Here is a 50,540-nt window from a genome sequence, read left to right as displayed (position 1 = left end):
AGAGAGAGAGAGAGAGAGAGAGAGAGAGAGAGAGAAATTTTTCTGCCTTTCTTCTTAGATTAACTAACTGGCCAATTTGCACACACACACACACACACACACACACACACACACACACACATAGCTCTATACTGCCACCTTCTGGTCTTTTAGAAATTCTGGAGAAGAAACTAGTTTTTCATGTTCACATGTACTTCAGACCTGATAGATGTCACTTCTTGTTCCAGCAGCTGGTGACAGGTGACTGGTCCTATGAAGGAACAGCAGGGACATCAAAATAAAGTAAGCCGTGGTACACATGATGGCAGAATCACTTCTGGGTCCTGGAGAGCACATGGCTGGGGGAAGACTGGGGTCAGAATAGATATCCTTAAAAGGACTAAGCTGACCCCTAAAGGAGGAGCAGAAATTATTGGTGGCAGGGAGGGTAGCATGAAAGGAAATCATAGGAGGACTTACAGAGGGAATCCAATGAAAGAGAAGATGTCCCTGTGGGGTTAGTGCTGCAGCCGCAAGCATTTTTCTTTAACATATGCTAAGCAGACAATGTTGGTGCAGAGGCAGAGAGAAGTTATTCAGCTGGTGCAAGGGCCTCCAGTTCTGTTAAGAAACCCAGAGTTAAAAATGGAGTCTCTGAACACGTTCTAATCAAAGGAGCAATGTGTTTGGGGTTGCCTTTCAGTCCCTTAGCTTGGGGAAGATTGTAGAGGTACATCTTATGACAAGAGGCAGACCATGGGATTTCCCCAAGTTCTCACGGTACCTTAAGTTGGTTGAAGATAACAGGATAGCAGAATTTACACTGAGTTATTGGCAGTTTTCAAAAGGATAGTGAAAATTCGCTACACAAACTGAAGTCACACACAATGGCTCTGGATGGTTTTGACTTTTGTTTTTGGTGAATACTAAGTTAACTTATTTTTTAAAGCTCAAGAAATCTAAGAATACCATGATAGGGATTGGGAAAGTAGCTGAGTTAGTGGACTGCTGGCCTAGTGTGCACAAAATCCTGGATTTTATTGCCAGTATAGCATGAATCAGAAGTTAGAGGCCATCCTTGACAACATAGTGAGTTCCAGGCGAGCCCAGATAATTCGCTGACCCTGTGTCACTAAATAATCATTTAGTTATTAGTTGAGTGTTAGTCTCATACAGAGCGTGAAGGAGTGAGCTCGCCAAGCACAACCAGCAGGGATGAAAGGCTAAGTCAGTGAACAACAGAAAGACAGACAGACTTCTGAACAGACACACCGACCAGCAGAAACCACTGGGGAAAGCAACAGTCAGCCAGTGTGACTGACTTAGAGTCCCAAACAGCTGTCTTCTTCTGGGTGAGACTTCAAACTAGTTCTTCCTGGCACAGGAAGTTCACATCTTTTAAAAGAGTTTATTTTAATGTGTAAATATGTATGCGGATCTGCCGTGTGCCCTGGGCCTCTAGAGGCCAGGAGAGAGCGACAAAATCCTATGGAGCCAGAGTTTGAGCCACCTGGCATAGGTGCTAGGAACTGAACTCAGACAGACTCTCTGGAAGAGAAGTGTATTCTCTTAATCGTTGAGCCATCTCTTCAGCCCCCACCCACCACCACCACCACCACAGGTATTTTAATAAATTGCGGCTGAGTCTTTTGCGTTGGGAGGGTGTCTGGGCTGTCTGGGAGTGTTTGGCTCCCCGCTGTGTTCTGGGCCAGGGTTTTGACTCCTACATTGCACTCCTTGGTCTTACGGACATGAATGATATCTTCACTTCAAACAATTTTTCAGTTTTCTGTTCCCTTTCTCACAGGGGTCAGGAGCCAGCCCACTGGAGAAAGGATCTCAGAGGACACTCTATAGGATAATCATGCCTGGATCTTAATGGGGGGGGGGGTTCCACCCTGCCTCCAGAGCCAGCTCCTCAGGGAGCTTAAACTGCATGTGACAGTTGACTAACATAACTCACTGTCCTCTGTGACAGAGGGACAGAGAGGCCAGAGAAGAGTAAGAAAGAGTTTCTGCTCTGATAGCAGGGAGGTGAGGTAGAGGGACTCTGAGTCCTGGCCTCTGGGCACACCTGTGGTGGCATTCCCATGACCCTTTCAGGAGACATCCTGTTCCTTCCACTTCCACATGGACAGTCATCTCAATGTCCCTCACACAGGCATGATGTACAGTGACCGGGCCACCTCGTACTTTGAGGCTGGGGGGGGGGAGGGGAAGATGTTGGGAAGGCTTCGGTTCTGCCTCCTTCTTCTCTCTTTAAATGAATGAATGAATGAATAAATGAATGACTAAATAAATGAATAAAAATACCTTTTTTTGTTATTTTTAAGAGGAGAAAAAGAGGAGCATTTTGATTAGAGTCCAGATCTATTCCACAGGAAGCATTATGTGCATGAGGTTCTAGGAATCTAGGGGAGAGGTACAAGGAAGAGAGGAAGACGAGAAAGAGGGGACTGATTGGTTCATTCTCCTGGGATCCGTGAGATGTGGAAATGGACGACACGATCAACATGACCCCCAGATTTTCTGTCTGGGTGAGCCCAGGCGCTCGGGCCACAAATGTGAGAACTCAGGAAATAGGAAACTGTAGGGGAGAATGACAGGCTAAGCTGAATCACCCTTGAGCATTTAGGGTGTGGTTTCCACCAGGTTTGGATTCGGTCAGATAGGTTAGGTCACAGCATCACGCAATCCTCGGGGCAAAGTACTCTCAGTAACTTCGCTTGTGCAAATCTTGAAAAGGAGGAGAAACTGGATTAAAGTAAAAGGAGAGCATGCTTCGTTTGAGGTTTCCTGAGTGGCGTGGAGATATTTCAAGGCATGATTAGCTATTTTCCCTTGTACAGTCTCTTTCTGTTCCTGGAAATACTGTCTACTGCACTGACACCGAGAAACAAAGTCTCACTGTCCCTATAGTCCTCAGTGTCCCTGCCTCTGTACACGTCCTCAGTATGCTAGCCATAGACTGACTGATCTGATATAGTAGCCATCTTGACAGCTATTAAAGCAATCAGCTATTCGGTCTAAGTTAGCAACTCGAAGGAAGCCACTAGAAAAGATGAGAGCCGTTGTTCTTCAAACAAGATGGGAGTTGGGTTTTTGTTGTTGTTGTTGTTTCTTGTTATTGTTGTTTATTGTGGTTGTTTTTTTTCCCACAAAGGGACAACAAAGAGAGGTGGCTCAACATGCAAGCATGGGAACTAGAGTCTCAAAACTTCGAGAATCCACCTAAACCTGAGTGTGGTGGTGCATGGCTCTAATCCCTGTTTACAGGCGAGTTATTCTGTGGTGAACCCTGTCTCAAGGGGGAAGGTGAGGGCTGACACCAGAGGCCTCCGCACAAACTTACCATGGCAGGTGTGAACACACAAACACACACACACATAGATTTTTTTCTTTAAGGGACAATAGTCCAAATTAGAATCAGAACTCTGGCAGGCCAAACACCCTTTAGGTAACAGGAGTAAAATGGGGCTGGACATAGAGTCAGGACCAGCACCCTAGCATTGAGACGAATTTGTCTGAGGGGTTTAGTCCATCACACTAATGCTCTTGAGATTTCCTTTTGGACTTAGACAAATGTCTACTTCATTTTTATTCCTGAGAACATATTTCTTGACTTCGGTTTTAGAATTAAGGGGAAGCTAGAAAACTCTTACTGCCATCAGAGTGTCTGAGGGTTGGGATTATGTCTGAGGGGTGGTGGGCACAGTAAGTAGTTGCTGCGGGTTTCTGTTGGAGGTGGAGGTGGAGGTGGAGGTGGAGCTGGATCAAACTGGGCTTCCTGGAACATCCCCATTGTGTGAGGCTTTGGCTGGATCCATAATCTACAGTGTTCACATGACTTCTTAACTTGGTTGTTATATGGGAAAGTTTGTTTTATAACAGGTCTTACTGGATGAATAACTGCATTTGACAAGTGCCAGGGAGTTGTATAATTCTATGGTTCTTTGCCAACGTTTTCATGGCAGCTTAAGACAGCAACGTTAAAACACTACTCTTATGGTTTTTCAAATATATAACTGCAAAGTCAGGTGAGCACTATTAGTAGCGCTGTCTTAAACCTCAAATGAAATCCTTATTCGGTCACTGCAAATGAGATGAAAATGTAAGATGGTTGGACAGCTGAAGGAGCAGTTGCCAAGAAAATGCCTTGTTCAGTTCCTTGACAAATCTGATAAGGTGTTTTCTGAGCAAGAAAACTGTCCCGGTCAGGAACAAATAATCCATTCAGTCTGTGGGTGAATGAACGCAAATATTTGCACAGCATCCACTGAACACAGAATCTTCTACTAGGTCCCTTTAAAGACAGAGCGAGAAGAACAATCTTTCTACAACTTGACACACACAGGGGATTAATTTATTGGGAGATCCATCACCTCCTCATGGCTTAGAGCGTCTCTGGCAATGTGAGAAAGATGGAAGGACTGTTGAAACATAGGGCTGATCATGTAACAGGAGTCTCGCTCTTCTTTGTGAAGGCAACCCAATTCTGAGAGATTAAGAAACAAACTGATGGAGAAATGCATCGAAGGAAGGCTGGCTCTACTTCCCCTAGCAAGCCATGTATTGTCCATGGCTCCTCAGAGAGCCTTTCACTCATCTCTGGAGGAATGTTCACACACTTAGTCTGTTTATCTTTTTATTTAAAAAAAAAAAGTGTTGTTTTTAATTTTTCCTATAATTTAGTTGTTCATATTCTCTCCCTTTCCCCATCTTACACGCACACCCTCCCTCCCTACTCAGCTTCGTGGTTTCTCTCTCTCAAAAAATATTAATGAAAAAAAGAAATAGAAACTACACACACACACACACACACACACACACACAGAGCACATAAAGAAACAGGGAGAGCCTTTTGTGGTGGCCAGTGGCTCCTGAGCATGAGGCCTGCTCTGAAGATGCCACTACATACCTGGTTCCACTACATTAGAGAAAACGGATGTTCCTTCCCCCAGAAGGTATCAACTTTGAAATTACGTCATGGTTGGGGTTAGGGCTTTATGTCCATTTACTCTTATATATGCTGGAGTTTTGTCTGGTTTGAACTTGTGTAGCTCTTGTCCATGCTATCATGGTCTTTGTGAGTTCATATGTACATCAGCTCCACTGTATCTGGAAGATGCTCTTTCCGTGGGGTCATCCACCACCTCTGACTCTTACAGTCTCTCTACTTCCTCTTCTGCACAGAGCCCTGATCCTTGAGGGAAGGGCCTTGATAAAGGCTTCTTATTTAGGGCCGGGTACTCCAAAGTTTCTCATTCTCTGTATGTTATCTAGTGTGTCTCTGTGCTGATTCCCATCTACTGAAGGAGAAAGCTAGTCTGATGAGGGCTGAGTAACACTGGTCTATGGGCATGTCATTAGGAGTTGTTTTATTGCTGTGTTCACTAAGAAGAATAATAGTTACAGGTGTTCTATTAAGGCCTGTGACCTATCTAGTATAGGTTCTTGGCTTGTTCAGTAGGGTTACATGTGGCTTCTATCTTATAAAAAGGGCTTTAAATCCAACAAAACACGGTTGGCTGCTCCCCTAACATTTGTGCCGCCTTTGCACCAGTGTGTCATGGAGGTACCAGCATAGGTTCCATGGAAATGCTAATGAATATCTTTCTCCTCCTGGAGCATGCATGCTGTCTTCCAGCACTGTGGACATTACTCAGAAGGGGTAAAGCTTCTAGCTGTGCACCAGTTTACTTCCTCCATGTTTGCTGATGTAAGGGAGTGCTGTTTTCAGCAGTAGGGCCTTAGCACCAGGCTATCGAGAGCAACCACTTGCCTTGGCAATTGCCTCTAATGTTTGGGCAAGTCTATAGGATCCCTTTGGCCAAGCACTCAACAAGATGTTACCCATTCCTGGTTCTGGAGGTTTTACTTGGTAATATAAGATACCCAGTTTGGGCACTGTCTCTCCCATTACATGGTGACTCGGCTTAAATCCCTTCCATGTATTTATTTATTATAGGAAGCTCCCACAGAAGTAGGCTTCCATATGACTTTTCCAAAAGCCTTGGTGTTAGCTTTCCCTACATAACTCCGCCATTTGTTCTTCCTTCCTCAGTCCCTCCCTGGTTAATTCTCTAATTATAGTTTCTCCTTTATCTCTTTATGACACTATATTGTATTTCCTCTTCTTTGGATGATTCCTCTTCTACCTCCTCCCCCCCCTCCCCAGGTTCCTTACTAGCCACCCAACCTCTGTAGTTGTTCTAAATGAAACACACATATCCAAAGCTTAAGTTAGCATCCTTAGTTACAAGAAAACACGCAATGCTTGTGGTCCTGCGTCTGGGTGACCTCCTCCCTCGGGACCAAAGTTTCTAGGTGTATCCATTTACCTCTAAATTACATTTTTCATTGTGTAAATATATTGTTTTTATTATCTGTTGTTCAGTTGATAGACATCTATGGAGTGTCCAATTTCTGGCTATTATGTATAAAGCAGCAGTGAATACGAATGAGCAAGCATCTCTGTGGTAAAATGCAGAGCTGGTGGGGAATATATACAGTATATATTATTATATATATAGTATAGCTGAATGTTTGGTAGGTATATTTTCAGTTTTTTGAGGAACCTCTGCACTGATTTCTACAGGGGGTGTACCAGTTTGCACTCCCACCAGCAATGGATACATTTTCCGCATTCTCTGCATCTAACCATAATCTGGTATCATTTGTTTTATTAGTCTTGGCCATTGTGAATGGGGTAAGATGAAATCTCAAAGCGATTTTAATTTTAATTTCCCTGATGGCTAAAGGTGTTGAACATGTTTAAGTTTTTCTCGGCCATTTATGTTTCATCTTTTGAAAATGTCCAGCAAAATAACAGAATACAAAATTAACACAGCAGATCAATAGCCTTCCTATGTACAAATGACAAATGCATTGAGAAAGAATTCCTTTTCTTCAGAGAAACAACACCGCCTTTCACAATCACCTCAAAACTATATTGGGATGACTCTAAGCAAGTGAACGAGGCCTGTATTATCAAAACTAGAAGACATTAGAAGATATGGAAATATCTCCCATATCTGTGGGTCAATAGGATCAACAGTGTGAAAATAGCCATCTTACCAAAAGCAAAGATTCAGTGCAATCCTCATCAAAATTCCAGTGCAAGTCCTCACAGAAATTGAAAAACAAAACAAACTTTTTGTGGAAACACACATACACACACACTGAAGCAAACACACATTCACACACACACTGAAGTACACACATGCATACATACATACACACTGAAGCACACATTCACACATACACATGCATGCACACACACACACACACTGAAGCACATACATGTATACACACTGAAGCACACATTCACACACATGCACACACACTGAAGCACATATTCACACACACACTGAAGCACACACATGCATACACACACACGCACACACAGACATACACACGGAAGCACACATTTACACACACACACACACACACACTCACTAGGATGGTCAAATCAAACCTGAACATAAAAGAACTTCTGGAGGCATCGCCATTCCAGATTTCAAGTTGTATTACAGAAATATAGTAATTAAAAGTAGCAAGGTATTGGCATAAAAAGATACATTGATCATTGTAATAAAATTGAAGATCCAGACACAACTCCACACACATACAAATACCTGATTTTTTTTTGACAAAGAACCTACAAATACTAACTGTAGAAGAGACAGTACTGGTCGAAGTGGATAGCTTCATGTAGGAGAATGAACATAGATTCATATCTATCACCCTGCACAAAACGCAACACCAAATGGATCAAGAACACCAATGTGAGACCAGATAACCTGAATATGCTAGAAGAGAAAGTAGGGACTAGGCTTTAACTCAGTGCACAGGAAAGGACTTTCTGCATGGAATTCCAATAGCACAGGCATTAAGAATAGCAAGAAATGGGACTCCATGAAGCAGAAACGCTTATGTACCATGAAAGAGACCACCATCTGAGCAAAGAGGCAGGCTGCATGATGGGTAAAATGTTTACCAGCTAAGCATCTGGCAGAGGGTTAGCAACTAGAATATACAAAGGGCTGAAACTCTGAACATCAAGAACAGATAACCCAATTTAAAACTGGAATATAGAACCACCGGCCATTTTTATCTTGTAGGACTCAATATTTTATTTGTGTAGTATTTTATTGAGAATTTCTTTTAAAAAAATTATTTTTAAAAATTCGTGTGGAGAGCTATGTGCACATGAGTACTGATGTCCCGGAGGCTGAAAAGTTATGCTGGATCCCCTGGAGCTGGGGTTACAATCAGCTATGAGTCACTCGGTGTTAGTGCTGGGAACTGAACTTGGGTCCTCTGCAAGGGCTTATTCTCTTAATTGCTCAGCCAATCTCTCCAGTGCCTTGCTGAGATTTTTTTTCCTCCTGTGCTATTAAGTATTTTAGTTTGCCGTTGTAGTTTGTGTGTATGTGCCCTGGTCTGATTTTGCTATCAGAGAAACACAGGCTTCCCAAAATGAGTTCAAGAAAATTCCCATCTGGAATTTTACTGGAAAATGTTTATTATGTATTTGGCTTGTAGTTGCCTAGACTTTTCAACCTATTCTATGTCCTTATAAGGGAATCCCAAATGCCCCCTATTCCTATTCAACTTCTTTCTCTTAAAAATCACTTTGTTTCCAGATACTTCAATACTCTACCAGCACTAAATCTCAACAATTAAATAAAACTGTGCCTTTCAGTATGCCTGTCACTACAAATTCTTTTGTATACTTTTTTATTTTATTAAGAACTTTCAGCCAGGTGTAGATGCTGGTAAGCCTGGTTTGAGGTTATACTGGGTTACATAGAGAGCTCTAAGCCAGTCTGAAACATACCATAATGAAATTTTAATGCATAGTAAATTTATGTACATGTCCACTGACAGATGCAGATACATGCTGGTGCAATTACAGTAAATAAAAACTAATCCCCATGTTAAATGTAGTTATTACTATGTACTTAAGGACTTGTAATTCGACTTTATTAAACTTAGTATGGTAAATATCACAATGCGGTTATACTTAATTGCTATTCTAAAAAATGTCTTGTCTTATATTGATAAACACTGACTAACATCTCCAGACATGGCTGTACTTTTCCCATGTCACAAAGTTACATAATGATAATTCTCCAAGTTAATCATTGAAAAATGTGCCCTTCCCTTAAATTTCCCAATTTCTTTCTTAATCTAATCAAGTTGTGTGTCCAATTTCACAATCTAATTCAAGTTAATTTATAACATGCTTTAAAAGTGTTTGTGTTAAAAAACAGAATGAGAGCTCTGGTGGTTTTGATGGTCATTTCTTGAAAAATTCATTTTATACATCACTACATGCTGCATCTGTTTTAAGCCATAACAACTGTAAAATTCTGAAAACAATCCCTCTTCCAACAAATAGAACCCTAAGTACATGCTTATAAAATATAGAATTATAGCCTTCGAAAACACAAATTAGAACATTTACTGTTACTGCTGAGTTCTCTGCTAAGCCTAGGCACTCCGTAAACTAAGCAGATAAAGGTTTGCCAGACTCTAGAAAGCTTCTCTGTCTTTCCCCAGCTCTGCTTCTGTGTGTGCTTCTGAGACAGACTTGTGATCTCAGAGAACACTGTCAGGAGCAAGGCTTCAGGTCACGGTAGCCCAGCACAGAACACCGAGGTCTCTGGAACTCAAAATGTCAGGACAGTCCGAATGCTGAAATGGAAAAATGATAGCTTTTAGTCATGTGTTGAATGTGTGTGTGTGTGTGTATGCATTATATATTCAATCAAGAAAAACTTTCCTTCCTATTATAGAAACTCTGTGGTTAAGCCTGTTATGGGAAAGACATCTGGGTTTGGTGTCCACCCCTTCTGTGCATTCTGGCAGGGAACCAGAGCCGACCGACACTGAATTGACTCTGGAAGCATCTGCTTAATTGTCGTCATTAACAGGAAAGATTCTGTCCAGCAAACACAGGCCTAAGGCTGTGGTGGGGAGAACAGGAAAGATAATCCAGAGGTTGTGGGGTTCTCAATGCACAAGAGATGGTAAAAGTGGGCAAGACCTACTTCCCCTGCATCCCCAGATTGTTCAGGGGCTGGGGGAGAGTGGGTGATACATTCTTCATTACTGAATATTAGATAACTTAAATTAGATAAATTAAGTAAATTTATTATTTAGTAGACTAGATAAATTAAAGTGGACTTCAGTTCAGTAATAAAACCCTTCCTAGATACTGGTTTTGGGGACAGCCTGAATGTGTCTGCTACTGAAGAACTGACTAGGATTGGAAAACACAACAGGAGGCCCACTAAGTTACCATGTCAGCACATCCAGAGCAGCCACGATCAGACTTGGCCAAGAAAAGGACCTTGGGCAGGGAGAGGAGAAGGGGGTGCAGGCTGCCTGCAGGACTCAGCATTGCTTTGCACACAGTGGGCAGGAGTCAGGATGATGCAGAATGAAAGCCATTCTGTGCTTAGGTGTAGAAATGCACTGTCCTGTGAACTGGATGTGAATGGGACACTCTGGGGGTCCTTCATGGAAATAGGAGGGCTCAGGTTTACAGATGTTATTTGGGAAGTTACTGCACTAGGGAAATAGTAGGGTCTAATTTCAGAAAGTAATTTTGCATATTTGGAAAACAACAAGCAATTGTTTTGCAAGCCATATTAAAATATGGGTTTTGTTTATAAATGAGCTTTGACATTTGCTTCTGGCGGAAACCCATCTGTGGTTTACCTGTTTAAAAATGAAAATTTAAGCGTACGTTTATAATGTTATGATTCTGTAGACTGCACCAGGCATAAAGAGAATGTTAAGAAGAAATGTTAGTTGCTATTGCTAGCAGGATCCAAACCCTCTGCGCACTGTAGATGCTCAATATTTATAGAACCAATGAATGTCGTCCATTTTGATCTTGTAGGCGTGTCCCAGACATCCATAAGGGTAACTGAAATTGGACTTCTTCATACTCCACCTGGTTCTTGCCCAAGTGATCAGAAGGGAGAAGGGGTATGCCGGGAGCACTCACTGTTTCCCTGAGGAGCACTCACTGTTTACCTGAGGAACACTCAGTTTCCCTGGCCCTTGCAGGGCTCTAGGTGAGAAGTCTGGCTTGTGTGGTACACAGTTCACTCTGGCACAGCTCCCATGAGACTGTATATTATTTATTTGCCTTTTATAACTTCAGTTTTATCATCTGAATAGGGCAAAAATAACATCTGAGAAACAAAACCCAGGAAACAAGCGCAGTTAGCAAAGAGCTTTGGGAACTGTGCCAAAGGTCATCATGGCCATGTGTGAGGATTCTAGCAGCTTTATAAATTTAAAAAATGGCCAATGAGATCCATCTGCTGTGGAACACTAAAGTCCATGGGATTTTAAAGAGCTCATATATGGATGACATTCTAAGAGTAGAAAGATGAGTTAGAGAAAGGACTGAAGGAGTTGAAGGAGTTTGCAATCCCATAGAAAGGACAACAATATCAACCAACCAGAACCCCCAGAATTCCCAGGGACTAAGCCATCAACAAAGGAGTACACATGGCTCCAGCTGCATATGTAGCAGAGGATGGCCTTGTCAGGCATCAATGGCAGGAGTGGTCCTTGGCCCCACAAAGGCCCGATAGATGCCCCAGTGTAGGGGAATCAAGGGCAGGGAGGTGGGAGTGAGTGGATGGGTGAAGGAACACCCTCATAGAAGCAGGGGGAGGGAGGATGGAATTGGGTGTTTCCGGGAGGGAGGGAAACCAGGAAAGGGGATAACATTTGAAATGTAAATAAAGGAAATATCCAATTTTAAAAAGAAGAAGTAGAAGAAGAAAGAAGTAACTGTGCTCACCTGGATAGTTTGAATAATCCAAAATAAAAAACCAAAGGAAATGGATACATTTATAAATATCAAAGTTTCAAAGTAGCCCATGGGAGAGAGTCAAAAGCCACCACACATACCTTTTCCCCGAATACAGCAATTCAAATCCTTCATTGATGTTATTAAAAGGCAAGGTGTGGGTTATCAACTGGTCCAGGTCAAACTTCTTTTCCAGGAACTCAGTCACCAGTTTAGGTACATCATCTCTGCTCTTCCACCCTGTGGGGGAATTCAAGTTTGTTCTCTGTGCTTTGTTACGTAATCCTCACCTTCCAGGGCATGGTGTTTGTGTCATTTCTCTTGTGCATTATGACCGTCCCTTTCCCACCCCTTGAAATTCCCAGCAAATAAATGAGCTGTGTCTCTCCCACCTTAAGAAATAAAGGCTAACAAACCCCTCGTTGGCTCCTGGTCTCCTTCCAGTTTCACATCTCTGTGCTGTACACAATTGTCCACATTTGTACACAGACACCATCGTCCAGCATGCATTGTTTCTGGTTCCAGCCCCTTTGATTTTCTAGTGAGCTCACTCTACAGAGATTCATACTTTAGCCCACTGATGCTTCAGCTCTAGTCAAGGTTACCCCACCTGCATTTTGACACAATGGTCAGTAATGATTCCTGTATTTGTGTGCACTCTAGGGAGTGTTTGCCGTGGATTTCTCTGTCTCCTGCTCTGCTCTCTTGCTTCTGGTCATTTGTTATCAACATTATTCTCCTACTTCAGCTAAGAGAAGATTTTGTGACTCTTCCACATCTCTCAGACATAAGGAACAGATAGCTATCTTTTGTGTGATTGCTATGAGTGCTCCATTTGGGGTCATTACCACTCATCCTTGGAAGAAAGTGTTTTCAGGGGGAGGAGTCGAGAACAGAAGTCTCTCTTACTTGATAGGCAGGAAAGCCAAAGTTACTTCCCACTGTCCAGAGGCCCAGTTGCTCTTACCTCCAAAGATGCAGCCCTTCCACGTACGCCCAGTGAAGAGCAGCATTGGGTCATAGGTGAGCATCTTGGCTGACGGAGGAGCACCAACCACCACACTGGTCCCATAGTTCATATGGCAAGATGAGAGTGCATCAACCTGAGATTAAAATGAAGGTGATTGTTGCTTATGGAGATCGTGGACTCGGAAATGACCAACGGATGGCCAGGGTTCCAGTAGTTAACATGGCTTCCATCAACAAAATCAAACTTGGTCTTTAGGTCTCTACTTGATTTAAAAATTCCCAATGCAACTTTAGTCCTTAGTAATTAATCTCCTGTGGCTCTTAAGGTATGAAGTAGCCTTAACTGTGCCAGTGTAATTGTGGTTCTTAGTACATTTAGTCGATTCTCACTGACTAACAAGACAGAGGAATCCCTGTGATACTTTTATAACAACATCAACATCTCAGACGAGCCTTAAGTTATTTGAGCTAAATGAAATTGAACTAATTAGTTAGAATGTTTGAAATTTTTTGTCTGAAAATTAAATCAAATACTAAACTATGGGGCAAAGGAGTTTCTTCTCTCGGTGACATCTCCAAGGGTAAGGCAATGGTTTTGGTCACCTACTCTTTCAGTTAGTCATTAATAACACTTTGAATTAAAACAACAGTAGACTTCATAGTGGATCCAGCTCTTTGCTTCGTAAAGTACAACCTAGACTGCCAAGGTTGCTACAGAATAAAGTGTAGGTGACACTACAAAAGGGATATGACAGTGACCATGAGCTGAAAGCTTATCTCAATTACCAAATGCTTCAGAGAAATTTCATCTATTATGCAACTGTTAGCAAAATGGGTTTTGTTCCGTTTTCCAGTTCTCCTAATTCCAGGTCAGGACTTTCTAATTCCAAGTACTGTGTAAAGTCCAGCACTGGGGTGCTACAAGAGAGACATAATTCAGGATGCGAAGTTTGTGTTCTGTAGGGATTGAGAGGCAGGATAAGCAAGCTCACATGAAGGATTTGGAGGAGGAGATCACATTTTAACCAATCTCCTTTTCCCCAGATCCCCTCATTAACGTTTTTTAGTCTGCATCACAGATTCAAGAATGGAATAAGTTTTGCTAAGACTGCCACATGTACAAGGAAAACTATGGACCCCAGGTTGCCTCCCTGCCCTCTAGTCACATGAGAATGGCGTGATATGATACTTACAGGATCAGGTAAAACTGATCTAAAGATTGTGACTTTTTAGGTAAAACTGCTGTTATGTTTTTCATTGTATTTTTATGCATTTATTTGTATATGGGCATGACAACGGCTGAGTGCTCGCTATGGTGCATACATGGAGATCAGAAGACAAACTGGTAGGAGTTGGTTCTTTCCTTCTGCATGTGAGTCTTGGGAAGCAAGCTCAGGTCATCAGGCTTGGAGACAAGTCCCTCTACTCACCGAGCCATCTCAGCAGCCCTGTGGTTTTTGGCCTGAGTTACAGATATTTCCATAATTGATTGTTAATGAAGCTATGAAAAATCCCTTTTAGGCTCAATACATCTTGTAGGTTGGGTACTTTGTGGCTTCCTGAATCTTGAGTCTTACCATGGTCTCAAGACGGCCAATAACTTCAAAAGTATACTGTACGGTGTTGCCTGTCATGTCGGATAGCACCTCACTGATGGGCTTGGTGGAGTCCTTGGGACTGATACACTCTGTGGCACCTACGGCCAGGGCTTTCTGGAATTTGTCTTTGTTGATGTCGATTCCAATGATCCTGGAGGCACCAGCTGCTTTACAGCCCATGATGACTGACAGGCCAACTCCTCCCAGACCAAAGACTACACAAGTGGAGCCAGGGGTGACCTGTGGAGAGAAAGGTTCCTCAAAGAGTTAACAGCGAAACCGGCAAAGCATTCTCAGTGTCCGGAGCACAGACGTCACGGGACTGCCATGACGTGGGCCAGATGAATGAGGGTGACACATGAAGACTCACAAGTGGAAGGATGACTGAGAAAAGAAGTATTGGCTGAAGCCCAGCAGTATTTGCCAGATGAACAGAAGGTTTTCCTAAAGGCTTAGCCACAGACCAGAAGCCTTTGTACCCTGCCTGGCCCTACTCCCAACCCCCTCTGCTCTTATAGGAGGCTTAGGCAAACACTGAGGCCTCCCTATTGTCTTTCCCACAAAGCCCTCTGCTTTGTTTTAGGCTTGGTCTGAAGGACAGCACTGAATAACCCTGACTCTGAGTCATTTTGAAATATATTGTCTTTTTTTGAATCCTGCCAAGTTCAACTTCCATGCCACATGCAATTCAATGTAAAAGTTACCATACTTAAACCAACTTTGGGCTTTGTACCCGGCACTGTGCTAGATTAAAGAAGGATTCAGCCCGTGGTTATTTTCCTGCTAGAAGAATAACAAAGATTGGATCCAAGTGATCATTTAAAAACTCACTAGCATTTTCATGTGATATGGCAGCTGTGCTGATCTTCCCTGTATCCTCCAACCCACCTGTTGAAACGTGAACCTTTCGTACCTCAACATCTTGTTTTGTTTGAAGAATGTCTTTGCAGAAGTCATTGAGCTACAATGATGTGGCTGAGAAAAGCTTTGCTGTGGTTTGGATGAAGTTAGAGCTGTCTTTCATGGGCTTGTGTGCTGGGGACTTTGTGTGCAGAGTAACCGACCATGAAAGAGGCCATGAAACCTGTGTGGCCTAAGGGTGGGTGAGCAGGGTGTTGAAGGCACTGGCCTCAGCGGGGATTCATTCGTGGTTAGTTTCCTGGTGAGTGGGCTGTGGTAAGATAAGGTCACACGTTGTACTGTGCATGCTGCCTCCTATCTCAGCACCTACGCTTCGAGAGAGCTTGGAGGGGTCCCTAGCCAAAGGCTGAACAGATGGAACCACGTGGTCTTCAAAACTGCGAGCCTAATAAAACAGCTTTCTTTACCCTTGTTCAGGGTTGCTGTTATAACAACATAAAACCGACTAGCACATCCCTGATTCAATGTGACTGGTGTTCTCACAACACCAAATGAAACTTAGATATTGTTGTGTTTTATAAAAAGAAAAAGAAGCCAGGGATGTGTTTGGTGGGGTTGCGGTGTGATGTGGGGGAAGGGGGTGCCTATGCAGGGCCCATGCTGAGGTATCCCTTCCCCCTGAGGGACCAGCCATACAATGGTATAGTATAGAAGAGAGTTTATTTACGGCACGGGGAAGAGAGTTGAGGGAGTAGAGACAGAGAAGGGGGGTGGGATGGGAGAGAGAGAGAGAGAGAGAGAGAGAGAGAGAAGAGAAGAGAAGAGGAGAGGAGAGGAGAGGAGAGGAGAGGAATAGAGAGTCCAGCCGTGAGCACATGCAGAGAGGGGGGAGGGGAATGGAGGGGGGAAATGGGGGAGGTAGTAGAAGCAAGAGGAAAAGTGAGAGTAGGGAACAAGCAGACCCTTTTATAGTGAGTCAGGCATAGCCGGTTGTTGCCAGGTAACACATGTGGGGCGGAGCCTAGAGGGAATGCCAACAGATATAACGATACAGTAAGGAAAATGATGTGAAAAGACTGGGCTATTAACATCCATGTACACGGCAAGAAGAGAGGCCTGAAGCAGGCCCTCCCCCAGCAGCTGGAAGGAACCAACCGTGCCAGCACTCCAATTTTAGACTTCTGACCTATGGACTTCTAGGACTCTGTGGCAGTCGACATTTGTTGTTTAAGCCACCCAGTCTGCCACACTTCACTTATAGACTCTCCAGCAAGCTGACATAGCATCACCAAGATGCATTTGGTGGGAAAAAGAGATCCGGGGAAGCTAAACTTTAGTGATTTGGCCAGAAGGAGATGCGGCAGCGACAGGAAGTAAATCTAGAAGCTGAAGAAGCTCCATGTATTTAGAAATAAAATTTCGACTTTGATCCCACCTCTTTCAAATTGCTTTAGGGTTCTGTGAAAATCCCCTTCTGAAAGGCTGTCAGGCGGGAAGGCAGAAGCTATGCTAGCCGGCCCCAATTCTTACCTTGGCAGTTTTAACAGCAGCTCCATAACCCGTGGAAAATCCACAGCCGATCAAGCAGGCTTTCTCAGGCGGAGCCGCACCGTCAACCTTCGCTACGGAGGATTCGTCCAGCACCGTGTACTCGGTGAAGGTGCTGGTGTTCATGAAGTGCTGGACCGGTTTGCCCTTGCAGGTGAATCTGGTAGTGCCGTCAGCCAATACTCCGCGGCCTGTCAGACTGTTTGATACATCAAATGTACACATTCCTTATGTCAATCCAGAAACTACCATGGGGTACCCAAATGACTGGGTGAAAAAAAACGGCCACCTACTCGCTCCTAATGCAGAGATTGCCCTCTGGGTTCAGGCAGGCGTTGCATTCTCTACACTGTGGTAGAAAGAGGGGGATGACTTTGTCACCTAGAAGGAAAGTAGCGTGACATAAGATGTCATTCATTTGTATTAAAGTATGAAGTAAGAAGGTTTGGTGGCTCATGCCTGTAATCCCAGTACAAGATTGATATAGGAAGATTGCCAGGTCAGCCTGGGCTATGTAGTGAGTTTCAGGCCAGCCTTGGAACGTTACTTTGAGGAACACAAATAGTTACATTAATTAACTAGTTGAATAATTAACAGGTGAAACAGGTGTGATTTGAACCTATATTATACACAAAAATGTCTTTAAATGTTTCTGGGGGGGCTTGAGAGATGGCTCAGAGATTAAGAGCACTGACAGCTCTTCCAGAGGTCCTGAGTTCAATTCCCAGCAACCACATGGTGGCTCACAACCATCTGTAATGGGGTCTGATGCTTTCTTCTGGTGTGTCTGGAGACAGCTACAGTGCACTCATATACGTAAAATAAATATTTTAAAAATATTCTAAGAGTTATAAGTACTACAAAGCAGTGTTAAAGACTGAGATTTGGCGAGTTGACTTTACTAGGTACGATTGGCGTGCCTACAGTTCCTTTAAGTTGCGTCTCTCTGCTGACCCCTAGTGGATCATGTGCTGTTCCCTTTAACATTATTAATTAAGGCCTCCATACCTGGTCTCACTGTAGTGACCCCTTCTCCAACACTCTCCACAACCCCAACTGCTTCATGCCCCACAATCACTGGAAACTTAGACACCATCGATCCTTTTATTATATGGTCATCTGTGCGACAGATTCCTGTGGCCAAAATCTGTGTTGAAAACAAATAAACAGCAATGACATTGCACGGCCAGCAAACAGTTCTCTTGAACTCTGCATCATTTTCTCACATTATGGAATTGCTGCTAAACCAGCCTGAGCCTAAAGCAAGCCTCGGGCCACGAACTCTGGCTTTGAGGACTTAGGGCATTGCTGCCTCTCTTCCAGCTTGGATCTTTATGCCTTCTACAGGGAAGAGGTCAAAAGAGATTAGCATAAAGGCCCCTAAACATGGACGTCTAGACCAAAGGTTGTCCGAAGGGCGGGGGGGCGGGGCATTACAGGAAGCTATTACTTCTGAGGCACACTGGAGTTCCTAGTGAGAATCCTCTAGGTGGCCCTGGTAGCACAGGCCTGCAGTCATATCCTTTGGGGATACGGAGGGAAGAGGATCATCAAGTTCATGACCTACACAGGCTACAAAGTGAGTTCAAGGTCAGCCGCTGTGACTTAGTTAAGACCCTGTCTCTAAGCAAGATGTGAAAGCATAGCTAGGGGCTGGAGAGATGGCTCAGCGGTTAAGAGTGCGGACTGCTCTTCCAGAGGTCCTGAGTTCAAATCCCAGCAACCACATGTTGGTTCACAACCATCCGTGATGAGATCTGATGCTCTCTTCTGGGGTGTCTGAATACAGCTACAATGTACTCATTACATATAATAAATGAATAAATCTTAAAAAAAAAAAGAAAGCATAGCTAGAAATACATTTCCTTGGGAAAGTACTTGCCTGGCATGCATGATGCCCGAAGTTCTGTTCCCTGTGGCACATGCTACCTACATACATACATATATACATACACACACATACATACATACATGCACACATACATATCTCAATACCTTGCCATCCCAGAAGATTTTAAGACAATTCTTGGTCATGACTATTGTTCATTTTTTATCAAGCACTACATCCGTCAAAATTCAACAAATATTCTCTTTAATAAGTTAGATCAGCATTGTAATTGGTGCATTTCACAGCCAGCACGATCATTTCCTAACAACAGACATGATCAGTGGGTAAGTTAGCTGGGAAACCTATTTTTAAGAAGCCAACCTCTGGGCTGGAGAGATGGCTTAGCAGGACCCAGGGTTGGTTCCCAGCATCTATATGGTAGCTCCCAACTGCATCCCTGCAACTCCAGTTCCAGGGGATCCAGTGGCCTCCTCTAGCACTGACCACAAATGTGGTGGTATACAGACATATGTGCAGACAAACACCCCCACGCATTAAATCAATAAATCCATAGATATTTAAAAGGAAGTTGGCTTCACAACAATGGCTTTCTCTGTGTAAATGACACCGGTTTCCATGTTTCTGTGTTCCAAGCCCCTTTCTTACCTTAACACGGACTTCCTTAGCCTTTGGTGGGGCCACCTCGATTTCCTCAATGGAGAAGGGCTGGTTCACTCCCCATAGGACAGCCGCTTTGCACTTAATAACCTAAGAACCCAAACATGGTTATTGGAGCTAATCATGCATGCAAACCTCCTGAGTCATAATAATAGTCTCAGAGAAGCATGCCTAACATTCTGATTTTCTAAGAATGCTTGCCTTCCATTACAGAACTTAAAGCCCTACAGATCATCTTGTGTGGACCTTTGTCTGATGAAATGATCTGAGAAATCAGCCCAGAGACATGGAATGACAAACCCAAGACCACGCAACACATGTGGTCAGGGCTGGGATTCACACAGTCTTTAATAAACTCGTCTATTGGTATGATTTCAAATGCAATAGATAAGTACACCTGTCATCTCCTTAACAAAGGACAAGTCTGTAACCCAGGAAACACAGAGATCTGTCTGTAAGAATTTAATCTGGCCTTAAATTACATCTGCAGCCACGTGGCAATGGTGAAGCAATGAGATGACCCGCAGGAAGACATGGGCTGTTACCGTGGTGAAGCCTGAGGACTGTGACTGTGCTGCAGGAGCATCACCTGTGTCTTTGCATCTCCTCACTGTTGTTTAAACCTAGCCCAAGTCAGAGATGCTTACCTTGTACAGACAGTATCTACCCAGCAATTGGCTGCCAGGCACTTCTGCTAACTGGTTTTAGTAAGATTATCAAATTCTAATGTGTGTGAGAGGGAGAGGGAGTCTATAAGTTGGTTTCTGACTTCCACAAAGTGGAACACAGGCACCTATAGTCACTCAAAAATGCACATGCATGGCAAATACACATGCACACACACACATGCACGCGCACACACATGTGCACGCATGGTGGGGAAGGAGAGAGAGAGCATACAGGTAAAAATAAAACAAAATGTAAAATACTCATTGTGTCCTGATTCACAACACATTATTCCTCAACATCTTGGCCAACTCATACAAGCCCCTTCAGACACCTCAGTGCCTTTCTCATGTGAGAAACTACATGTGAGAAAGTTGCTAGGGACAGTGACAGAGAGCACAGAGTAACTTTTATATTTAACAATGGTAGAAAAAAAATGCCATAGAGGAAACAATTGCTCCTCAGAGGCCATTATCCTGTCCTCTCATCCTGCTGTGTAACTCAGGCTTTAGGCTGGCCCCAAACTTAACAATCCTCCTGTCTCAAGCTCCTGGGTGCTGGGAATACAGCATGTGCAATGATCTCCACGTGTTGAATGCTGACGGACAGCAGGCTGTCTCAGCAGAACACAGAGGTGCTCTGAGAGGATGCGTAATGTAAAATGGTAAAAGTCGCTTTCTGTCTGGCACACAGAGAGCTTAATCAAATGTATAAAGGAAGTATCAAGGTCTCCAGTCACTGGTCTGCCCACCTAACTGCTCCTCTATCCCAGGAGATGCGCATGGAGAACTTAAGCCATATACATATATATATATATATATATATATATATATATATATATATATATATGTGTGTGTGTGTGTGTGTGTGTGTGTGTGTGTGTGTGTGTGTGTGTATGTGTACAAATTTACCACATATCTTGTGGTATGTTTCTTTTTGGTCTTAAGAACATTTTTAAGAGAGCAGAAATAACAAGCTATAGTTCTCTGTTTATCAAGTTAATAATGACTTTTTACTGAACAAGAATGCCTGATTTTGTTTAAGCAGTAAAATGGGCGAACCTACTCAGGTTCGCCTCTTCGGAAGGCGATCTGCTCAGTACATCAAGACACTTGAGCATGTATTGACATTTTTATCCCACAGTTCCAGTTTAAAAATCAGCCTCGGGGAGAACAAAGTGTAGGGGGAAAAAATATGCTTCAGAGGTTGTCTCAGGACTATAAGGGAAATATGTAAACAAGAACAGAGGAAACTGACCTAAACCTACACATCAGTGTAAGATACTGAACAGCCCAGTGGTTAAGAGCACTGACTGTTCTTCCAGAGGTCCTGAGTTCAATTCCCAGCAGCCACACGGTGGCTCACCACCATCTGCAATGGAATCTGATGCCTTCTTCTGGTGTGTCTGATGACAGCGATAGTGTGAACTTACATAAATAAAACAAATAAGCCTTTTTAAAAAGATGGAAAATTAGGTCAAAGATATTTGTGTGTTATATGAGTAGAGCACATAAAATATGGTTGAGGAATATATAAGGAAACAAGCCAGGCAAAAACTGTCAGTGCTAGTTTGATAATATGAGAACATGGCTTGATTTCCTCCATATGTTGTTCATCCTGATTCTCTAGAATAAACATTGTACTAGCCCAAAGTCGTCATTACATTTGTATGTTGGAGCTCTAATGCTCAGTACCCCAGAATCTGATGGTAAGCAATTGCGGACTGGGTCTTTTCACGTTGCAATGGAGTTACAATGTGGTCACTGAAGTTAGACAGAGCAGTCCTGTAGGCTATTTCCACAGTGAGGTTAAGGGAAGGGAAGACCATGTAGAAACACAAGCAGAGTACTCCTAAGCAAAGGAAAAGGCTCCTAAAGGAACCAATCTTGTCCACACTCTGTTCTCAGGATCCCAGCTTCCAGATGTATGAGCAAATAAATCCTTGTTCTTTATGCCTCACAGTCCTGGTACTTTGTTAATGGCATCTTTAGCAAGCTATTATAATCATTTTTTATTTTTTTTAATGAAGCATCAGAAAATTAACAGGAGGAGTCCTGATATTAAGGGAACCTCTCTTCCTGAGATGCATGGAAACAGAAGGACAGTTTGGGGACCACATCACCCACCCACCCCAAGTCAGCATTCTAAATCTGTTGTGCTATTTGTCATGTGTGCTGGATTCCTGATCATAGTTAGGAGCGCCGCCTGGAGTTCCCGAATTCCCGGTTACTGGAAATGTTCTAACAGTGGCTGGGCAGTCACATGACGGAGGCCACAGAAAGGGCTGTGTGGAGTTGAAAGTGTTTTAAGATTCATTCCAACTCTGTCATTCATTTCTAAGGGCAATGCTCCTGACTCCACAGTGCGAAGCTAACTCTCCGGATTATCGATCGGTCTTTACTGGATTTCTGACTCCAACTAAGATGTTTCCATTCCGTTTCTCTTCAATTGCGGGGAACGTTATTTCAGGTTCTAGTGTTCAGACCTCCTCTCTCATGCTTCCCAGACTTCAAACATCATCTTTAGCTTCCTAAAATTCTAAGGAAGACTAAATGAAGTTGTTTAAAAGTAACGCCAAAAACAGTTCCCAACATCTCAAGCGGTTACACACGCATTTAAAGCAGGAACCCGATCAACCCAATCTGCAAGAGGGAGAAAAAAGCCAGCCTTGTTTTCTGAGTTCCTGTCACTGTTCTGGCCCTGTCATCTTCTAAAGGAATAAACATGCTTTATCCACAACACGGTCCTATTTTCCAAGAGTGTTTGCAATTGTACTGTGATATAAAACATGTCCTCAGAAACTCGGAACGTGTGGTTTCTTTGTTGTCGACTTTGCATTCCTGAATTAACATTTTCCATTCTCAACAGTAGGGCACTATCCCCCAAGAGCTGCACAGGAGATCCTGGACCCTTTAGACTCTAGAAAGGGATTGGGGAGATACCACTGACCCTGTTGAAGTCTCCTTATGGAAACAGTTTGCTATCCAGACCAAATGACTGGCTAGCTGGAAATTAAACTATGAATAATGTCCATAGAAATCATAGTTCTCTACTTCCCTTCCCTGCTTTCTGGGAGAACGTTCAGCATGTGGTTTTCAATTGAATCCTGCTGCTATTGTATTCTGATGCAATTTACCCACATCTCCCCAACATGTGCTTACTTAACAGCCTTGCCTTCCTCAAGAAATAGTATTTTGTTTCTCTCCTGGATTCAGATCTCTCAGAAGCAACCCCCATTATTAGCTCAAGAGACCGAACAAGCCGAAACGTTTCCCTTACTTTTCCAGCGGTGCCCATCCTGCCTCTCCTGGGTGTGTGGTCTGCAAACAGGAACGTCTTCTGAGTATGCACGGTTCACTCTTCTATGAGTACCAGCATCTTCCGCCTTCAATAAATAGCGTGACTTGGAAGTTCTGCTTGCCTTTGGCAACATGATTCATAGCCTTAGAATTTTCCCAACCCAAGAAGCTCCACCCTCCTGCAAGTCAAGTGGTGAAAAGAAACACAATACACATGATGATTAGACAAAAATAAGAATCTAACAAACATTGGATAATCAAGTCTACTATGAAGGACCAGAAAACACCCTTACCCATTTTATTTTAGAGAATATAAAAACAGGTCGTGTTAGTTCAGCTCCGTCCAACTGACACAGAGTGCATTGCATTGCTTCTACATGCAAGCTGCTCTGTCAGGCAGCTGACTTTAGATATGTGGTTAGGCATTTGTATTTGCACTCCATTTGTACTCGATATAGCTTGGAGAAAATGTGGTTAAATATAAATGAGGGTTGGGGTATGACTCCATAGTAGAGCACATGCCTTGATCTGGTCTCCATTCTTAGCAACACACACATACAATTGTATATCATGTACGTATGTTGTGTTATTTGTCACACACACTGCATTCTTCATTATAGTTAGGAGCAGTTGCCTCAAGTCCCTGAATTCTCTATCACTGGGAATATATGTTTGTATGTATGCATAGTAGATGCAAGAAAATGTATAAAACCAGTAAAGGCGATGGAGATGGGAAATTATAACTTGTCCTTGCTCTCAGGACACCTGTCATTTGGCTCAAGATCACATTATTTACCCACAGAATTGCTTACTGCTTACGCACATAGGTATCCAGAAGTACCGAGAGGGAATCAGAATCCTGCTATACAAAGAGGCTCTTGCATTCCTAAAGGAAACTACTTGTGCAAGCATTTGGCTGTTCCATCATTCCAAGCCACTGTTGTCCAGTAGGCAGCAACACCAGACCCTTCTGGATCTGCTTTTGCCTTTGAGAGGAGAGTGTCCAAGGTATTTATGTGACATTGGCTAGCTGTCACATTGGTACACTACTGCCTCCAACAAACCCTCCATACAGTGACAAAATTTCACTCCTGTGGGGTGACACAGTGAGGCAGGTTTTCTGTCTTTAGACAAAACTCTTCAGTCCTGAAATATAGAATAAGGGCTCTTACCAACCCGGAAGATATTTGCCAGAGTTTGTTGTTCAGCTACTTACACATTGACAAAATCTTTCCTCTGAATAACGGAAAACATGGCCACAGGTCTCTCGACATGATGCAGTAGGTGCTGTAAGTCCGATTTCACACATATTTATATCTAATTCAGAAGTGGTAATTATAATCAGTGATTCTAGTGCATTGGCCAAAGTAAACCCAGTAGGTAAAAGCATTGCCAGTGGACCAGGCTCGTATGCAAGTGGTGTTGTTTTGGCAGCAATGGTGGAGAACCCCAGCTCATGTTGTAGGCATGGAGGAGAAGAGATAGGCAGGTATGGACACAGACAGACATTCTGAATCTCAACCATCAAAGACCAAGCCCAGGCTCAGCAACAAAAGCTTGTTTTCTTCAGAACAGAGGCAAAAGAACTAACAAGGGTGGAGCTGGCTCCAAGGCAGCAGAGAGCCAACAAGGGTGGGGCTGGCACAAAGGAAAAGTTTCTCAGTTGATAAACTCCTTAAGGGTTTTGCAAGACTTCATAACATACTAGGCTGAAAAGTAACTATTCTCATGTTGATCTGCCAGGTGATGCTAAATAAGGTTTTAATGTTGCCAATCCATCTCTCCCCAGAATCAACTAGCTAAAAAAATGTCCAAAGCTGAAAGTTGGGAAGTACCCAATTAAAAAATTATTATGCTGGGGGGTGGGGGAGACTTGGAATCCAGGAAGAGCTGAAAGGAAGGAAAAGACAGACGGCTATGATCAAAATGTATTGTATGTGTGTGTGAAATTCTCAGAGAATAAATACAAATTCTATATGGAAAGGCACACTAAAAATGCACAGCTTGAAGTCTCCAGGGTAAGGCATCAGGTTACAAGCTTCCTCCTCCGAGCAACAATGCAATGAATGAGAAAAGTCAAATGGCAAAGGATAGAAGGTGATGCTTTCTGAACAGGGAGAGGCTGGGAGCAAGGGCTAACACAAAGGATGTAAGATGAAAGCCTAAGTAGGGAAAAACAGCAGAACGCACAGCAAAGGAATGGACAGCACATGGCTAATCCCTGGCTTTGGACCGGCTCAGGCCTGAGTACAGAGGAGGACACTGTGCGGCAGGGAGTGACTCTGCTTGGTGGTACAGCTGTGCAGAGGAGCCACAGTTGTCACACTCAGTGTCTTACAGGGCAGTGCCAGGTGCCATCCTGGGGGGTAAGGCTAAGAAGTAAGTTTAAAACTGTGATTGTTCACGAGACAAAGGCAGATCTTGAATGAATAGGCTAATGACTCAGGGCAAGCATTAGGAAGCAAGTATAAGCTAAACCGAGAGGAACTGGACAAATCAGTGAACTAGAAACTCAAGCGACAATGGAGACAAAGATACAAGTAAAACTTTGCATCTTTGAAAAGATAAAGATCAAATAGTCCTTAGCCAAACTAGCGAAATGAAAGAGAAGACCAAATTAATGAAATAAAAGAAAGACAGAAGAACAGACATGAGGCAATCATGGGAAAAAAATACTTGACCATCTTATATTCAAAGAGCTGGAAAGTCTAGAAGAAATGAATAAATTCAGAGACTCATATAACATATAAAGTTTGTATTCAGTAGATATAAACAACTGTTCTTTAATGAACAGAAATATTGATATAATAACAGTCTTCCAATAAGGAAACCTCAGGACAGTAGGATTCCCTGTTGAATTCCATAACGCCTTTAAAAGGTGCTAACAATGGTACTTTTCAAATAATTCCATATAATCAGAAGGAACACACCAGACTCATCCTGTCAAGGCTGTTACCCTGATACCAAAGTTAGATAAGGATAAAATAACAGAAACATGATAGACCACTTCCCTGATGGAGGTAGATGCAAAAATCTTTAATAAAAGGCTTGTAGACCGTTGGAGTGCAGGAATTGCTCCACAAACCACACAAACACCGGTCTCAGTCAGATAGGGATGGTTTATTGAGCATACACCCCAGGACTGGTCAACCAGGGCAATGGTTCAGATTCAGGAATTGAATCATGACTCTGAATTAAAATCCTACAGGGTTTTTAAGCCCCAAATCCACAAACATTTGTGTCATGTTATTTTGCCAACCAGGATTTAGGGATAAAGGATTTCCATAGGAACAGGTCTGTGTTGTACACTTATCCTGCTCCCATTGGTTGGGGTATTCACCTGTGACAGGCAACATGCCTTGTCTAACACTCATGTCTGAACTTGCCAGTGGTGATATCAGTTACGCACTTACATGTCTCTTTCTGCCAAGTTCGATATCAGTACCCAAGACCTCCTTGGGGACTGAAACTTTACTAGACCACTACTCAAAATGGAAATCTTATTCCAAGTAGTTTCTTATATTGGTGCAGGTGTCTCTCTTATTTTGGAGTTTATCCAAGAGGCAGTTTATACCATAAAAGCTTGTACACAGGTGCAAGACGTGCTTCTGGGTGGTTGGTTCGGGTCCAAGATTATTGTGGGTAACTATACAAAACAGTTCTATTGACTTTAATTGTGATTGTCTTCCAAGGCCACTGAATATAACAGAATATGTAACCAATCTTGGCACTAGAAAATTTCCTAATAGCAGTAGAAACATATGAGAAAGTTTCCTTATAATTATAGGCTAGCCAGGTAACTGCTACCTAGGCCTTAACATTCAATCTAGGCCTTAATATATTACCAAGGCTTTAACATAAACCGAATTTAACAATACATTAAAGATGGGCATAGTGACCCATGCCTTTAATCCCAGCACTTAAGGAAAGTCTGTCATGAAAAGAACCCACACAGTCCAGATTGCTGGGCAAGTTGGGAAGACTCTATGAAATGTGCTCTAAGAATAAGGGTTTGGGACACAGTGTGCTTGTCTCAGGGCCTGTATTCCCACTTAGGTGGCTTCACCTAGCATGTGTGCAAGTGGGACAGACAGTAGCTACAGTGCTCACATGTCTCAAGGATTTGTGGTGAGGAAACTGCTAGTACACTGTTCCATTCATAACCAGGAGCAAATGTTGGTGACAACTTGACTCCAGTCATATAGTTTATTATTCTGATTTATTGCTTGGATTTTTTTTAAGTGTTTGAGATGATAGAGAAATGTCCTTGCATAGCTTAGCTATGAGGTCCTAGAAGCCTCAGGAATTTCGAATTTCCCAAAGTTTGGACATCAAGAGTCCTCCGAATATCAACTTCTACCGAAAATCAGAAATGAGAGATAGATAAACTTTGATCCATACATGAGTTGATCACTCATCAGATTCTCAAACAGCAGGAAGGTCCGAGAATGCAGAATTTCCAGTGCCCTGACCCAGAGAGGCCCAGGTATATGGAAACTCGCTGATTGCCACTATTTTCAAGCGGCCTTGCCTAGACTGTGAATTCCGAAACCTACTGGGCAGGGTTACCGTGGGGTCATTAATCCTGTTTCTTAGGACACTGTTCCTTTCCATTTCTCATCAGCTCATCCAGGATGCTGATCACCCTGTCCCAGAAGGACAGCAGGGATAGAGGAGAGCCTTTGAAGTCAGAAGAGCTAGCTAAAAGTATCAGCTCCAGAGGTGGCCAGTGCTTAATGGGACACACTGTATACTTGGGAAACACAAAGAGAAGCCAACTGTTTCCATCTGTGGCTTCTTGAGAAGTGTCAGTGAGACAGGTGTAGGGGCACTCGTGAAGTAAAAACAGAAATGATAATAACCATATCTCTCTAAGGCTACCGGGGAGGAAAGCCATCTCATAAACATGGAAATGGAAATCAATAGATGGTTGAGTTCTTAGAAGAAAGAGCCATGGGACTGTAATCACTGAAGGGCGCAGAAGTGCTTAGTCACCCGGCATCATGGGAAAACATTGCTGAATTTTGATCCACCTTATTAATCACCAAACCTTGAGGGTGGGCTTTCTGCCTTGGTTTCTCACATTCTCTCAGTCTAACGCTGAGAACGTAAGCTGTAGGCAACCAGCTGCAAGCCGAAACCCATCCTTGCCTCCTTTCTGCAGTTATGCCAGGCCTTGTGGGCACAAGGCATGCCAGGGGCAGGGCAGTGGAAGAGCCCCAGCTCTGCCCTGATGTGGGAGGTTAATCCTCTGCTAGGCACTGATGCCAGCTCCGAGGGCCGCCCTGGAGACCATGCTTGGCAGCTTCAGCACATCTGCCTTTGCACGCACACCCAACTCAAGAGAATAGTGAGGATTTTTTTTTCTTTCAAAGCAAGACAAGGATGTCACCTGTGCTTTGAATAAAAGTCTTCATTTGTCCAGTTTCCAATTGACTGCTGTTTGATGGGAATTTCAATTTGAGAAGGTCAAGTACAGTGGAGAAAAATAAACCCAAGTTGGTTTTTCTTCTGGTTTTATCTCTCTTTAAACACACACACAATCACGAACACACACACATTTTCGAATGCGAAGATGTAGGGTGGGTAGGTGGTAAATGTTCCCACGTGTCTGGCTAGGACATGTTGAAAATAGCTCCTGGCTACTGAGGCTTAACAGTTATTTCAGAGACTGAGCCTGGAAGCTGCTTCTTGTAGGAAAAAGCAAGCAAACAAACAGAAAATCCATGTGAACAACACCTGAGCAGCTAGGAAGGAAGCTGGCCCAGAAACCCAAAGGCAAGAGACATGGCCTTGGAAGAAGAAAGCGTCCCATGAGGCAAGTTCATTATGTGTTCTTGCTTTAAGTCTCTTTCCAACGTTTTTGAGAGACCAAACCTACTCCATCTTGGGACCAGCCTCCATCTTAAAAGACAGTTGACCTATAGCTGAACCCAGGCTGCACCCAAGTACCAGGAAGGAATCCATGGCTTGTCCTTGGCCCATACCCCAGACTTACTCCTTAGCTACTTCCTAGAAACAGTCAATCAAAGATTAGTCTGTTTCAGATGCAGCTTCAGACCATTTGTGATTGTTTTGAGTTTTGCTTCAGAACACCGATCTATCAGCTTACAATAGTCATACAACTAGATGCTTGCCTGGCTAACCCCTCACTTCCACCCACTCCCCCTTTGCTTGCCATTTCCTATAAAGCCTTGTCCTGCTGAGAGCTCTGAGCTATACCCTCCGGTTCTGCTGCATCAGAGACGGCGGTGTGGCCAAGCTCAAACTTGTAAATTAAAGACCCTAATGCTATTGCATTGGCTGGCGCTTTGGCGGTCTTTTGGGGTTCACAAACACTTTCTGGCACAACATTTTCCTCCTGACTTGCCTCAATAAAATACTGAGTAGAAGCCCAGAATGTTAGGAGAAATGTCTGTAGGCCACATCTTCACTGTAGAGGTTCAAGCCCTATTCAGATGTTACTTTCTGAAGTACTTTGGTCTTCAGTACTATTGTGGGTGGTGAGCAGGGGTGGTCGAAGTCAGTACTTCACCTGAACTTCTTCACTTCTGCTTCAACCTGTTTATATTGACAAATCTTTGTCTTAGCAGAGGTTCCAAGCTAAGAAAACGAAAGCACCTCCTTTGCTTTCTGAATCATGGACACAGAAACCTACACAAAACACTTGAGATGAATTTTCTCTTGATATAAAGAAGAAAAGTTTCCATCCCTCAATTCAGGATAATTTTAAACTATTTGTCACTAAAAGGACAGAACTAGTTACAAGTAACAGAACAGCACACAGCCCTGCTCTTTGGGGAGGGAGGACTGAAGTCAGGAGGAGGGTGAACTGAAGTCACGCTATCTACACAGGAACTGCTGACTGGAAATACAGAAGACAGCAAGGACACATTCAGATTGAAGACCACAGACATCATCATGACTGCTTTCATTAACACCAGCCCTGACATTTCTGGCTGATTATAGATGCCAGAATATAAAGTAGAAATTCCCCAGGGCCCAACTCCTATCTAATATACGCTGAAATATAACACAGTTTGCAAGGACAATGAAGATTGTGACAGAGAGGGAGTGACACATGGCCTTGCACATAATTTTATAAAATGCACGACCCCTCAGCACCAATCATTCCATTTGTTTCCTTTTGTCTCATTCAAGGTCCACTGCTATCTGGGCCTTCTGAGAACAAGAATTCTGCAGTCACTATGAGTCAGCTCTTTCTGCTCTGGCTGCTCTACCCAGAAGTGTCTTGTGTTCTGCACTACCAGCAAAGCAGATCTCCGATAGTCACCTCCCTAGACTAACACCCCACTCTTGTGTCAAATATTTTCAGCTCCTTGAGATAGAAATTAAGTGGAAGGAAATTTGTTGGAGGCTGGCTTTGAGAAAAATAGAAAAGACTTATGTCTCAAAGACCCACCATTGAATGTGTTAAATGGGCTGAGTGTGTTTATACAACACACCTGGTTACAATGAAAGAGTGGGTAGAGAACCCCACTGTAGGGAGATGTGGGACTGTGAAAGGTAGGTTGAGCTAAGACTTGAAGCCCCAGAAACCCTGAAGGGACGGTAGGTGTTTTGCCTGTTCCCAGGCACCAGGCCCCTGTCGCTGCAAACCCCCCCCCCCCATAGATTTGTGGCCATCAGTCACCTAAGGGCAACTCCCTAAACCCCTCCACTTATAGAGGAAATGACCTGCAGTCATTTCCTATGTGAATAGGCTCAAGACAGATCTCCATTTCAATGAGGTACCTAATGGCCTGAAGGGCTTAGCCAATAAACTCTCCTTCCCAGACATTTCTCCCTGCAGAAGGTATTTAACCTCAGGCCCATGCTGAGAAGTGTGGTACGGTTTTACTCATCCACTCTTGGCCATGACAGTAAATGCCTTAAAATCATGGATTGCCTCTTTTCATCAGCTTCCACCCTGGGGAACCATGGAGAAGGCCTTTGCCTATAGAGCCGCAGTCTAATCTCCCGTAGAAGGCTGTGCTCCCAGCCACCAAGCCCAAGACTGCCATCATCAAGACAAGGATCTCACCCATGGGACAGCTGAGGCTCCCCATCCCTCATCCCCTCCCTCCCCCACACCCTGGGGCTAGATTCAGTCTGCCGGCCCTACTCCATTCTCAGCACTTCCACAGCATCCCATGGTACCTGGATGTCAGAGAGCCTGAGAACCAAACAGACCCAGCCTCCTTACAGGCCCAGGGACTGCAGCGCTTCCCTACCGCCAGAGCAGTTTTCCAGGGCTTACCTACAGCCCAAAACCCACCTGGGGACATCGTGGGGTAAGCGCATCTTGCTGAAGTTTTCATTTGGGCTAGCTAGTTAGCTTGGTCCAGGGATCTTCTGTCTCAACTTCCTGCATGCTGGAGGCCATCTTGCCCATTAAGCATTTCTATGGGAGCTGGGAATACAAACTCCATACTCAAGTCAGAGTTGCAAGACAGATACTTTACTGGCAGGACCATCTCCCCAGACCCTAGCAGGTGGATTCTTCAAGTCCAGAAGTTGCAACACCCTAATCAACCTTAACCTTCAATAAAGTCCTAACTAGACACAGACTCAGACCAACCACATCTTTCTGGCCTACCTAGGTTTCCCTTGCTAAAAGGGAAACCACACTGTCCTTTCGTTGGGATCTCATTTACCAACAAGCTCCTCCCCTTTTCTTTGATGCCTAGTTTGCTTTGGGAAGAGTCCTCTTAAGTAGTCAACTTACCCAAGGACTGAAGTAATCACCCAGCTTGTTGTGAATGATACAACCATTTTCACTGAGAGTGGGACCAGCTATTACCTAACAAGAGTAAGCTGCAGGCAAGTTAAGACCTGCTTGTCAGAGAGGTCTACTTACAAACAAGCCCACAGTCTGTTCTGGATTATTTCAAAATAGAAAAACTTCAAGTTCAAACAGAGATGGCTCAACTATGCCTAAGTTGTGGTAAATTTGTTTTTCTAATTAGAAGTGTGCCTGGCATAGTGACATACACCCACAATGCCTAATGAGACAAAGGCAGAAGAAGGACCTAAAGTTTGAGGCTAGCCTGTTCTACCTTATGATTTCAGGTTAGAGAGAACTGTAAACTGAATGAATGAATGAATGAATGAATGAATGGAAAATAAGTCATTGCACAGTCTGACAAGGAATGGTTTGGTGGTGGTGGGTTCATTCCCACAGTTGAGACCTCGTCTTAGAAATATCCATTTGGGCATTCATTTCTAGGGAGGTCTGAGACATTTCAATACTTTGTGGGAAAATGGCATAGAAGATTTTATGTCAGGGAAATTATTAAAAGCCAGAGATAGGTCCAAATTTCTGCAGTGTGTAAAGAGGAGAGATGACTTTCTTACCTCTGAAGTAATTTGTTAGGAATGACCTCAGTCAAGCTCATTTGTTTTCTTTATGACTTAATGAATTTTCCTTCAAATAATTGTATGTAGTGCTTATGGGCTCATTAATCTATTATCTAATTTGTTCATTAACCCCTGCAAGCTAAGCAATCTTGTAGTTTATTTTAAAGATGAGACTAAGACTCAACATGACCTCAGAGGTAGTCTGAAGAAGGAATGAGAGCTCCCGGAAGCACATGGGACCTATGAGTGGATTATGAAAATGTTTATAAAATAGCTAAGCAAAAAGGAGGAGAAGAAGAGGAAAAAAAAAAAATAAAATGGAGTTGGGGGAGGAGTGAAAGGAGATGTGAATGGAGCAGTGTCTTGAGCCCTAAGACAAATTCCTTCTATCAATGAGCAAAGTCCCTGGTGAGAATCCCAAGACCCACATCCAAGGGCAGCAGTGTGAAGCCCTTCCTATCCTGCTAATCCGTGTGCACACTCTCGCAGTCACACAGCGAGGAGCCCTGTGCAACTGGGCACGCCAGGCTGACATGGGTTTCATAAGCTCGTGGACAAACAGGCCATGCCCTGCTCCAAGGTTCCACCTCCTCCTTTTGTGATCCGCTGTATCTTCAAAGAGCCAATAGTGCCCTTCCCCTCATCTCTCCTCATTCAGGTCCTTGTTGAATTAAACTGACAAATGCCGTCAAAGGAATTTAGATTTACATCCAATCGGACCAGGGTTAGCATCCCAGGCTCACTAGGTGTGAGACTTTGGGAAACGATGTCTTCTTCTCTACATTTTCTCCCTCATCTGCAAATGGAGAGGATTCGTTTTCTTATACCGAAAATGCTGAGCAGTGCTTGGAGCTCAGTGTCTGAACTGCGACATCAGTTTAGCAAACACTGCAACTTTGAGGCATTACCTGATTTCTGCAAGCCTCGTTTTCTTTGTCTATAAAAAAGAAGGTTAACTAGCACATACTTCATAGCATTCTGAGAAGAAATGAAGAAATCTAACATATGAGACACTTGACTTACTCTCTGACAAATGGTGAACAGTCCACAGGTATCAGCTTTATTGCTGTTTGTTGTTGGCTCAGGTAGCCTCTAAGCATGAGGTAGAAGTTCTTCACTCCAGCATCAGCTGGTATTCTGAATAATTTATGTCTACTTTATTCTTTTTGGACTGTTGACTTTAAATGTATTTACAAGTGATGCAAAATTAACTTGTAGTTATCTCTAGATAGATGAGGCTACTCATAGCAGTAGAGACTCAAGACTGTGGGGAAAAACTAAAAAAACAAGTGAATGCTGTCTTGTGTTTTTTGTGTGTGTGTGTGTGTGTGTGTGTGTGTGTGTGTGTGTGTAGAACTCTCTAAGGAGAAAGAAGACTGCATAGACTAGAGTCAGCCTCAAAGTCATGTCTACCCAAATGCCAGAGTGTGACATTATTAGAAATTATTTTATTTTCATGCATATAGTTTGTCCATTAAGGCTGGACCTAAATCCAACATTCAGTGTTTCTGTAAGAAGGCTTCATGAGAACTTGTAGGTAGGATAGTTGAGTAGAGGCTGTGCCTGTATGACTCAGTGAGGTAGGAAGTCAAAACAGCACATAGGAGAATCTGCCTTGAAGAAAGAAAAGAAAAGGGGGTGGGGGGAAGCTTACAAACTCTACAAGGGAGATGCTGGGCTACTTCACAAATGCAGAGGTGTAGCTGTGACCTAGTTAAACCTCTTTGGCTCCCACCAGATTGCTCTTCCAGCCACCCACCAGAGCCCTCTGGATTCGTGAATGAAAGACACACACACACACACACACACACCAGCTTAATTTTGATATGCCTTGACTAGCTCTATGGTTGGACACTTCTAAGACTCCTCGCAGGCAGCAAACACTCCCCTCTGGTATTCCTGGTTTAACACCTCCTACATCCATATTTTATCTTTACTTCCCTGGCTCCTTCTGGGCAGTCCCTTATTTTTGCTGCCTAAGACCCTCCTGGGCAGCCCTTCCAGGGGCAGCTCTTTCTTCCTCCTTTCTTTCCCTGGGAACCTAGAAGTCCCATCTCTTTTATCCTGCCTAGCCATTGGCCTTTGGCTCTTTATTGATCAACAAAAACCAACTGGAGGCCAGGGACCTTCAGCATTTGGACCCACAGATTCCCTGTGACAAAGCATTAGAACCAATCCCCAACACAGAGGAGAGAGCGCAGTGCCTGAGCAAGAAGGAAGCCAAGCATCCTAGAAGCTTAGCCCTGCAGGAGACCTGCTAATGAGTTCTCCTTTGAGTGGGTACCAAGGGGTCCAGATAAAAGACTCAGGATGTACTTTCCCAGGGGACACCATGAGAGCAAGTGGCCATCCTACTATAATGTCAGTAGAGGGTGGCTGGAGATGTAGGTGCACTGAAGCACTGAGTTATTAGAGACTTGGCTTCTAGTCTCTTCAAGAGATACTGGTGGCAGATTCATGTCACCATGATGGAACTGTTGTGTTAGAGACTGTACACCCCAGACAACCCTCATGAACTCTTTTAAGCATGTAGCCAAAAGCTGTTTATCACTGTGTATTCCAAAGACTATGTGGAGTTTAAACAACAGTAGTAAGTGAACGTGTATCAGCCAGTGCTAGTCTAATGCTGGCTGTCTGTTTGAAGACAGGATCTCTAACCTTCAACTTCCAATATTCCTGCCTCAGCCTCCCAGGTGCTGGGAAAAAAATGGTGTTCACTGCTGTACCACCAACATTGAATACCTAAGAGTTTTAATCAAGGGATAGCTTACCATGCAAACTGTTCTTTTGCTCTATTTGGTTTTTGTTTTTTATGACATTTTTGGGATTGTTTTGTTTTGTTTAAATGAGCTTAAGATGCTCTACCAAGACCTCATTTTGGCACGTCTTGGGAATTTTTTTCTTGCCAAATTCAAACAGATGTACTCAACAAATAGCAAATCAAGCACTCGGAAAGAGGGAAGCCATTCCGGCATGGGTTTTATCTCCCTCAGTAGTGGGAGGCAAAGAAGATGCCTGACTGGATCATCTTTAGGAATTATCTCACTCATAATTCCCCTATGCTTTGGCATAGGAAAGTGGAATCACAGAGATAAAAGTGGGGATTAGAGGGACGACTACACACTGCACTACTATTTGAATTGTGTGATACCTTCAGTCAGGTAAATATTGGGAAGTGTCAGGCACCGTCAAAATAGTTGGGATTCCAGCTACCATCGAAAGTTAGCGATTTCCATCTCCTGTTTGCTTTAAGCTTCTGTAAAGGGAATTCCTTAATTCAGCAGGAACAAGATGAGGATGTGAAAGGTGCCAATGAAGAGACAGTGCTGGCCCAGTGACATATGGGTATATTACCCTGTATAGTCCCTAAAGCTCACAGTTCAGGTTTACCTGCAGTAAGTCCTTTACAACAGGTAGAAAGCTGTTTCCCTTCCAGGAATGCCTTAAACTAAGACTGTTTATCTGTTTATGTAGTTTCATCCCAGGTCGCAAAGCTTGCAGAAACCTCCGCATGGCCAGAGTTCGGGGTTACCTACTGTCCTGCTTTCAGCTAGTAATATGTCTTCCAACTAGAAGCTACCTCATCTTCCTCCTTCCCTTCCAGGCACAATGATGTAGCTCACCTCACTTTTTCTTCAGGGGAAATGGTCTCCCAGACAGCGTCCTAGAGCAGTCCCTTCATGACATTCCATGACCCGTACAGCTCTGGGCTTCCACTCGCTGTGAGGCATCCGCCCCCTGCTCAGCAGCCAACATCCGAGTGCAGTTAAGGAGAGCAGAGAGGATTGGCAGAAAATGCCTGCTGGTGGGCAGTCTCACTGTGTACAGGACCACAGTCCGTATGCAGTTCTTTCAGAAGAGAAAACAAGAGGCAACTGAATAGTATACACATTTTAATATTTGAGCTATCATGTTACAAAAATTGATTTACTAAAATTGGACTGAGCATAGGGTCCCCAATGAAGGAGCTAGAGAAAGGACCCAAGGAGCTAAAGGGGTTTGCAGCCCCATAGAAGGAACAACAATATGAACTAACCAGTACCCCCACAGCTCCCAGGGACTAAACCACCAACCAAAGAGCACACATGGTGGGACTCATGGCTCCAGCTGCATATGTAGCAGAGGATGGCCTTGTTGGTCATCAATGGGAGGAGAGGCCCTTGGTCCTGAAAAGGCTCAAAGCCCCAATATAAGGGAATGCCAGAACAGGGAAGGGGGAGTGGGAGGGTGGGTGATCAGGGGGAAGGGGAGGGGATAGGGGGTTTTGGAGGGGGAAACCAGGAAAGGGGATAACATTTGAAATTTAAATAAAGAAAATATCTAAAAAATAAAGTCAAAAGGAAAAAAATGATTTACTGAAAAATATGGGATAATATTTTCCTTCACCTTCATTCTCTCTAAGGTCACCTCCCCAGTTGCCCTGGCCCTTAGAATTTTTTTTTCCAGAGATTTACTAATAATGTATCAATTTCTCAATTACTCAACTTAAAGATACCATTTATTTCCAGCTAAAATTAAACACGACAGAAATCACTTAATCTTTACAATGGTTCTAAACTCGGTTCACTTTGCATTGATGGGTCCCACAGAGGATGCTAGACCTAAGGATCTTGTTATTAATCAAACTCTCCCATGGGCTTTCCAGCACCATCATGAGTACGGAGTAGTTATGGCTGCACAGACGCCTTGGTTTCAAATAGAACTAGATTTGGGTCCTAATCTGGAGAATCCCCCATAAAAACATCCCTAAGAGACCCTTTGTTACCCCCAGGACTGGGAACGCCCCATCCCAGGGTTCTCAGGAGCCAATAGTTAGCTTGGATTGCTCTAGCACTTCTGAGCCTGTTAGACATTCTCTTGGAAACTAGTTGATCACTCAGAACATCCTGAGTCCCAGCCTGTGAACATTCACAGCTCAACCTCAATGAACAGGAAACAGCATCGTGGAGGGAAATTCTAAAAGGCCATCCATGTTTCAAGCGGCTGTCCACTAGTGGATGCCGTCAAGTCTGGTGACCCAGTAGCTTACTGAGAGGCCTGTACATAAGCTCTCATGGACACCTCAGTCTCTGAGATGATGAAGGTTTATTGTTTAAGGAATTGAATGACCACGGCAGGATCTGCCTCCCAAAGCTTCCTCTCTATCCTAGTCTTGGGCAGTGTTATCTGTCACACTATAGCCCGTTGCTGCCACCTAGCGGTCAATTTGACATTCACAGACTTGAAGCAAAGATGAATGCCTCAGAAAGCAGCTTTTGCTTTTATGAGCGAGCATGAATGGCAGTTCCCCTTTCCTATCGTTTGTCTAGTCACGAATTTCTTCCTTTTACGTGCATTTAAGTATGTGCACAGGTGGAGGGGACACATGCGCACAAGGAGGTGTACTTACGTGTGTTGAGATCAGAGGTTGACGTTGGGTATCTTCCTCAATCACTCTCTACTTTAATTTTGAGTTTTGATCAATTACAAAATTTACTAAACATAGAAAAGAAAAAAAAACTATTGTTTTTTTTTTAAAAAAGCTAATTGTTAAGTCCATTCTTAGTTCCTGCAAAGTCGGGGACAGAAAGTCACTATGCTTTTTTGGTCCAGGCTGTTCCCCCCCCCCCCCCGTCTTCAGATAGCAGATGCATGTAGCCAAACCCCATAGTGAATCTTGTGTGTACTTGCTCCAAATCCGTAGCCTAAAGGCAGAGGCGATGATCGGAAAACTCTTGGAGAGTGATATAGCGCTAGCTTTGCGCCCCGGGGGAAATCCCTGTGCAATCACCATACCCTGGCCCTTGCCCACATTGTGCAGCCTACCAGCCACCGCCACCCCCACATCCCCGAGGGATGGGTAGACCTGCTATGCGGGAAGGCGGGTTGCTGCAGGCATGGAAAGACAGTCTCAAAGTTGGACACTATTCTCTGACACATAGTTTCATAGAGAGCAGAGCTCACAGATTTCTAGACTGGCCGCGGGGCAGCAAGCCCAATGGAGCCTCCTGTCCGCAGCACTGGGATTACAGGCAGGCTATTCAGCACCTGGCTTTTATGTGGGTGCTGGGGACTCGAACTTGTGACCTCACACTTGTGTGGCAAGCACTGTACCAACAGAGTAATCTCCCTGGCCCTCTCTAGGTACATCTTACATAAGTTGAGTCCCAAGAAGCAAACCGGAAGCTTGCCCCAGAGCACGGCTCCTCACTGGAGTTCCACAGACGTCACCCCTGTGGGCTCCTTTTGCTCAGTAAGAAACATGATCACTCAGCCAGTCTGGGCCAGTCTGTGACCCTGGAGGACCTGTTCATGCTTTCTGAGTTTCAATTAGGAACACTAGAAAGGAATTAACCGTGTTATGTACATATGCACGCTTGCAAGCAAAGCGCGCACACGCATGTAGCCTGCAGAGCTCTCAGACAATACATTTCTGTAGGTTTAAGTTACTAACTCAAAAAGATTTGTTAAAGAGCTACATGAAACAAATGCACACCTAATTTTTACTTTCCATAGCTATGTCTGAATTATTGAAGTGTCTAGTTTAAAATTTCAAGCTATGATCAAGTACTTGCCTAGCATGTGCAAGATCCTGTCTGCAAGCCACAGAACTTCAAAGATGCTTGTGTTTGTTGTGGCTGCAACTTGGACATAGAACACTTTCCCAGCTTGTGCAAGGACCTGTGTTTGATCCCAGGACCACAAACAAAACAGAACACAACACAATAGGACACAATAAGACAGACAGGGCTCACCAGGCAGTGGTGGCGCATGAGGCAGAGGCAGGCAGATTTCTGAGTTCGAGGCCAGCCTGGTCTACAGAGTGAATTCCAGGACAGCCAGTACTGCAAAGAGAAACCCTGTCTCGAAAAACCAAAAAAAACAAAAAAAAAAAAAACAAAAACAAAAAAGACAGACAGGGCTCATAGCAAATGATTAGAACATGACCTAAACCTAGTGGGAGAGATAAAGAGCTTTAGTTTCTATGTGCCCAAAATAACATGCATGTACTTTTAGCCAAGTGTTGTGACACATACCTGTAATCATAGCATGCAGGAAGTTCCTCACAAGTCTGAGGCCCGTTTGATGTATATAGCAAATTTCATGCCAGGCAAGGCTAGATAATGAGATCCTGTCTCAAAGAAAGAAAATCCAGATGGTCACACACACACTCACATACACACACACACACACACACACACACACACACATACACACACACACGCGCGCGCATAATGAAAAAATTTAAGCTAGTGGGTATGTTAATTGTCTTGGGACCATTGATGGATTCATATGGTGTAACAATGCAGCCCGGTGTGTGCTGTAAAAACATCAAATTATGGCAACTAAAATATTAATTAAAATGGGGTAGTCCAATTTTTACTAGTACCAGAACTTGCACACAAAGTAGTTTTGTGGCTAAACCTATGAGAAAAATATGTCTGCATACAGACGATGTGTTGTGTTTGGCCTGTTCTCAGAGTCCCTGCTCAGCTCTCTACACTCCTCTCTTTTTTTTTTTTTTTACTTAAGAACTTTATCCTTTTATTTGTAGAATGTGTTTCTGTAAATTGTGGATTAGGCTTAAAGCTGGATAAGACAAGGAATTCTCTCAATGTTGGCAACAATTTTCTATCCCTAAATTACCAACAGCTTTACATAATGAATCCAATTGACAGAGAGGTTGGTTTTTTCCCTCTCTTTTTAATAGTGCTGTTAATTACCTCCTTTTTTATGTATTAATAAAACTTCTATTTCATTTATATAATAGTAATAGGTACCATAAAATCCTATAATCTCTTTTCCAAAATATTCTTTTTTTTAATATTTTTTATTAGGTACTTTCCTCAATTACATTTCCAATGCTATCCCAAAAGTCCCCCATACCCTCCCCCCTACTTCCCTACCCACCCATTCCCATTTTTTGGTCCTGGCGTTCCCCTGTACTGGGGCATATAAAGTTTGCATGTCCAATGGGCCTCTCTTTCTAGTGATGGCCGACTAGGCCATCTTTTGATACATATGCAGCTAGAGTCAAGAGCTCCGGGGTACTGGTAGTTCATAATGTTGTTCCACCTACAGGGTNGGGTACTGGTAGTTCATAATGTTGTTCCACCTACAGGGTTGCAGACCCCTTTAGCTCCTTGGATACTTTCTCTAGCTCCTCCATTGGGGGCCCTGTGATCCATCCAATAGCTGACTGTGAGCATCCACTTCTGTCACACTCCTCTCTTACTGCTTTCTCTTTCCCTTCCCAGGGAATCATTTTCTTGAATTTTGAGGTTTTTTTTTTTTTTCAGTAGATTCACTAGACATATGTGTTTGCAAATAATTTTACAAATAGTCATATTGTGTTTCTGTTTAAATTCTCATAAACTCTTCAACTTATCTTTCACATATTTTTTCAAATGCATTCATGTTAGGCATGTGTTATTGATGTAGTTTTATTGAACCTATAGCTACATATCGCATAATAGATTTGCCTCCTAGGAAGAGATTGCATCTGTGAATTGTCTTACATGAACAGCTTTGTGCTTGGGAATAAATGTTGGACCTAAGGAGGAGTCTCTGGGCTTTCAAATCTATCTGAATGTCAAGCTGGATTTATGAGTTTGTACCAATTTATAATTTTAATAATATTTGATGTGAATTCTCATAGTCTACATATACTCCAGAACTGTGGTGTTATGAGATAGTTTCAGTTTGCTTATTTCTTGTTACCAATGAAGACCTATGAATTATGCATGTCCATAGTTTTGCTTTTGTAACTCTCATCTGTTTTCCAGTTGAAGCAGGGAACTAGACCTTAGTAGCCCCCCAGACCTTAGCACAACTGACTCCATGATAAAAGTTCCATTCAGGCTGTAAAACTCAGCACCACTTGCCAAAACTAAAACAAAGACCTCATCCACCAGAGGCCATAATTCTAAGAAAGTCACAAAATGTACTGGCCTTGCCTTTTGGCTTCTGTAGTTCTGCTTCTGGCTAAGAGTCCTTGCTAAAGTGCTGAAGTATGTTCGCCCGCTTGGAGTTCCACTGAGATCCCAGACACTCAGTGTACGTTGTAGGCTGACTAATAAGACTTTCTATTGGCTTAAACCCACGTCTGAGCAGTCCTCTCTTGGGGATACCCAGCAACATGATTGTTTATGCTACTTTGTTTTGTTTTGTTTTTGTTTTGCTTGTTTTTCTAGAAACGCTTTCTCTGTGTAGCCCTGGCTGTCCTGGAACTCACTCTGTAGATCAGGCTGGCCTCAAACTCAGAAATTCGCCTGCCACTGTCTCCCAAGTGCTGGGATTAAAGGCATGCGCCACCACGCCCGGCACATGTAAACATTCAGCTTCATGTTGCTATAATAAAATCTAAGAGACCAGCTGACATACAAAGAAAACAAGGTATGCTCAGCTCATGGGTTGGGAGGTTGACGGATGGAACAGTATGCTGCCAATTCTATGAAGACCTTGTGGTAAGAATGGTGGAGCGGTTGGGGGTGTATGTGAAAGGGTGTATGTGGAGAGGGAGTGAGCACATTACAAGACAGTAAACGGTAATGAGTTAAAATGCTGTTTCTGAGGAGCTCGGGAACACAAGCGCTGCATTTCTTGCTGTTAATGGTCCCAGCTAATGTTGTAAAACTCGCTAATCACCCCTGAGAAGTTTGTTAGACATCCGAGGAACTTTACCCATTATTTGTTGTCGTTTTGATTTTTCAGATAGGGTCTTACTCTGTAGCCCCAGCAATCTTTCTGTTTAATTCTCCCAAAGGCTGGAACTATAGGACTGGGTCACCACGCCCAGCTTCTCCTCCTCAGTTTTTTGTTTTTTGTTTTCCTCCCTCTCGCTCTCCTTAATTTATTTTTAATTATGCATACAAAGTAATGGATTTCATTGTGACGTTCTTTAATACATACCTTGTTTTGTTCCTTTATTTTCCACCATCCCTTCCCCCACCATGCCCCTCCCCTCTCCTTCTGTCCCGCCCCCTTGCTCTCTGAGCCCTCCCCTTTCCTGTTATGGGCACTCTATTATCCTTTTTTCCTCAACCTCCCTTCCCCGCCTTGAGACCACCTCTTCCCACCCCTGTCTTTTCACAGTGACTGGGAGGCCTTCCCAGCGACCCCACCGCCACCGCTGTTCATCCAGCTGTTTCTGTCACATAGCACTGGGCTGACTTTCTCCCTTTTCTTTCCTCTTTTCCTGAGATCCGCAGCACATCCACCATACCCCCGGTCTGAAACCAGGAAGAGATGCTCTGTGCCATGCTAGGGAAGCCGTGTAACAAGCGGCCTGGAGCAATGGCTGTTACAGCGTTCTGGAACTTAGATCTCCCACAATGCTGATCCGTTGCTAAGCTATCTCCTCACAACCAGGGAGGCAGGCCCCTGGGCCCACTGGAGTGTGAGTGGGAGAAACTGACGAGACACCGCTTTGCTCTTTTGGAGGCATCAGACAGTCGGCTGTTTCCATCGATAAAAATCTCCTTAAGTCAGAGATTTAAGGAAATAACAAAAACTCAGCCGAGACCCAATATGAGGCTGGAAGGCCATCGGCAGACCTGAGCTTCTATCAGTTAATTTATCTGCTTTAAAAACTGTTCTCAGGTATAATTTTCTATTCATCGTTAGAAACAATTGCTAACACTTCGGGTATGCTTACTTACGAGTCTCAAGTATGCTTTTTAAGGCGTACAAAAACCAAGTAAGCCATTTTGAGAAAAAAGGATGCTGTCTTTTAAAGTTAGTCACTTGGGCTGGTGAGATGGCTCAGTGGGTAAGAGCACCCGACTGCTCTTCCGAAGGTCCAGAGTTCAAATCCCAGCAACCACATGGTGGCNCACAACCATCCATAATGAGATCTGACTCCCTCTTCTGGAGTGTCTGAAGACAGCTACAGTGCACTTACATATAATAAAGTTAGTCACTTATTTTGAGGAGACCGTCCGTACTAACAGCACTGCCCTATTCATAGAAACATCCTGTGGGGAAAAATTGCTAGCCCATTTAACAGCAATTGCTGAGTTTATACCAGGTGTGTGTGCACAGCAGGAAAAATGAAACACCGGGGTAAATCAAGTTACACCTGATGATGACACCCTATTGAAAGGAGCCATGAAGAGGTGACATGTTTAAAAACAAAATGCAGGGAGAAGCAGGTGCTATGAAGAGTGCTTTGAAGAAGAAAGGGGGTTAGAAGGTGGTGAGGCTGGGGTGACAATGGGGATTGCTACAAGGGAGTGTTAGGACTCCTTTTGGAGAAAGTGCGTACCCAGAACAATACATCCTGTATGAGAAGAAGTCCCAGGAACAACCGTGGTGTGTTCTGGGCTGGAAGAGTGGGAGAGCAGTGTTCATGATTCCAGCAAGAGCTGTACAAGATGGCCACCGCACGTGACTTACAGTGCCTCCTTACTCGGTGTGTTCCCTTTGTAAGCCCGTGTGCTATGTGTGTACTATTTTGAACTTAAGGGTATTAATATTTTATGCAAATGGGCAGGGCATTTTTCTGAATAACATTAACTGGGTTTTTTTTTCCCCAACCTTCTCTTTGGAGGATTGTATTTCCCTTATTTTAAATAAAATTCGATAATTTACTGATACATGGGTAGATTCAAGAGACCACAAGAAAGGAAATTTTGCTTTCGGAAGTATCTTGAAACTTCTGTTAATTAATTTGTAATATATATGTAATATATGTATAGTTTTGCCTGAATGTATGGGTATGCATCACGTGCATGAAGAACTGTGGAAGCCAGAAGGCTTTAGATAAGCTGAAGTTGGCGTTATAGGCTGTTTTGAGCTGCCCAGTGTAGGTCCTGGGAAATGAGTCTGTGTGGTGCAAGAGCAGCAAGTGCTCTTAAGCGCTGAGTCATCTCCCCATTTTGTAGATTTTGGAACGACGAATGTGATGTGCAATTAAATTCTGCTCACAGTCTTCACATTTCCCTCCCAACGTGACAGCAGAGCACAAGCAGAACTCATGGATCTTCTCTCTCAGGAAATCTCCTGGTCTGCTGGCCTAGGGAAGAAGTCTTAGGCAGGTTTTATAACGTATAAATAGTAAGAGCCGGGATGTTTACTAAGAATAACTAAAGTCCTTGTGTGTTTACAAATGATCTTATTTTTAATAGAAGTTAATACAGAACAAGGTTAAGTTCTAGGCCACTCTCTCTTGCTTGTGCTAACTTGATTGGACTGGCTGGAACTACAGCCCATGCAAGCCATAGTCCCTGACGCCACAGTTGAGCTGGTAGTTTTTAGTATTTTGCTTCCCCATGACTTGAGATGTGTACTTATGTAATACAAACATGTCTTCTATGTGACCATCTGACGTAGGGAAAATAATCTGGGGATTGTTTTCTGTAGCATGCAGTAAGAACCTTTGAAATACTACGAATGAATATGTGGCTTCTCCCCCATCCCGTCTCTCTGTCTCTTGGTCTTTTTGTCTCTCTCCTCCCTCCCTCCCTCCCTCCCACAACCACCACCCCCCATTCCACTCACATTAAGCATCACAAGATTTTATATGTTACTTGCTAACTAATTCATGGCTTATGTGTAGAAGTGATCATAACTTTGTTTATAGAATTTGTCTATGGTACATGCCAGTCAGATTAGCACTAACAAATATCTCTAATATTGAGTTCAGCAAAAAGATTCACTGTCCTTACTGGAAATGAATGTCATTTCTCATTTTCCAGTAAAGATATTTATCCAATAATTAAGTAACTTATTTCTTGGCCCCTACTACCATTAATCTATTTTAAGATGTACACTCAGGACTGGAGCAATGGCTCAGCAGCTGAGCACACTGGCTGTTCTTCCAGAGGACCCAGGTTCTGTTCCCAGCCATCACATGGTGCCTTACAACCATCTGTAGCTCCAGTCCCAGGAATCTGATGCCCTCTTCTGGCCTCCAAGGCACTGCATGTACACGGGGCACACATACATGCAAGGAAAGCATAAAATAATCAATAAAAAACTAAGAGTGTTCTTTTTATGTTAAACTTGTTTTGTAAATGTACGTAGACATGAGGATTATCATACTTTCATTTCTTATGAGTTTATAGTTCTTAGGAAATTATCATTCAGACTTATCTGCTATACAGTAAAACTTTGAAAGGAAAATATGATTCTAAACCAATTCACAGACTCTAGAAAGACGTTTAATAAACACGGGAGGCAACGAGGATTCACAGCAGTGAAGTCAGCACGAGCGTGAGGTGGGGGAGAAAAGTGGGGGCCACTAGGACAAAGGTTTGCTTTGCTTCTTTTCGGGTTTAAGTTACATTTATTTTTATTTTCATTAAAGTACAACTTTAGTTTATTATTAATCAACTGCATTTCCAAAAGTGTAAATTTCTCTTGGACTTTCAGAGAACACAGTCCTTATCCATTTAAGTAGATATAACAAAATACCAGAGGCAGAGGTTGTTATCAACAACAGAAAGTTACTTTCTCATGCTTCTGGTGTCTAACATGAACGCACCAGCAGATTCTCAGACTGCTGAGAGCCAACTTCCTGACCACTGGGCAGTGTCTTGGCACATGTGTGGTCTGACCGCTGGGCGGCGTCTTCTTGGCACATATGTGGTGAGGTGGCTCTCTGGGACCTCTTCTAATCTCAGTCTTTGAGGACTCCACCTTCACGAACTAAATACCTTCCAGAAGCCCCATCTCCTAATGTTTGATACCAACCAAACTCCTAATATTAGACATCAACCAAACAATGTTGTGGTGCACAAGAATTCTGTGTATAGCTTAGATTCTGCAAAAATTTGATTGCTATATCTGAACAAAATATTTACACGCTGTCTCCACTCACTAAACACCACACAGAACATGGCATCTGGTTGACCTTCTCACACCAGGCATACAGCCTTCCTTTAGAAAGAGTGAGATGAATCCCGGAACTTTCCGTGGTTTTTCTGGTTTATCTGTCATGCCCAACTCTCGGACAGTGTCCCTTCAAACTGACCTACGAGAACTCGTGTGGAGCAGACACACCAAGGAGAAAAGCTAGACATCCCAGTTGACATTGAAGTCAGTTCCAATGGATTGTAAATGAACAAATGAGAGCCCAGAAAGTTGATTAACTGGTCTGTGTTGATCCCAACACATTTCATTCTTGGTTGTTGCCCCTCCCCCACAGGCTTGAATTCCTCTTCTGTACTATAGATTAAAAATGAATTTATTTGCTTGTTTGAACCAAAGGACCGACGCTGGGAAACTAAATGTAAAGTTTGGTTATAGTTCTGGTGTGGGAGACACTTACGATCCCATACTCAGAGGCTGAGGACGACTGTAAGATCTAGGCCATCCTGAGCTACTAGTGAGACTCTGTCTAAAAAAAAAAAAATCAACCGGTCAATAAAATAAACAGTTTGACTATACAGAGGGGTTTGAGTTACTCCTCCTTGTGATGTTGCCCTAACGGGTTATAACAAAATGTACTCTTTATGTTAAGTAAGGATACTTCCTAATTTACTATTTAAGTATAATTTATCTAACCTAAAATAATTTTAGAATGACATCCTAGTTTTGTCCTGTAGCTGTAACAAATGCCGTGGCTGAAAGCAACATGGGGGAAGGGAAGGTCTGTTCCAGCTTAGAGTTCAGAGTCTGTCCTTGAGGAAAGCCAGGTTAGGAGCTCAAGCAGGAACTTGGAGGCAGGCCTGCTTGCCATTCCAGACAGCATTCTCTCCAATCAAGAAACTCACTTCATAGACAAAATAACAGAGCCATGGAGGGTGTTGCTTACTGGCTTACTTGCAGACCTATTATGCTGGCTACTTTTTTTTTAATTTTTTTTATTGGGTATTTATTTCATTTACATTTCCAATGCTATCCCAAAAGTCCCCCACACGCTCCCCCACCCACTCCCACTTCTTGGCCCTGTCGTTCCCCTGTACTGAGGCAATGCTGGCTACTTTTATGCCAACTTTTATGACACAAGCTAGAATCATCTGGAAAAACAAAACAAAACAAAAACAAAAAACAAACAAACAAAAAACCTCAATTGAGAAAATGCCTCCTTAAGATCAGGCTGTGGGCAAGTCCCTAGGGTGTTTCCCAGTCACTGTGGGTGGTACCACCCCAGGGGCAGGTGATCCCAGGATGTATTTTTAAAAAGCCAAGCTGAGCAAGCCTGGAAGACCAAGCCTATAATTACCAAGTTGCATTTAGTCGCGGTGTTTTATTACAATGATAGAAAACTGAAAACACTCCTGTGCACTGGCTTTCTTATAGAGTCCGGGAAATGGTACCATCCGCAGAGGGCGGGGCCTTCTACAACATTAGCAATTGTGAATTTATTAATACTAAAATAAATACTAATCATGTAAATAATTTGCTCATAAGACAACCGTGATCTTAAACACAATGAAAAATAGAATACGGCTCATTTTTCATAAGGACTACGATTTTCCCTGCAGGGGGATTATGTTCTCTTCAGACCTAGAATGCTTATAAAAGTTTGATTTGACAACAAAACAAGTGCCCACTGTCCCTTTGTTCATTTGTTTATTTTTTTTATCCTTATGTTGTTTTGATATGAGAAATAATTTAATGCAAGGATGGAAAAACATTTAACAGGCAGGCGACTTGATGTCAAGGGTCTTTTCTCGGGATGTGATTGCAAGTCTGCAGCCCACCTGTGAGTGAGGCCAATCAAGTTAGATCCCAAGAAGTTTTGTGGCAATGACAGAGAGAGGAAAGCAAGAGGCCATGAACTCTATCCTAAAATCCTCAACATCTTCTCTTCACGCAGAGTACAAAGCCATACACGTGATGGAGAAAGACGGAGGCTGCTTTATAGTCAGGCACACGCCTCATCCCAGAAGAGTTTGCCACATCCAAGGTAACGGGGCCATGGCTACTCAGATGTTTGTTTCTTCTGTGCATAAACTGTAACTGTTACTTAAAACAGTTAGCCATTGGTAAAGGTAGGTGCTAAGATACTGGGAGCTAGATCCTACTGCCAGTAGTGTAGACAACTGTAGGCACCTTTAGTCCATAGATGGCTTGTGCTGGGATAGGGACCTGAAAAAATGACCAAAGTGCTCAGAGCTGGGGAAGCCATTCAGGGAGCTCAAGGTGGCAAGGACTTAAAAGTATTTTGATATCTTAACTACTTTTAGTCAGGATTCTCTAGAGTAACAGAACTTACAGAATGTATCAATCAATCTTTCTTCTACTATCTGCCTATCATCTGTCTGTCTGTCTGTCTGTCTGTCTGTCTGCCTGTCTGTCATCTAGCTGAAGGGAATTTATTAGATTTATTTACAGGCTATGGTCCAGCTAATCTAACAATGGATGTCTAACAATGGAAGTCCAGTCATTGTTCAGTTCATGAGGCTGCAGGTCCAGATTAGAAGGGGATCTTCACACTTTAAAAAGAAAAAAAGCTACAGCAAAACCAACAGACAAACAATCTTCACAGGGGTGCCCAGCCATTTTTGAGTTTTAGTTAATTCCAGATGTAGTCAAGTTGACAAACAAGAAAAGCCATCACAGCACCCATGCTTGTATTTAAACATCAGCCCTAGGGAACTACCTTTGTGTGTGTGTGTGTGTGTGTGTGTGTGTGTGTGTGTGTGTGTATACATATATATGCACATATGGTGGGTAAAGAGTTCAGGGCCATGCATATACTTTATTTACTTTATATCTCCTTCTTTTCTTCCTCTCTTCTCTTCCTCTTTGCCTGCTTCCATTCCCACCTCCCCTTTCTTTCCCATTTCCTTATTTAACTTTCTGTAGCAAGCCCCTTAGAGATTAGACATTGGTAGTATCTTCTCTTACACTGAAGAATATGTGCTTTGTACATATACGTGAGCTGTAGAGAGCAATGGTGTTTTGAGAGGTAGATGTCTCAAGTTCACAAAGTACATGGAAAACAAACAGAACTGTTGGTACTAGATTCAGTGAGCCAGTCAGTTCATCCCAGATGCTGTGACTGTGGGACACCGCCCACAAAAGCCACCTCAGCTGGTGGGTTAATCCTTAGTCTCTCCTATCCTTCCCTGAGATGCATCTTGCTTCCTCAGTAAGCATATTCAACAAATGTTGACCTGGAGTGACGATGCCGGCAGAGCCTGATAGCAATAGTACTATGTTGTGGCTAAGTATACCCACATGGGAGGTGAAGGGAACGGTGGCAACATGAAAAAGAGCATCCGGAAACTGAATGGAAGGAAGGCATGACCTTATTGAGGAAGACATACATTAACAGTGTATAATGGCCCTAATAGATGAAAATGAGTTGTATTCAAAAAAAAAAAAGTGAGAACATTTTCACAATAAAAATGAGCCATCTCTTGGTGGAAAGGGGCGGAGTCTGGGAATAAAGAGAATTAGAGGCTGCCAGTGCTATTAAACCACACGAGTATCCCTGCCATACAATGGTAACTAAGCAACACTAGAATGTGAGGCTGGAGAAGATGTTCAGGGGATAAAAAATGTCATGGTGACCAGCTGGAACAAACTATGAAGGAGCCATGACGTGAGCCTGTGCCGTGCTGCTGCGCCACCTAACGCTATCAGGTTAACCTGATATTACAACGTTGCAGGACAATGTGCTGCTTCTGGTGAAACAGGGGAGACGCTGGAGCCTTTTCACTCAGCAGCGGCTCCTGTCCCAGTACAGATTAACTTGTATTCTGGCTGTAGTAAATATATCAGCAAAACCCAACAACCTTACAAAGACCACATTCTAGTCAAATGCTGCCGTATTCCATCAGTGAGACAGACAGCACTGCCAGTACCCAGCAGTAGCTCTGCCTGAGCGGAAACCTGAGCTGGTCTCAAACAAGGTGCAAGTGTAGGATGCACACTGCGGAGTCATCAACAGAAACGTAGTGTTTTATGTTGCGGCCCGCCCGCGGTCCACAACACGAACGGTTCAACTGAGAATGGCAGTTCCCTGCAAAGAGAGG

The 50,540-nt window shown here is 43.3% G+C and overlaps 1 protein-coding gene across 1 annotated transcript; it reads right to left on the bottom strand.

Annotated features, from left to right (window-relative positions):
- Positions 1 to 8,947: 8,947 nt before the first annotated feature.
- Adh7 (alcohol dehydrogenase 7 (class IV), mu or sigma polypeptide) lies at positions 8,948 to 36,284 on the bottom strand. Its single transcript, XM_021158413.2, has 10 exons — positions 36,252 to 36,284; positions 23,249 to 23,447; positions 19,292 to 19,393; positions 17,806 to 17,944; positions 17,091 to 17,178; positions 16,780 to 16,996; positions 14,368 to 14,628; positions 12,789 to 12,924; positions 11,923 to 12,061; positions 8,948 to 9,681 (listed from the first exon to the last, which is right to left on the bottom strand). The coding sequence occupies exons 2-10, from the start codon at positions 23,264 to 23,266 to the stop codon at positions 9,657 to 9,659; spliced, it is 1,125 nt and encodes a 374-aa protein (XP_021014072.1). The 5' UTR covers positions 23,267 to 23,447; positions 36,252 to 36,284; the 3' UTR covers positions 8,948 to 9,656.
- Between the last annotated feature and the right edge of the window lie 14,256 nt (positions 36,285 to 50,540).

Source organism: Mus caroli, chromosome 3 (genome assembly GCF_900094665.2).
Source record: "Mus caroli chromosome 3, CAROLI_EIJ_v1.1, whole genome shotgun sequence".
In the NCBI taxonomy this organism is placed as follows: Eukaryota; Metazoa; Chordata; class Mammalia; order Rodentia; family Muridae; genus Mus; species Mus caroli.
Note: the sequence above shows the minus strand (reverse complement) of the source record. Positions and strands in the feature narration are given on the sequence as shown.

Coding starts and splice junctions, on each gene's coding strand:
- Adh7 (XM_021158413.2), bottom strand. Junction 17,179..17,805: donor GGTCACTACAGTGAGACCAG/GTATGGAGGCCT, acceptor CTTTCCTTCTAG/GTGACAAAGTCATCCCCCTC. Junction 14,629..16,779: donor CTGCTGTTAAAACTGCCAAG/GTAAGAATTGGG, acceptor TTCTCTCCACAG/GTCACCCCTGGCTCCACTTG.